The sequence below is a fragment of the Scyliorhinus torazame genome, chromosome 17 (genome assembly GCF_047496885.1).
Source record: "Scyliorhinus torazame isolate Kashiwa2021f chromosome 17, sScyTor2.1, whole genome shotgun sequence".
NCBI lineage: Eukaryota > Metazoa > Chordata > Chondrichthyes > Carcharhiniformes > Scyliorhinidae > Scyliorhinus > Scyliorhinus torazame.
Window position 1 is genome coordinate 104,099,366 of NC_092723.1, and position 72,089 is coordinate 104,171,454.

Here is a 72,089-nt window from a genome sequence, read left to right on the forward strand (position 1 = left end):
GTCTTCACCCAAAGAGTGGTGAGCCTGTGGAATTCATTACCACAGGAAGTAGTTGAGTCCAAAACATTGTGGGCGGGATTCTCCATCCAGCGATGCTGGAATCGCGAATCGGAAAATCGGGCTTCAGTCGAAAATCGAGGTCGGCGCCGGGTGTTCAATGGAGCCCCATGCTCTGGTCCTCGATGATGGCATTAATGGGTTCCACGGCCCGCACTGGCATGGCCTTACAAAACGTACAGTATCATTAACGGGCTTGACCCAGCAATATCTGGCCTCCCGCGATGCTCCGCCAGGCGGAAGTGATGCCAGCACGGTTCACTTCTGGTATTTAAAAGCAGCGACCAGGGGGGGGGGGGACACACTGCTGAGGGAGAGAGAGGAGGTAAGAAAAGTTTCCAAAATCACAACAGTGCACTGACAGTTGTGACGCTGGCTGATGGGGGCATCTGCCAAGGCTGGAGGGAATAGTGGGGGGTGGACAGGAGATGCACCATGGGGTCAGGGTGTCCAGGCACGGACCGCCACTGCAGCAGCCTGCAAAGCAGCCATCCTCCTACACACTCCGTTGACTGCCCACTGTGTTCAGTAAACGTGCAGAGTGTCACCGGCCGTATGGGTGCGTCACCTCCCCTCGCCTAGGCCACCCCCCTAGAAACCCTCAGACCCCAGCCGACCCATCAACAGGATGGTAGGCCCAACCTGTGCATCACACACAGGACCTACAACAGCGGAAGGCAAATTGTCGGGGGGAACGGCCGAGATTGGGAGGGCGGAGGGGACATGTGGGGGCAGGATCTCCAGTGCAAGCCAGGGCCACCATGTAGCCTGTTGTACCTGGATGGGCTCGGGAGCACTCACCATGCTAACATGTCTGCCCTTTAATCCCTGCAGACAATGGCGGCCCTTGCGGACACACTGAAGCTGCACGAACAGGAGCTGCTCTGGGAGGACCCTCAGAGCAGGAGCCCACTCCAGAGGAGCAGGGGCCAGTCGTTGAGGGGCCGGCTATCCAACAGGCTGAGGCGGAGGTGGGAAGAGGGCACTGCCTAGGCCTGATGTATATCGGTAGCGTCTGTCATTTGAGGACCTGCCGGACCAAGTGTGTCACCAAAGACTGCGGCTGAGCAGGGGGACCGTGCGACATCTCTGCCGGAATATCGCGCCGCTGGAACCATGGGGGTATGGGGGACGACACCCAGTCCCGGTACCACCAAGGTGATGGTCACTCTGAACCTCTACGCCATGGGATGAATGTGGCCCTGTGGGGATCTCCCAGGTCTCTGTACCCAGGTGCATCCGCACCTTGACGGATGCCTTATGTGCACGGGCAGTGGGCTATATAAACTTCCATGTGGACAGGTTGCCTGGGCAGCAGGATTCGCCACCATCTCAGGCATGCCCCATGTCCAGGGGGTGATCGATAGGGCACATGTCCCCTATGGGTAACTGGCTCATAGGGAGTGCCCTTCATCAATAGGAAGGGCTTTTACTCCATGAACGTGCAGTTGGTGTGCATGTCTGCGCACAATACCTGGGCAGCATGCATGGCACATTCGTCCTGGCGCACTCGTCAGTGGACAGTGTTTATACCCGTTTGAACCCAGTGTTTATACCCGTTTGAACCCAGTGTTCTATACCCGTTTGAACCCAGTGTTCATACCCGTTTGAACCCAGTGTTTATACCTGTTTAAACCCAGTGTTCTATACCCGTTTGAACCCAGTGTTTATACCCGTTTGAACCCAGTGTTTATACCCGTTTGAACCCAGTGTTTATACCTGTTTAAACCCAGTGTTCTATACCCGTTTGAACCCAGTGTTTATACCCGTTTGAACCCAGTGTTTATACCCGTTTGAACCCAGTGTTTATACCCGTTTGAACCCAGTGTTCATACCCGTTTGAACCTAGTGTTTATACCCGTTTGAACCCAGTGTTTATACCCGTTTGAACCCAGTGTTTATACCCGTTTGAACCCAGTGTTTATACCTGTTTAAACCCAGTGTTCTATACCCGTTTGAACCCAGTGTTTATCCGTTTGAACCCTGTGTTTATCCGTTTGAACCCATTTTTCTATACTCGCTTGAACTCATTGTGGGCCATCTTCCCTTGGGGGGACAGAGTGAGACACCCGGACGCGGCAGCACAAGGGGTCTGTGGATAGACTGTGTATGCAGGGCACCCGGCCACCCTGGCTGGCCTGGGGGTTTGCCCATCCTCAGACAGCACTGCCTACTCATCTGCCTGGTGGGTGCTGCATGGGGATGGGGGTGTGAGGTTGGGGTCTGTGGGATGGGGGTCGTGCCAGGGTCATGGAGGTGGTGACTCACCCTGGCTGGCTTGGGGGGATCCCATCCGTATGCAGAACTGTCCACTTGTCCACTTGATAGGAGCCACATAGGGGTGAGGGAGTGAGGGGGGGGGGGGGGGGTGCAGCAGTGAGGGGTGTGCAGTTGGAGTGTGTGAGACGGTGTTGGTGCCATGGGGAACAGAGGTGGTGACTGACCCAGGCCACCCGGAGGAGGTCATGCAGCTTTCTCCGGCACTGCTGGCTGATGCTTGCGGTGGGGTCAATGGTGCTCACCGCCTTTCCCACCTCCGCCCAGGCCCGGTTGACCTCAGCGGGTGGCAGCCTCCTTCACACGTCAGGGAAGAGGGTGCCCTGCCTCTCCTCTACATCCAGCTCTATCTTCAGCTCTGCGTCCGCGAACGTTGGGGCTGCTCTTCGGGTTGTCATCTTCTTGACTGGAATGAGTTTGTGTGGAGGGGGTGGAGCGCCTATATGTGGCTCCAGCTTGCCTGGCTTCCCAGTGTCAATCCCAACCCAGCGAATCACATGCTGGCGTCAGTTGGAATTGCACTAGCTCCACGTGACATGATCGCTGGATCATTAGCATATCCTGAATTGCTCGGGCAGTCGCCCCCAGCTTTCAAAACCGAGGTCAACACTCGTCTCTCAAATGGAGAATCCCATCTGTATGTTTTCAAGAAGCAGTTAAGTATAGAACTTGGGGCAAAGGGGATCAAAGGATATTGGGGGGGGAGTGGGGTCAGGTTTATAACCCAGTTATGTGCCCGTTTGAACCCAGTGTAAAATGCAAATTTGAACCCAATGTTAGATACAAGTTTGAACCCAGTGTTTATGCCCATTTGAATCCAGTGTTATGTGCTAATTTGAACCCAGCATGAGAGGCACGGTGGTGCAGTGGTTAGCACTGCTGCCTCACACTCTGAGGATCAAGGTTCGATTCCAGCCCTGGGTCACTGTCCGTGTGGAGTTTGCACATTGTCCCTGTGTCTGCATGGGTCTCACCCCCACAACCCAAAACGATGTGCAGGGTAGGAAGATAGGCCACGCTAAATTGTCCCATAATTGGAAAGCAAACGAATTGGTACCCTAAATGTATTGTATAAAAATAATAATTTGAACCCAGTGTTTTTTAAAATAAATTTAGAATACCCAATTTGTTTTTTCCAATTAAGGGGCAATTTAGCGTGGTCAATCCACCTACCCTGCACATCTTTGGGTTGTGGGGGTGAAACCCACGCAGACACTGGGAGAATGTGCAAACTCCACATGGACAGTGACCCAGAGCTGGGTTAAAACCTGGGACCTCGGCGCCGTGAGGCAGCAGGGCTAACCCACTGTGCCACCGTGCTGCCCTGTGTAGCCATCTGGGATGGCCACGTCCCGATTACAAAATGGACACTTGCAAAGACTGCAGGGAAAATTGGACATTGCTAAGAAACAAGCAGGTGCAAGCTCTGTCTGTTGATTAGAACCTTAAACTCTCAGACAGGACAGAAACTACCAGACGATTTACATACTAATGAGCCATCTCCGGGGACAAAAGGGAAACATTTAGATACACAATGTCAGGACAGACTCCCCGGTGCCAGAAGAAGCTAAGACAAAGCTGACTGACAGTCACCAGGACACGCCCAGCGATCAGGGAACCACCCCTCTATTCGAGGAAAATCGATATTGATGATTGGGAAAGACCCAATTAGTTGAGGCCAAGTTCAAGGCCCGCCCAAAAGAGCGCGAAGCCCTTTGCAGTATAAGAGGTATCACCCAAGGGAGAATCTTTCTCCTTTGGCTTTGGCTCTCAGTGAAGAGAGAGACCAGCCTAGCAGCTACAGCAGACCAAGTAAGTTCCAAGTCAACGCACGCTACGAGATAGACGCTCCTAGTTGCTACCCTGTAAACAACTCAACCCAGTAGCCTCAGAACCGAGCAACGGCCATTGTTCCTCTGACTGAGTGGGCGCCCGAAGCTAAGTATAGGCCTTCGTAAATGTGGTAGTTTAGTTTGTAGAGTTTATGCATGAGTAGATTTGACTGTGTGTAAATAAATGAGCATTGCTTTTGAACTTACTAACTGGTGTATCGAGTCATTGATCAGTATTCGGTTCTGGGCCTTGTGGCGGTGTCGAAAGATACCTGGCGACTCTTGAGCAAACAAGATTAAATTGAGCCAAATTAAGAGCCAACCAAAAGTTAGTAACATTTACTGGCGACATCTTACGGGACTCGATTTAGAAGTGGCCTAACCACTCCGAGAGAACCCAAAATTTGAATTGAGAATCCAATTGGGAACAGAAAGAAAAACCACAAGTGTCAAAACAGTACTGATCAAGCCTCTGAGATTCGGAAATGTGTTAATGCATGCATACTAACAGGGATATAAGGTAAACCTGAGAGATTTTGTTGCGATAAACTGTCGGGAGTTTTGTAGGCCGGAAATTAGCATAAGCCGTACCCGTGTTTACATCACCGCTTTATCACCCCCTGTTCCAAATTCGTTAGAGATCCTAGTAGAGAGAATGGCAATGAAGGCAGTAGAATGCCTTATGAACCCCCAGGAATTCGAGGTTGCAGCGACCAGCAGTAGAGTAGGACAGAGTCCGGTTTGGGAAGAAGAGATCAGGAAATATCTCAAAGGGAAAGGATGACCCCTTTGGAGTGAATTCTGTGATAATGAGGAAACAGGTCCCGGAGTATAGGACATACTTGGTGGGAGAACCTGTCAGAGATACACAGGAAGAGCTTGGGAATGCTCCCAAGTCGATGGCAATCGTGTCCTGTTTGGCACAATTGCGAGGCACAGAGGAGGCCATTAGGACGCTCCGTAGAGAGATAGAGGAGAGAGACAGAACCAGTGAGGTAGACGTGAGTGAGGTAGAGAAAGAGAATCGAGATCTGAAAGAGCAGTTAGCAGTAAGGGACAGAGAGGTGGATGATGCCAAGAGGGCATATCAGTCTTGTCTCGCGTATTTGAACAGCCTTCAGACACAATACGATAAGGCCTACCAGGACACACAAGACAAGAAACAGAACAGCAAGTTGAGAAATTGCAGAAGCAGTGCAATGATTTAAAAGCAGCCCTACAAACGGAACAAAGGCAGAGCTCCGTAGACCATGCAAAGTGCCGGAAGCAAATTGCAGAATTGCAATCTCTGCTGTCCGTGCAAAATGGCTTTCAGAGTACATTCGGACCCCAATTAGATCAAGAAAACGGCCCCGATTGGCAGGAATTGAACGAGACTGCCCATAGATACATACATGGGACATGTACGCAGGAAAACCCCCAGAAAAGGAAAGCGCCCCAACCCCCAACCGAACAGGCAGAACACACACCCATGAATCCTGTGACCACACACCGCAGGGCCGCAGGAGAAGGAGAAGCAGACTTCCTTTACACAACCCCGTTAACCGTGACCCAATTACGGGACAGGTGTGGAAAAATTACACCGTTCCTTCCCACTTCAGACCCCCACCAATTTTTCGCGAAAGTCAAACAGCAGGCAACCATGTACGGCCTGGACGAAAAGGAGCAAGTGAAGCTCACAGTTTTAAGCTTCAACCCTTCAGTCGTGGAAGCCCTTCCCGACCCACAGAATGTAGGAGGAGGCACACAGCGATCCTTGATGCGATCGGCTTTAACAGAGGAGACCCCGTAGAAGGCCAAAATAAGTGTAGGCAAAAGAAGACCGAGCACCCCACAGCGTTTGCTGGACGCTTGTGGATAAACTTCACAGCAGTTTTTGGAGAGTTAGCCCGCGCCCATTTGTCCCCAGATAATATGGCCAAATGGACCCGAATTCTAGTCTCCCATGCCACAGAACCAGGACGAAAAGCTTGCGCAAATAATGACCCATCAGATGAGGCCCACAATGAAAAATGGGTTTTGAAGAGATTGTCCCGCGCTTGGGAGCAATCAATTGCAGGCAAAACCGCATTTATAACACCCGATGAAGAGCAGGTAGAAATGAACCCAGTTAAGGCACACCAGAACCTCGCATGGGTAAATGAGAGCATAAACAGCCAACCCCAGGCCAAAGCTCAGGAATGTTATAATTGTGGACAGCTAGGACACTTTGCACGAGAGTGCAACGTGCCCCAGAAGCAGCAGAGAAACCAACAGACAGGCACCCTAAACAAGAATAGGGCAAAGCCGGTCCATAGCGTTAGCGCCCGTTCAGAGAGTACAGACATGAACGGCACCGACTGACGGCGTTCGGGCTCCCCAACTTGGGTCTGCGACACCCTTTGGGACAAGTCCGGTAGACCGGTAGTAGCAGGCAAAGTTCGGGGACAAGCCGTGGAATTTCTTTGGGACACAGGAGGGTCCTGCACCACACTCAATTCCTCCACGATGTTCCAGCGAGACACGTGGCCCACAACAGACACCATTACACTCAGCGGCTTTACAGGCCATTTACAACAGGGACACATCACAGCCCCTATAGCAATACAGATAGGGAACATTGCAACCAAGCACCCCGTAATTTTAGTTGATCTGCCCCAGACAGCAGAACATATCCTTGGGATCGATATCATGAGCTCCCATAAACCTTTCTTTCGACCCAGTGAACAAGTGTGTTTGGAAAATGGCAAAGTAGGAGAGTACGTAAATAGGATTAGCTCAGTAGGAGACTTCTAGTTCGACCCTCGAGCCATTAGTGCAGACAAATAGGTTAGGGCAGTCCTGCAGGAACACAAATCAGCATTTGCACAGCACAAGCATGACTGTGGCAGTTTGACTGGCTTTGTGAACATTACAAGTCCCGACCCTAAACCCCAGAAGCAGTCCGGATTTCCCCAGGAAGCAGAGGGAGAAATCTCCAAAGTAATAGAGAGTTTGTTGGATCAAGGCGTACTCAGATCAGTAGCCTCCACAAACAACGCACCGATTTGGCCCGTCAGGAAACCGGATGGATCATGGCGACTGACCATTGATTACCGGGAACTGAACAAAATAAACCCAGCAGCAGTCCCCACTGTAGCCACGAGTCCCGAGACCATGCTCAAACAGGGACTACAGTCAAATTTTTTTCAGTTTTGGACATTAGTAATGGCTTCTGGTCCATTCCATTGGCTAAAGCGTGCCAGTAAAAATTCGCCTTTACATTCCAAGGGCAACAATACACGTGGACGTGCCTTCCACAAGGCTTCCATAACTCCCCCTCCATTTTCCACCGACAGCTGCAAACTTTTCCCGCCCCGATTGTCTGGTCCAGTATGTAGATGACTTGTTACTACAGACAGACACAAAGGGAGAGCACATTTTGCTTCTCACTGAGCACCTAGCACTCCTAAAAGAAATTGGTTGTAAAGTCAACCCCAAGAAGGCCCAGATTCTGAAAGAAAAAGTGATTTACTTAGGAACAGTGATTGAGCACAAGAGAATTGACTTGATCATCAAATTGCCCCTTCCCCACAATGTCTCAGCCCTCCGGTCATTTTTAGGACTAGTTGGTTACTGCCGAAACCATATTGACTGTTTCGCCACTAAAGCAGCGCCCCTTTCCGAACTTCTCAAGAAGCAGGCACCTTGGGAATGGCTTCCACAGCATACAGATGCCGTGGACGCTTTAAAAAGAGCACTCAGCACAGCCCCCGCACTACAGGTCCCAGATCCATATTCCCCGTACGCTATAGAGGTAGCAAGCACCGACCAAACCCTTTCGGCCGTGCTCCTCCAGGAACACCATGACCAGTTACGTCCCGTAGAGTAAGGATTCTCTGCCTGTGAAAGGCACCTGCTCGCAGCTTTTTGGGTAGTGCAGTACTTCGCATACATTACAGGACTCAACCCCATCACCATCCTCACAGAACACACACTGACACAGCTATTGTTAGACGGCCGATTTAAAGATGGCACAGTCAACCAAATCCGTGCAGCCCGTTGGACCCTTCTTTTGCAAGAACAGGACATCACGGTAAAGAGAACCAAGACCCACACCTTCCTTGCCGATAATCTGCAGTATGCAGGCACCCCTCACGAATGTGAGATCATCACCACTAAACACAACACAGGCCCATTTATTCCCAAAACACCCCCCAGGAAAACAGGTAGTACACCCCAAAGACCCCAGCCCACAGACACGTGCTCACCCCTAAGGATTTATGTGGATGGCTCATCCACATTGTGAAACGGAAAGGGAATTATCGGTTGCGGTATATATGTGGAGGATGCACAGGGACGCGCCCAAGATGAAATTTCCTTGAAGTTGCCAGGACACTTAGGCTCGCAGGCAGCAGAGCTGGCAGCAAATGCATATATTGTAGACCGCCCCGACCCGTTCCCGACCCCAGCAGACATCTATTCAGACAGCTTGTATGTCTGCAATAGTTTGACAGAGTTCCTACCACTCTGGGAAACAAGAGGATTTGTTTCTGCGGACGGTAAACCCCTACCCTCAGCCCCATTACTCTGCCATATCTTAGAGACAACGAAAGATAGAAAATACGGCATAATTAAGGTTCGCAGGCATCACCGTTGTTCCCCTCCTGGTAACGTTAAAGCAGATGCCCTAGCGAAGGCAGGCTTCAGGCATGGTTATTTTTGGAACCCCCCCCGAAAACACCCCAGTACACGCAGTTCAGGTCTCACAGACCAACATTCAGGATTTAGCGAAGGCCCAGAAAGAGGACGAGAAACTCAGGGAAGTTTTAAAGGGAACATTCCCAGCCCCGTACGACAAGTTTAGAAACGCAATCACCACACACGACGGTGTGATTTTAAAGGATGGCATTTATATGAGTTCCCAGCCAGGACAGGAACCAGATCATTTGTCAGTTCCATGGCAATCATGGACACCAAGGAATTGAATCCACCCTAGCCCACCTCAGACCGCTTTGCTGGTGGCCTGATTTAGAAACCGATGTCACACACTACGTAGAGAATTGTTTAATCTGTACCCAGAAGAATCCGGACAGATATGCTAAAAATGCTCAACTTAGCCATACCCGCGCCGTTAATGGACCCTCGACAAATCTCCAGGTAGATTATATAGGACCCCTACCCCCGACTACACCCCTGCACCAGGCCCCACTCCCAGCGAAACTGAGCATGATTCTATCGACCCATTTGAGATCATTTATATCAAAGTTCCTGACCCAGACCCACCGCCCGACGATTACGGATTGTAGCATAGTAGCTCCAACCTCGACACACGATTCTGGCACCGAGACAATTTGTTCAGGCTCATCCGGAATGATGAGATGGACCCCAATTCGCCCCAAGCAGCTTTAGCACTGTTACTACAGACAAGAGTTTGGCAGCCGGGAGAAGATGATGACTTAGAGTCTGACTCCCACCAAACCAATCCCTTTGCGACCCTGTTCGCTATTGAGCAGTGAGGTGTCCAGGTGATGCAGAAAAAAGGAACTGATGGAGAGATATGGTGTCCTTTCTGATGGAACCTGCACCATGTTTGTTGAATGTTTGTTCGTTAGTGTTATCGTTCAATGTTGTGTGTAAACTCGGAAAGTTTTTTCACGGCCCCACGTCACCATCCCTTTGATGTCCAATGGCTGTTAGAGGATCTAGTTTGTCCCCAGAAACTTGTTAATGGAACAAGTTTGTCCCAGACAATAGTGCAGAGGAACTAGTTTGTCGACAGAACCTTGTTAAAGGTACAAGTTTGTCCCAGACAATAGTTCAGAGGAACTAGTCTGTCGACAGAACCCGACTCACATTTGCTCTCCTAATTCGAGAAGCAGCCCCCCACGACGACCACATTCTTACCCGTTCTTGCCGGTTTCTCAGGCAGTGGAGAAACGGCATTGGTCCCCGCCCTGCCTGAGGACCCCCCTCTAGTCAGCTACGCTCGGGTAGAGCACATACGGCATTGATCACCGTCCTACCCGGGGATTCCACCCATTTCTTAACCGCCGCGGCCCATACGCACCCCATTTTGGCTCGTTACATTCAAAATTCTTTTGTTTAGTTTTGGCAACCCTTAGGTTGCTTCCGTATGCTATTTACATCCTCAAACACTGGGATGGTAAATCACAGGCTGCGAGACAGCTCGCAGTATGGCAGTATTTTCTTAGATGTCTTGTCCAAATATTCGGTTATAAAAAAAAAATGAGGGAGTCACAGATGGTGACCAATTATAAAGGGAAACTGGCAGTAAAGGACAGACAGACAGATATACGAGATCTTAAGCAAGATAATAACAGAAATTATGCTTGTGTTCACAGAACTCCAGAAACCCAGGAACCACAGAGGAAGACAAAGAAGTCCGACAAAGGTGAAGACAGCCTTCGTGTTCACATGGATCTTAGCGGGATCCCTTCAGTTGCGCGCGGACGCTACCTCCCTGACCCCTACCACACAAACCGTAAATGACTCTCACCCCTGTAATACACGGAACCCTGAGATAACTAGCCCAGTGACAGCTGGCAATTCCCGACCTGGTGTGATAAGTTTATCACCTGGTACTCACTCTCAGATGTAGTCAAAGCACTCATAGCGCTGGCGATACTTTGCAGTGTCGTGCAAATGTTTAGAGTCAGGAAATGGCGAAACAGAGCATATCGCTCTCGCACCCCGGTATACAGATTTAGGTCCCCCATTTTCGGATTTCACCAGACCCCTGAACCAATTGGGACGGATTAAAGAGCATCCATTTTGTTTAATGTATTCTTTGGAATAAAGCGATGTAAACCTCTGTGTCTGACTTCCAGGCCAGAGAAATTTGTGCGTTGATTTTTGTACAGTTTACGATGTATAGATTATTTTTGGATTGTTTGTATTTGTGGATTGCTTAAATGAGGATAGTTTATTGAGAATAGTTAGAGGTTCCAGTTTTTTTATTTTTCTGTAATGCATGTATTAATGTCATAGCGGCCCGTAGAATTTTTTGATAATGAATGTATTTAAAATGGTTTAGGTAAAATTGCGTTGAATAGGATAGGACAGTGTAGAGCCTAAGCATGGGTGCCCCGGGGATCAGAGGATGAAGACGCCATGGTAATGTGATCCTTCACGCTGAGGATCACAAGGAGGGTGTGTAGCCATCCGGGATGGCCACGCCCCGATTACAAAATTGACGCTTGCAAAGACTGCAGGGAAAATTGGACAATGCTAAGAAACAAGCAGGTGCAAGCTCTGTCTGTTGATTAGAACCTTAAACTCTCAAACAGGACAGAAACTACCAGACGATTTACATACTAATGAGCCATCTCCAGGGGACAAAATGGAAACATTTAGATACACAATGTTAGGACAGACTCCCCGGCGCCACAAGAAGCTAAGACAAAGCAGACTGGCAGTCACCAGGACACGCCCAGCGATCAAGGAACCACCCCTCTATTGGAGGAAAATCGATATCGATGATTGGGAAAGACCCAATTAGTTGAGGCCAAGTTCAAGGCCCGCCCAAAAGAGCGCGAAGCCCTTTGCAGTCTAAGAGGTATCACGCAAGGGAGAATCTTTCTCCTTTGGCTTTGGTTCTCAGCAAAGAGAGAGACCAGCCTAGCAGCTACAGCAGACCAAGTAAGTTCCAAGTCAACGCACGCGACGAGATAGAAGCTCCCAGTTGCTACCCTGTAAACAGCTCAACCCAGCAGCCTCAGAACCGAGCAGCGGCCATTGTTCCTCTGACTGAGTGGGCGCCCGAAGCTAAGTATAGGCCTTCGTAATAGTTGTAGTTTAGTTTGTAGAGTTTATGCATGAGTAGATTTGACTGTGTGTAAATAAATGAGCATTGCTTTTGAACTTACTAACTGGTGTATCGAGTCATTGATCAGTATTCGGTTCTGAGCCTTGTGGTGGTGTCGAAAGATACCTGACGACTCTTGAGCAAACGTGATTAAATAGAGCCAAATTAAGAGCCAACCAAAAGTTAGCAACACCTGAACCCAGTGTTATATACCTGTTTGAACCAAGTGTTTATACCCGTTTGAACCCAGTGTTTATACCCGTTTGAACCTAGTGTTTATACCTGTTTGAAACCAGTGTTTATACCTGTTTGAACCCAGTGTTTATACCCGTTTGAACCCAGTGTTTATACCCGTTTGAACCCAGTGTTCATACCCGTTTGAACCCAGTGTTTATACCCGTTTGAACCCAGTGTTTATACCTGTTTGAACCCAGTGTTTATACCTGTTTGAACCCAGTGTTTATACCTGTTTGAACCCAGTGTCTATACCTGTTTGAACCCAGTATTTATACCTGTTTGAACCCAGTGTTTATACCCGTTTGAACCCAGTGTTTATACCCGTTTGAACCCAGTGTTTATACCCGTTTGAACCCAGTGTTTATACCCGTTTGAACCCAATGTTTATACCTGTTTGAACCCAGTGTTTATACCTGTTTGAACCCAGTGTTTATACCCGTTTGAACCCAGTGTTTATGCCCGTTTGAACCCAGTGTTTATGCCCGTTTGAACCCAGTGTTTATGCCCGTTTGAACCCAGTGTTTATGCCCGTTTGAACCCAGTGTTTATACCCGTTTGAACCCTGTTTTTATACCCGTTTGAACCCAGTGTTTATACCCGTTTGAACCCAGTGTTTATACCCGTTTGAACCCAGTGTTTATACCCGTTTGAACCCAGTGTTTTTACCCGTTTGAACCCAGTGTTTATACCCGTTTGAACCCAGTGTTTATACCCGTTTGAACCCAGTGTTTATACCCGTTTGAACGCAGTGTTTATACCCGTTTGAACCCAGTGTTTATACCCGTTTGAACCCAGTGTTTATACCCGTTTGAACCCAGTGTTTATACCCGTTTGAACCCAGTGTTTATGCCCGTTTGAACCCAGTGTTTATACCCATTTGAACCCAGTGTAATATGCCTGTTTCAACCCAGTGTTATAAACCCTTTTGAATCCAGTGTTATAAATCCATTTGAACCCAGTGTTTATAGCCATATAAAATAAGTGTTTGTACCCTTTGAACCCAGTGTTTATACCCGTTTGAACCCAGTGTTATCTACCTGTTTATACTCCATGTTATTTCCCGTTTGAACCCAGTGTTATACCCGGTGGTCTGTTTAGCTCAGTTGGCTGGACCGCTGGTTTGTGATACTGAGAGAGGCCAACAGTGTGGGTTAAGTTCCCAGTGTAAGTTATTCATAAAGGCCTCGCCTTCCAAATCTTGCTCCTTGCCTGAGGTGTGGTGATCCTCAGGCGAAATCACCACCAGTCAGTTTTCCCCTTCAAAGGTGAAAGCAGCCTAAGGACATCTGGGATGTTGACTTTACATTTTCTTTTCAATTAAGGGACAATTTAGTGTGGCTGCACATCTTTGGGTCGTGGGGGTGAGACCCATGCAGACACGGAGAGAATGTGCATACTCCATACGGACAGTGACCCAGGGCCGGGATCGAACCCAGGTCCCTGGTACCGTGAGGCAGCAGTTGTAACCACTGTGCAACCATGCCGCCCGGCTTTACACTTTCTCTACCAGTTTGAACCCTTTTTTTAATGCCTTTCTGAATCCAGAGTAGCGGTTAAACAGGCTGCTAGAAGCTGCACAGAAATGAGATGCAGAAATTGTTGCCTCTCCTCAGCTCACTGTTGCCTCAGTATTGGTATCAGGTGGTCGAGTTGCTACAATGCACATGCAGCATTCCTGTAGGCCAGGTAGGGTAGGAGGGAAAAGAAAATCAGCCATGGCTTCCACTCTTAATCACTATCAAGTGACAGTTACTGGAAGTGCATTTAAGTGGAAGTTAGACAAAGACGGGTTGAGCTTGCCTCGTTATGACAAATGAACAGCTCACCATCCAGGCAATCAAGGGCCATTGGCACAGTGCCATGATTAGAATTTAAGGTGACATGTGTCTACAAGTTGCCGAGTGGTTCATTCTCCGCACCCTACCAACAGATCACCACCACTGTAAAGACATTGCGCAGCACATTCTGTGTTAAGCTGGATTACAGTGTAAACTTCAAACATTCCACGTACTATCAATAAATATAACACATGTAGGAGCCGATTCTTTCCTCCAACAGCGGAAATTCCCCCTAAAACACACTAACATCAGCAACATGCACATTTGGCTCTAAGAATCCGAATATTTCTGGGATTGATTTAAGATCATTGTTGAAAGCCCAGAAGGGAGACTGTTTTATTGTTGTAGGTTGTCTCAGAAAGACGTCTAGAAGCTTGTGTGGTTGAACAATAACTGTTTATTAATAACATATGACTATATACATATATATAGGATAAGTCCTGACTAGGTGCTATCTTCATGCCAACTTCTGTCAGACTCACTCCTCCACTCCACTACCCCCATACGATACTCTCCATAATAATTCCCAGTTTCCTCAGGCCTTACAGTTCCAAACATCCTAATGCTACACCTCCCTCAAGTCTTTACCCAATAATAATTACACGTACCCCTTCTCCCCGCTAGTCTCTGCATTTACAGATTCAGACAGTCTGGAGGCTTTAACTCTTCCAAATCTCATTCATTTTAAATTTGGAGGAGTGGAAATCTTAACTGCTTTGTGCAGACTTTGTTGGTCTGGAGTTGAATTTGTCACATTTGGTGTTTTGCTTATTCAGGTGTCAACAACTGCTTTGTTTCTTGCGCTCTTTAATGCTGTACTTTTCTTTGCTGACAATCTGTCTTCCTTAGTTTGATGCCATGGGCATATCCCTTTCCTTCCAGAAGGAATGTCCACTCTGTTCATTCATGTGGTGGGACAGTGGTTTGCACTTCTGCCTCACAGCGCCAGGGTTCAATTCCGGCCTTGGGTGACAGTCTGTGTGGAGTTTGCATGTTCCTCCGGTGTCCTCTGGGTGCTTCGGTTTCCTCCCTCGGTCCAAAGATGTGCAACGAAGATAAAAGCAAATTGCTGCGGATGCTGGAATCTGAAACAAAAACAGAACATACCAGACAATCCCAGCAGGTCTGACAGCATCCGTGGAGAGAAAAGGGAGCTAATGTTTCGAGTCAGGGTGACTCTTGGTCAAAGCTCTAGCTAATACATCTGGCAGTGTTAATTTATCATCCATGGCAGTTTACTGTTGTAATAATATTTATTTTCCCTTCTCCCACTGGGGCTAGTTTAGCATAGAGGGCTAAACAGCTGGCTTGTAGTGCAGAACAATGCCAGCAGCGCAGGTTCAATTCCTGTACCGGCCTCCCCGAACAGGCGCCAGAATGTGGCTTTTCACAGTAACTTCATTGAAGCCTACTTGTGACAATAAGTTATTATTACTTAACAGGGTTTGGTGGTCTCCTGTCATAGTTAGGGAGACAATTTAAATTTCAGCAATACTGTAGAAAAGGTTTTGAATGAAATGTTTTGACCCGTTTGTTGCTTTCATAAGCTTGGAACATCAAATTGAAGCTGACATTTTGCTCTGACTTCTCTTGAAATCTCTTTTCCATGTGTGTACTGCCGCCACGTGTTATGGCACTGAATCTGGATCCAGGCTGCAGTGTTCTTTTAGCCATGTTCGTTAAAACTATCAGTCTGCCAGTGCTGGCTAATTATTATGCTTCCCCTTTTGCAATCTGGCTCGGTCCTTTGACTCCCCTTTTGATCAGGTCTCGCAACAGACCTCTATATGCTCTGGTGGAGTGATTTTACACTGCGCGGTGAATCTATCTTCTGCACCCCTGTAATGGAGATTCTTAGCTGATCTCCAGTTATGTATTCAAAGTCTTCAGGTTAAGCGCACTTCTCTTAGATCAGACTGCAGTTTCTTTACTTCTTCATTCTTCGGGACTCACCTGCTGCCTACATATTGTAAAGTTGTCTGTTGTCCCATGAATAGGTCTGGAGGCTTGTATTGGTTGAACAATAGCTGTTTATTAACAACACATAACGATGTACATATATACAGGATACGTCCTGATTTGGTAATATCTTCTACCAGACTCAATTGTACACTCTACTACTCCCGTGTGACTCTCCACATTATAATGTGGGTGTTACTGTTTCCTCAGTCTCACATTAACCAGTACAGTTCCGAACACCCAAATATGACAGAGACAGGAATTTGGTTTTACTGCGGAAAATTGTTATTATCAGGAATGCGCTGGCTGAGGCGGCAATGGAAGCTGGTTCAATAACAACTTTCAAAAGGGAATTGGATAAATACTTAGAAAGGAGACTTCCATAGGGCTTTGAGGAAAAAAATAGACGAGTGGAGCAACCAGTAACCGAGCAGTTCTTTCAATGAACCAGCACAGGTAAAAAATGATAGAATGGAATCTGAGAAAGGCTGAATGCCCCCCACATGGAATGCATGATATTATGCTGCCATCTGAGATTCTTGAAAAGACAAAATGTATTTTCAAATTGGCTGTATCAAATCGAATTGTTTGTACACCAGTTTAAATGTTATAAAATGAAAGAGAGAAGAAAAATGGCTGGAATTCTCCAGCCATTGGGATTCTCTTTCCCCCACCCCGGCATTGCACTCCGACTGCAGGTTTCCCGGCAGCGTGGAGTGGCTTCAATGGGAAATCCCACAGACAAGTGGCGGTAGAGAGAATCCTCCGCAAGCGAGCAGCGCGCCGCCAAGAAACACTCGGCTGGGGGAATGGGAGAATCTAGCCCAATTACTATCGAAACCAGGAGCAGGGGGCAGGATTCTGTGATCCTGAGGCTAAGTGTTGACGCCGTCGCGACCCACGCAGCTCCAGCTGCCGATCCCCAGCGTCAGATGGGCGCCTCGGGTCTGCGCATGCGCAGTGGGACCAGGGCCAATGCGCGCATGCGCAGTGGCTCCTTTTTCCGCGACGGCCCCGACGCAACATGTCGTGGCTACAGGGGCTGGCGCGGAACAAAAGAGGCCCCCAGCCCGAGAGGCCGGTCCGCTGATTGGTAGGCCCCGATCGCTGGCCAGGCCACAGAGGAGGTCCCCCCCCCCCCCCCCCCCCCCCCGGAGTCGGACTCCCTCCCTCTCTCCCCACCCCCCCAAGCTTCCCCCGATGCATCCATGCCGAGGTCCCGCCGGGTAAGAGCAGGTGTGAACGGCACTGGCGGGACTTGGCTTTTTTGCGTGGCCTCTCGGCGCATCCCGGGCCGAGAATCGCTGGGGGTCCCCTTGGAGCGGCCCCCGACCGGCGCTGCGCCAAACACACCGGCGCCAATGGCGCCGATTCTCTGCTCTCTGGAAAATCATCGGATCCCACCCAGGATTCTCAGCCGGCGGGATCCTCTGATCCACCAGCAGCGCACAATGCCCACAAATTTCCCGGCAGCGTGGGGTGACCACAATGGGAAATCCCATTGGTAGGTGACAGAAACTGAGAATCCTTCTGCCAGCGAGGGTGAGGAGCAGCCGGCTGGAGGACTGGAAAATCACGCCCCAGCTTTTATACAGTTCCCTTAACAACAGACGGCACATTATCGAGAAAAGCTTTAACTACTTGACATTTAGGATACAGTACAGATTTAAGCACTGTTCGAGTAAGAGCAGATTTAAGCACTGTTCGAGTAAGAGCAGATTTAAGCACTGTTCGAGTAAGAGCAGTTGTGTATATTCTACAGTGCTTGTCTGCTTACAATTTTAAACCCCTGTCAGTACTTGGCTGGTCCCATACCATGCATTACAGGGTACTTGTGAAGAATACCTCCTGGTTAGTATCAGTTCGAGTGCTTTCTGTTAATCATGCAGACAAAACATTTCGTTTCCATCCAGTGATCAGCTGAAGGTTAAACATTCTCACCAATCATATAATCTTAAAACAGATGTAAAAGCTATGTTATAGATTTTCGTAACAGCATCTTTTTTGTAATAGAGTCTGAATATGTAACATTACTTTGGATAAGAGAAAATATGCAAAGAATTGCTTTTAACTGAGTTGTTTAATGAGTAACAGCATTCCAGTGCGAACTTTAACAATGTTCAGTTTTCTAAATCCAAGTGAGTTTGCTTCGAACTTCTGGAAACCATCTGTATCAATCCTGCTTCGACTGCCATCAGTTAGCAGACCCTTCCTCAGGCCCCTCATTACCATATTCAAAGGCCAAAAGCCTTTTGTTTGTCATCTGTCCAGGGAGGCCTAAATACTGGGCCGCATGGATTTAGCAGTGAGACCAAGGCCCATGTGGATTGGGCAGAGGCCATCCCACCGCTGAATTGGAATGTTCTGCACCGGTTTTTCACCTGAGAAGGGTGGCATGGTGGCACTGTGGTCAGTACTGCTGCCTCAAAGCGCCAGGGACCCAGGTTCGATTCTGACCTTGGGTGACTGTGTAGAGTTTGCATATTCTCCCAGTGTCTGCATAGGTTTCTTCTGGATGCTCCGGTTTCCTCCCACAGTCCAAACCTGTGCAGGTTAGGTGGCTTGGCCATGCTAAATTGCCCCCTAGTGACCAAAGATGTGCAGGTTAGTCAGGGTTGAGGGGATAGGACGAGGGAGTGTGCCTAGGTAGGTGCTCTTTTGGAAGGCCGATGCACAAACGTGTTGGGTGTTCCGATACACAAACAAACCAACACGGCTGGGATGGTACAACTCTGTTTTATTATTCTGTACAATAATAACTATTAACTTCTGGCTGTGGTTCGTACTTCACCAGCTAACCTGTGGACCCAGCCCTAGCACTATCTTAGTGAGGCACTCAGCACATGGTCTCTGTCTGAGTGGTACACTGTGAGCTCTGTGCTCTGAGCTATCTCCTGGTAGAATGAGCGGGAACTGTGGTTTTCCCTGTTTTATAGTGCGTGTGCTCTCACTGGTGATTGGCTGCGATGTTGTGTGTGTGTTGATTGGTCCAATTACCTGTCCTTCAGTGTGTATGTGTGATTGCACCATGATATGTTAATGTGGATATCATGACATCCCCCCTTTTCACAAGAATATGTGCCTAAATGTTAATAAATATTGGTGTGTACTGAGTGCATCTGAGTATGTGTGTGCAATATTTACAACATGTACATGAGGCTAAACTATATACATAGGAAGGTGTCAGGTGCAACAGAGCAACGAGGTTGTATCACGAACAAAACAAGTGCAAACAGCAAAAATCGAAAGAGAACTTCTGGAATGACAAGAAAGAAACACGTTAATAGTATTGCAAAACAATTCAGTGAGTCCAATGTGCAAACAGGCTCATAGGTCCAGTCTATTAGGTGGGCGACGAATTCGGGTTGACCGTTAGGGTGGCACATCATTCATCGCCCGGATTAATGCTGTGCACTGGCATCGGCTGGTGGGTCCTACTTGGGGACATCCGGTTCTTGTTTATTACCGCAATGCGGAAGGATTCCCGGTCGTCGGTATCACCGGTCAGCATGTCGTCAGGGTATGACTCGGTGTATGGGGGCTGAATGGCCCGCACGTCCCTGCGAGGCTCGCGGAATTGCGGAGAGTTGGCAGGTTGAGCTGCTCGACAGCAGGCGGCGTAGTGGCCCATCCTGCCACAGCGGAGGCATTTTCGCGCTTTGGCCGGAAATTGCCAATGTGCGGATCCACAGTTGCCGCACGTCGTGACATCATGGCGTTCGCTGCGCCACCGCGCATGCGCGGTGCGGTCTTGAGTAGAGCGCGCCTGCATGTCCCGTCCTTCTGCGTCGACGTCCCCTCTTTTGGCACATACAAGCGCGGGAGGCCTCGGAAAGCACGCAAAATGGTCGCCCTTGTCCGGGCCGCGGGCCAGGAGGAACTCGATCGACTGGACCCGCTCGGGCTCGTAGGACCCCTGACCGGCTGATCGCATTTTCGTGGAGGACGCAGGTCTCGATGACGGTGGCTAGGGTGAGGCGCTTTATTTTGAGGAGTTGCTGGCGTAGGGTGTCCGAGGTGACCCCAAAAACTATCTGATCCCGAATCATGGAGTCGGAGGTGGCCTCATAGCTGCAGGACTGCGCGAGGATACGGAGGTGTGTCAAATAAAATTGAAAAGGCTCATCCTTACCCTGCAGGCGCTGCTGGAAGAGGTACCTCTCAAAGCTCTCATTAACTTCCACATTGAAGTGTTCCTCAAATTTTAGCAGGACCGTTTTGTACTTCGTCTTGTCCTCGCCTTCCGCGAATGCCAGGGAGTTGTAGATGTGGATGGCCTGTTGCCCCGCCGTGGAGCAGAGGAGGGCGATCTTCATGGTGTCCGATGCATTCTCCCTGTCTGTGGTTTCTAGGAAGAGTTGGAAGCGCTGATTAAACAGCTTCCAGTTGACGCCAAGATTTCCAGCGATCCGGAGTGGCTGCGGCGGGCTGATGGTTTCCATGGCGCAGGATGGTGGGTTTCTGAAGAGGTGCAGGTAGGTTTCACAGTCGCTGGCGAGTTTCCAGACCTGGTATCATGTCGTGTTGGGTGTTCCGATACACAAACGAACCAACACGGTTGTAGATGGTACAACTCTGCTTTATTATTCTGTACAATGATAACTATTAACTTCTGGCTGTGGTTTGTACTTCACCAGCTAACCTGTGGGCCCAGCCCTAGCACTATCTTAGTGAGGCACTCAGCACATGGTCTATGTCTGAGTGGCGCGCTGTGAGCTCTGTGCTCTGAGCTATCTCCTGGTAGAATGAGCAGGAACTGTGGTGTTTCCTGTTTTATAGTGCGTGTGCTCTCACTGGTGATTGGCTGTGATGTTGTGTGTGTGTTGGTTGGTCCAACTACCTGTCCATCAGTGTGTGTGCGTGATTGCACCATGATATGTTAATGTGGATATCATGACACAGTGCAGACTTGATAGGCCAAATGGCCTCCTTCTTCACTGTAGGGATTCTATGTTGTACATACCAATTTCTTCCTCCTCCAGCCTGATTTCAGGCTCTTGTGTGCTATAACGCCATTCTGATTGGCTGGCACCGTCACATAGCAACCTTAGACAAATTCAGCTAATCCAGAATTACCAGTGCAGAATTTTGACCTATCAGGCGCAGTTCATAGAATTTCATAGAATCTTACAGTGCAGAAGGAGGCCATTCGACCAATCAGGTCTGCACCAACCCTCTGAAAGAGAACCCCACCCAGGCCCACTTCCCCCTCCCTATCTCCACAACCCCACCCAACCTACATATTTGTAGATACTAAAGGGCAATTTAGCATGGCCAATCTACCTAACAGGCACAACTTTAGACACTAAGGGACAATGTAGCACAGCCAATCCACCTAACCTGCACATCTTTGAACTGTGGGAGGAAACCGGAGCCCCCGTAGGAAACCCACGCAGACACGGGGAGAAAGCGCAGACTCCACACAAACAGTGACCCAAGCCAGGAATCGAACCCGGGTCCCTGGCACTGTTCTATGAGATTTGCTATTCTGATGGTGAGAATGCTTGAAGGTTTCGACATAACTGGAATTTTGTGTCATCCGAGTTCGACTCAACGCAGTATCACTGTTTTGAAGTAAAACCAACAGCAACCTGTTTGTGCGGACAGCACAATGATGAGGGTTCTCACTTCAGGAGGGAATGACAGACATTCCTGGGGGAAAAGTGCAAATCAAGATTTGGACTTGCATTGAAATTTAGGAATAGAGTCAAGAACTGTCACATGTCCGTCCTCAAAGCCCGATATGTAACTACATAGTTTGACGACCAGAGAAACATCAGGAAATTCAAAGAAAAGCCATTTAAAATGGAGGTCAGGTCAAAATGGCTTTTACCCAAATATGTTTGAGTATTAGGTGCACTGACCTCAGACCAAATGCTGAAATAATCCAATTTCCTTGGTGCCTAGCTGTGGCTGAATGACAATAGCATTACTTAGATAGTGTAATAATTCCAGGAGACGCAGAGTGAAAGGTCAAATTGGTTTATTTTGAACTGAAAGTAAAGCCGCTACCATGGCTCATAAAACAAATGTCCCAGCCCAGGAATACCGGGAACTGCCGGTCCGGGACTGGGAGCTACAGTTAAAGGGCTCACTAACCCTCAGAAGGGCCGGCCTCCACCCGCTTACCTCAGGAACGCGTACTCTACAAAACCCACGGGGAGATCAATCAATGCCCCATACCCACCCGCGTCGTTCTCACGGCACAGTAGCATAGTGGTTAGCACAGTTTCTTCACCGCTCCAGGGTCCCAGGTCCGATTCCCGCTTGGGTCACTGTCTGTGCGGAGTCTGCATGTTCTCCCCGTGTCTGCGTGGGTTTCCTCCGGCTGCTCCGCTTTCCTCCACGGTCCAAAGATGTGCAGGTTAGATGGGTTGGCCATGCTCAATTGCCCTTGGTGTCCAAAAAGGTTAGGTGGGTTTACTGGGCTACGGGGAAAGGGTGGAGGTGTGGGCTTGGGAAGGGTGCTCTTTCCAAAGGCCGGTGCTGACTCGATGGACCAAATGGCCTCCTTCTGCACTGTACATTCTATGACCACAGTTAGAAAAATGTAGGCATGATTTCAGGTGCTGTTCACAACGACCAACCCTAATACAAAACTATTCACAGGAAAATGAACCGGAAAAAACCCTCTGTTTTCAGAGTGAGTGAAAGATGTTTTTCTATCTGGTCATAACAAAATATTATGGTTTGGCAAGCTGTGTCCTGTTTACAGTACTTCACGCATTTGTTAAGAAGTATTTGGGAATGTGTTCAAACTGTAAAAGAGAGGTGTCAGTGTGTCTCTTCCATGCGTGTGTGAAACCAAAACCAAGAAAGGCTTCAGAATTCAGCAAATGTTCTTAATTCACTGGAATATTTTTTTTCTGGTTTCTTTGCAAGCTCATCAGACTTTTGTTTCTAAGCCAGAAGATGAATGCTCCCACCTCAGTAGGGAATGATTGGCATTCCTGGGAGAAATCTAGATTTGGGCTTGCATGGCAATTTAGGGCTGGATCCAAGATATGTTACATCCCCAAATCCGGATATTGTAAATACAAAGGATTGAGGGTGGGCTGAAGAAACACAGCTCCTCCAAATGTCTGAGAGGTGTAGCTGTTGGAATTAGAATATGTGACATTAAACATCTGTCATTTCCGCCTTTAGTGCATCTTCTAATTGTAGGCTACTATGTAACTGGCACAGTCACTTATTAAAGTGAATGTACTTGTCTCACGAGAAGCTGTTAAAGGAAAGGCCGTTTTATAGAAGAGAATAAGATCACAGGATGGTTACAGCACCTAAAGAGACCATTCAGTCCATCATGGTCTGCTGGCTCTCTCGAAAAAGGCTACGCAGCCTTTCCCCCGTGGCCCTACAATTTTTTATTAATCTTCAGGTAATTATCCAGTTCCCATAAAGCCATAAGACACCGGAGCAGAATTAGGCCATTCTGCCCATCGTGTCTGCTCCGCCATTCAATCATGGCTGATATTTTTCTCATCCCCATTCTCCTGCCTTCTCCCCTGATCCCTGATCCCCTTATTAATCAAGAACCTATCCATGTCTATCTTAAAGAAACTCAGTAATTTGGCCTCCACAGACTTCTGTGGCAATGAGCTCCACAGATTCACCACCCTCTGGCTGAAGAAATTCCTCCTCATCTCAGTTTTAAAGGATCATCCCTTCAGTCTGAGGCTGTGTCCTCAGGTTCTAGTTTTTCCTACTGGTGGAAACGTCCTCTCCACGTCCACTCTATCTAGGCCTCGCAATATCCTGTAAGTTTCAATCAGATCCCCCTCATCCTTCTAAACTCCATCGAGTACAGACACAGAGTCCTCAACCGTTCCTCATACGACAAGCTCTTCATTCCAGGGATCATTCTTGTGAACCTCCTCCAAACCCTTTCCAAGGCCAGCACATCCTTCCTTAGATACACAGTACTCCAAATGGGGTCTAACCAGAGCCTTCAGCTTCAAAAGTAGAGTTCTTTTGAATGCTTCGATTGAATCCGCCTTCACCATACGTGCAAAGCAGGGCATTCCAGATCCCAAATGCTCACTAAGTAAAAAAACTTTTCCTCACATCTGATTTTTGTTTGATGATTTTTTTTACCCTTTCCTGGAGTTAATTAGAGGTACCAGAAAGTTCAGAGTATTTAGAGGCGTCCACTCACAGTCACATTCTTCCACATGCCCCATGCTGCTACATTGGCAGCAGAGTGGCACAGAGGTAAGCACTGTTGCTTCATAGTGCCCGGGTCCTAGATTTGATTCTCGGCTTGGGTCACTGTCTGTGCGGTGTTTGCACGTTCTCCCCGTTTCTGCGTGGGTTTCCTCCGGGTGCTCCGGTTTCCTCCCACAAGTCCCGAAAGATGTGCAGTTAGGTAATTTGGACATTCTGAATTCTCCCTCCGTGTACCCGAACAGGCGTGGAATGTGACGACTAGGGGATTTTCACGGGGAGAATGTGCAAACTCCACACGGACAGTGACCTGGAGCCGGGATCGAACCTGGGACCTCGGTGCCGTGAGACAGCAGTGCTAACCACTGTGCCATTGTGCTGCCCTAACTTCATTGCAATGTTAATGTAAGCCTACTTGTGACAATAAAGATTATTATTTTTATTATTATTATTTGAGGGCCTTTGGATGTACCAGCTGTGACTCGCTCAGTTGCTAACACAAAGTTCAGGGTTCAAGCCCCGTTCTATGGCTTAAATGCAAAAATCTAATCCTCTAGTGCTGCACCGTTGAAGGTTCTGATTCTCAGAGGAGACACCAAACTGTCGGCCGCTCTGCTTGCTGGGGTGAGTGTAATTCATCCCAAAGGACTCTTTCGAAGAAGGCCAGGGAAGTTATCACTGGTAAATGAAATGAGAGGAGATCTAATTGAGGTACATAAAATAATAAAAGGTATTGACAAATAAGATGTAGAGTGAATGCTTCCACTTGTGAGGCAATCAAGAACGAGAGCTCATCATTTTAGGATAAGGGGTAGCAGATTTAAAACAGAGATGAGGCAAAATTACTTCTCTCAAAGAGTCGTGAACCTGTGGAATTCACAACCCCAAAATGCGGTGGATGCCGGGACATGGAGTAATTTCAAGGAGGAGACAGATAGATTTTTAATTATTCATGGGTTGAAGGGTTTTGGAGAATGGGCAGGAAGGTGGAGTTGAGGCCGAGTGGAGATCAGCTGGGTTTGATTGCAGCCTTGTGTGACTGTGTGGAGTTTGCACGTTCTCCCCTTGTCTGCAAGGGTTCCCTCCGGGTGCTCTTGTTTCCTCCCACAGTCCAAAAATGTGCAGATTAGGTGGATTGGCCATGATCAGTTGCCCCTCAATGTCCAAAGATGTGCAGGTTAGGTGGGGCTATGGGGTCATGGGGATAGGGCGGGGGAGTGGGCCTAGGTAGGATGCTCTTGGTAAGGCCGGTGGAGACTGGAAGGACTGAATGGCCTCTTTCTGCACTGTTGTGATTCTATGAATTGTGTACTCCTTTTCCTCGTTTTTATGTTCTTATGTTCGTATCCCTGATTCCTTGATCCGTGTTTGCCCCTCAATTAGCATCAAAAAAGCAGTGTAGCTGGTCATTACAACATTCTAGTTTGTGGGATTTTGCTCTGCGTATGTTGTCTGCTGCTTTCACAACATTACAACAGTGACTACGGGTGGGATTCTCCAAACCCACGGCGGGTCGGAGAATCGCCGGGGACGCGGGAAATTCCCACCACGCCACTCTGACGCTGGGCCATGATTCTCTGGCGACCGGAGAATCGGCGGCAATCGCGCCCACGCAGTCGCCGCGGCGCCAGTCGGGGCCTGCTATTAGGTCTCCGAAATGTTGCTCCGCACCGGCGCGGAGACGGCAACCACACGCATGCGCCGGCAACCACGTGCATGCGCTGGTGCGGAGACGGCCGTCGCACGCATGCGCGGACCTGCACCGGCCGTGCAGGGCCGCCTTTCGGCGCCGGAGCAGCGCGCAGCACTCCGGCGCTGTGCTAGCACCCTGAAGACTGCTGAATCGCTGGGCCAGGAGGCCCGTTCACGCCGGCGTACACCACTCTGGTGTTTGCGCTGGCGTCAACACTAAAATCCCGGCCAGTATTTCCTGACTGGAAAACATCTGTTAGCAATCCCAGAAAAAAAAAATCAATGTTATTTTATTTCCTCTCCCAGAGCTGTCACTGCAGTGTCAAACTCCTTCTCACCTCCACCCCTACCGGACGCAGCTCACCATTTAAAATGATTCTGACCTTCAAATGAGAAGATTGTGATTGCACTCTGCTTTGTCCTGATATTCAGTCCCCAAAATATCTAAGCTACTGTTGTCAGGACTCACTCTATACAGCGTTAGGGGCCTTAGCTCACCCTCAGATTTCTCACAGTCAAAATCCTCCTATTTTTACAAGTGTGGCCAGATTTTCATCTTGGGAGTGGGATATCCAAACAGCACAATTCCACTTCCTGACCGGTAGTAGCTGCATATTATTGGGAGTCAGGACTGGTTGGAGTCAGGCTGCCACCTTGTGCAGCAGTCCCAATACGGACACAGAGACAGGCAGATGCCAAGGCAGCCAGGTTAACAGGTCCACCTCTGTGTCCAGAAGCATAAGCTCAGTTCTGGAGATGGGTGTGAGACCTTCTAACCATCAGCCCCTCACTTCCCAAAGCTTCCCTCATCACGAGGATGTGCAATTTAAGTGGATTGGCCATGATCAATGAGTGGGTTTACAAGTAAGGGCGGTGGGGTAGTGGGCCTAGGTAGAGTGCTCTTTCGGAGGGTGGGGCAGATTCAACGGGCTGACTAGCTTCCTTCTGCACTGTAGGGTTTCTATGGATTAATCTAATATACCCCTCACTCCCTCACCCAGTAACCATTATAAAAATAATTCTCAAACCTTATAAATAACACCTTAGAAAAGCTCATAACTCTGTCACAATAAAGAGGCATCACGTGAAGATCAATTTAGAAAAACCATAATCTCAGCAAAATTTGGCCCTAAACCTTTTAAACCTGCCTGTCATACCATTTCCGGCTCCAAATAATGGTTCCCCTATGCTCTCAACGCACATGTCTGCGACTGCTTCACCACTTCAACTGAGCACCCGCTCCCTCTCCGTCACATACAAACATGCAAATGATGGCTGAGGAGGGCCAAGGATCATGGAGCTTTTCCTTCTCTCTGTCCTTGTTGCAGCTGCTTTCTGGCACTGCATTGTGTAAAGTGGCAAGTGGCAAGGGAATCTTGTTGTGGTTTACTGTCCCTCCAGTTTAGCCTCATTTGGCTTGCTTTGATGAGTCTAAATGCTTATAAATTCCTGTGACACAATCCACTTTTTATGTTGCTGCCAGAATGTGCATATTGCCTCCCTCCCCCTCCCCCCACCGCCATCTCCCCTAGCAGCGACGAGCAGAATGATCATGACTTCTCAACAATTCCCAAGGAGGCAGCAAATCTTCAGTCTAAACACACCAGGGCTTTGGTAGAGATTTTGTCAAGTTATCCAGCTTCCCAGTTGTGTGCCTAAGGAGAGAGGTGAGGAATTTACGAACTTGCAGAAACAAATTAAGTTACAATTGTACTCTTAGTATTTCATGAGCGTGATTGTTTTATCATCAGTGGGCACGAATCAGCAAACGCGTTGCACCCAGCACAGCCCAGTCCAACTGGGCTTTTCCCAGGATTCACCCGTTGCACCTGGAGCCGGGCACAATGGTTGAATCCCAGGAGAAGCCCAACTCGGTCTTCGCACCAGGTGCTGTGCTGATTGTGAGTCACCCAGCGAGAGCCTAATACAAATAATGATATTTAAATAAGCCATTCGGTCCACACGCCTTCTGAGGAAAGGGGCATGAGGACAGCAGTATGAGCCCACCTAGTATGTCAGCATCCCCAGTGACTGAGCCCTCATTCACCTTCTCCTGCAACCACAGCTCTCCCCACCCATTGGATCGAGGGAAGCCGAGGATTTCGATTTCGATGTCGATCTTGGATTGGAGAACTCGGAGGGATTGAAGTCGTCAAAGAGGAAACGTTTGGAGCCCGGCTGGTATTGGTGGATCTACATGCTGGCCTAAACCTCTGGTTTAGGCCTAACGCCGATACAGTTCAGACCCAACGTACGAGCTATGGATGCAGCTGCATCCTGACCACCAGGCTGGGGAGTGCGAAACACTGTCCGAGTCACAGTGAAGAAAGCGGAAGGGGAGTCACCTGTGGACCGGAAATTCTTCGTGAAGCGGGTGCTGCTCGAGTGTTGTGGGTTTAAGGCAACAGATATCTTCTGCTTGCAAAAATTCCCCAACAATGGGTATTTTGATGTCACCTTCAAGAGCGTCGCAGCGTGCATCAAATTCTTGAACGTCTTCAAGGAAAAAGGTAACCAGAGTCCCCTGTCGATCCTGACTGCGCAGCCTCTGTTTACGCTACCGTCGCAGCAAAACCGGGTTGTATCACTGCACACGTACAACCCCCACGTCCCCGTGTCTGATGTGCTCACGTTCCTCGCCAGGTACGCTGAGCTGAAAAGTGACAGCGTGCAAGTGAAAGACACCTTCGGCATCTGGACAAGTGAGCACCAGATCAAGGTGACTCTGAAAACAAACAGCAAAGGAACCATCCTGCATCCCCCTTCCAGTTTCGCCATTGGAGGAAATCGTGGCTACCTCTACTACGTGGGACAGCCACGAGTATGCCACACCTGTGGCCAGGATGTATGCGTCGTGGGCGCAGCTTGGGTATCGGGCACAGATGTGCATGATGTCCTGCTGGTGGTCACACACCAACTGCACATTCATGGAGTGGAACTAAAGTATCTGACTTTAAAGAGAAATGCCGAGGCATAGAGAAATGAACAAAAGAAAAATGGACAATATTATTATACCTGTTTGCGGGTGTAGGTTTTTTTAAAACTAAAAGTATACTTACTGTGTGCATTTCTTAAAAGATAGTGAAAAGGTGAAAAATGAAACCATCTTGAAGTTGATGGTTTTTTTTTCTTGGGGGGAGGTGTCATGTGAGAGTACCTTTAAGAAATGGGTGTTTATAAATGGGTGTGTATATAAATATCTGTAGTGAGAGTACCTTTAAGAAATGGGTGTTTACTCCTGCAGTGATGTCAGAGAGTGGGTGGAGCTGGGCTGGCTGTCAGCTTTTTACTTTCATTTTAGGCTGTTTGCTGCACGGTGTGTTTTAGTTTTGTTTTCAGAGCTAGATAGCTGCAGTCACAGCCAGAAGGTGTATGAGTCTCCCTCTCTGTAATCTAAAAACTGTAAATCGATCCTTTGGTGATTTAAAACTAATAACTGCTCTCAGTAGTGACTTTAACCTGATGTACTTCTGTTAAAAGTTATTTTTTAAGTCGTATGGATGTTAAAAGGACAGCTTAAGGATTACTTAGTGTTATATTCTTTGGGGGTTGTATTTGCATTATTGGTTGCTAAGATGTTCACTGTATGTTTTTAAAAGGTTAACTTGAGTTCATAGAATAAACATTGTTTTGCTTTAAAAAAAACGTTGTCTTGTTCTACTGTATCACACCTGTAGAGTGGGCCGTGTGCTCCCCTTACCACAATCTATTAAAAGTTGTGGGTCAGGTGAACTCCATAACACACTTTGGGGTTCTCTAAACACTGGCTCATAACACCAGGTGGATAGCTAGCATTGCTGGCTGTAGTCCATGTACGTGTGGGTGGAGAGGGGATAGACAAAAAGCCAGCATGATAAAGATTCCCTTGACCATCCAACGCCACCAGGTTACATGGTCACCCTGAGTAGTACTGCTGCCCCACCCTCAACAGCACACCCCACCTCCCCCGGCCCCTTTGAGATGATATTGTCCGCACTGCAGTCTGTCCCCACCAATGACTGGCACCCGGCCTGTGATGTGGGGAGCCTCCCTCTCACCACCCGTCCCTGTCAATTGGAGTACCAGTGGCTGCCACAACCGGTGTTAGCAATAGGCTCTGTGGTTCCTGACCAGTTTCTCCCAGTGGGGTCTACTGTTGGTCTCCTCACTAGGTGAGCCTTGTGCTCTCTGTCAGAAAGATTTGAGTGGTGGATACAGTCATATTGTGCATCCATTCATCTCCATGCTAACAGGCTGGAGTGTGGGCAGGCCCCACAGATAAGGGTGAGAGAGGATATGTGCATTTGCTGGGACCTTAGTGCAGTGTATGGGGAGCCCGGGTTTACACACAGGTTGTGACAGGAAGCTGGACGGGGGGGGGGGGGGATGGATGGATGGGATCAGGGACCCGGTCATCAGGCAGGGCTTGGAGACAGCTCGGGATACTCGGGGTGGGCTAGCTGATAGTGTCACAGGCGATGCTTTACTCTGAGAGGGGCTATGTGCCAGGGACGGTTTGTTTGGGGTGAGCTCGCTAATCCCGTGCTTCCTCTGCAGTCGGGCTATGCTTCTAAGGGGTGTGCTGAGGGGTGCAAACACTTGGTGGGCCGGTCATTGAGCATGGCCACGCCCATCCCCTTGGTGACACTGCTGGAATATGAAGGTGTCCAGATGGGCAGACTGGCTGGGTATCCATATGACCAGAATCTCTCAGAGCAGATACAGGATACTGTGAGCAGTCAGCAGTGTGAACAGCCAGGAGCCTGTAAGTTGTAGCTAGGGATTGGGTTTAACTGAATTCATGCAGCAATTTTGAGCCAGGTCACTTGATCCCGAGAGGGACACGCCAAATCCACGCACTTGCCACCAAGTCGTCCCCTGTTGCTCCCTCAGATCCAGGCGTACACCTCACCCCCCAGCAAGCCTAAAAAGTTTCAATGGTTTGCTTATCTCCTTGCTTCCCCTCAACGGCCATGGCGCTTGGGCCCCGCTTGTAAATGCTTACACCAAACCACGCCCGCGTGATTCCCGGCTGTGAGGGGTGGAGCATAATAGGGGGTGGAGAATCGGGCTTCCAGCCCGTTAATCAGATTTAAATATATGCCAATCGCTGTTTTGCAAGGTGCCGCCGATGCGGGGCGGGTAGCTCCCTGCCACCACCAGCAGGGGATCAGAGCATCCCAGTGGGTTTAGCCCGGTTTTCAGGGGGCACGGCATTCTCTGCCTGATCAGGTAATGGAGAATCCACCCCCCGTTCTTTTCTGAAGCACATGAAGAGTGTTACGAGAATCTATGTTGCTATGCTGCAAGTTCTCAGTGTGTTCACAATGTTACCAGGACTTTGAATCAACACAGAGGTTTGACAGAAAACAATGCTGACCATTAAATGTCTGCTTGCGATATATTTTGCTGTTTAATTGGTGCCTGGGTAAACAAAATCTCTAACTGCTTTGAATTTAAATGGGGGAATTATCTGTCAGGTTCCTATTGCTCACTCACATCTCTCTCTTCTTCCCAGGACCAGTCACAAATTACTCTTTTTTATGGCTCAAGAACAAAAGTTCAGTTTCTATTTTATTTCATGACATGCCGTAGAAATGTGAAATCTCCAGTTTGGAATGTGCAATTCTGAAACATGGTGATTCCCTGAATGAGTGTCAGCAAATAAAAGCATCTTTGTCATTTTGTACCGACAATAATAATCATGTTAACCAACAAACCTATTGACTGGTCTAAATGGTTAAAAAAATGTTAATTGTTCATGTCGTGGACGCTCTGTTAGTTGTGGTTTGATGGCATTTGGGAAAGGCTGATTTTTCTGACGACGTGCTGGTAACCCTGTAAACTGAGGGTTTTAAAATTTGGGGGGCGAGTCTCCAAAATGGAGACCAAGTGTTCGCGCCGTCATGAACGCCGTCACGTTTCACGACGGCACGAAATGGGCCCAGGTACGACTGATTCTGTCCCCCACAGGGGGCCAGCACGGCGCTGGAGCGATTCACGCTGCTCCAGCCTCCCTTCCCGGAGCCAAATGGGCGCCGCGCCAACCCGCACATGCGCGGGGGACTTCTTCAGCGCGGCGGCCCCAATTCAACATGGCGTCGGTGTTCAGGGGCCGGCCGCGCAACAAAGTAGGCCCGGGGGCGGAGAGAGGCCGGCCTGCCAATCGCGGGCCCTGATCACGGGCCAGACCCCATCGGAGGCGCCCCCCCGCCCCGGTGAAGGATCGCTTTTCCCCGCCCCACAGGCTGCCCCCCCCGACCCTTCGCACAGAGTTCCCGCCGGCAGTGACTAGGTGTCAACGGCGCCAGCGGGACTCTGTCGTAACCGCGCGGCCGCTCGGCCCATCCGGGCGGAGAATCGGCGGCCCCGCCGATTCCATCAGCCCGCGCCACGTCAAACGCGCCGGCGCAAATGGCGCCGATTCTCCGCATCTCAGAGAATCACGCGCCGGCGTCGGGGTGTCGTGGCATCGTGGCGTGGTTGCGCCGATTCTCCGGCCCGGCGCGGGGCTCGGAGAATCGTCCCCTTTATCTTACTCCTTTCTAGGAGTTACAAAGCCAACGCGCAGAATGGACAGGGCAAGTCCTTAATCAATCTCATTGCTTGCTCCAAAAAACAATTCAAATTAAAATTGAATCAAATTTACAGTCTTCACAAGACAGGCATACAATTCAATCAAAAATTGATTGCCATTTTGGGCGGGTTTGGCAGGTTATTTTCTGCTGGCTTTTTGGGTGAGATCTAGATCTATATTCACTCCACACTTAGGAGTGTCTTATGGTCATCCCACACTTTGAATTTAGTTCTGCAGTGGCTGTTTAGCACAGGGCTAAATTGCTGGCTTTGAAAGCAGACCGAGGCAGGCCAACAGCACGGTTTGATTCCTGTACCAGCCTCCCCGAACAGGCGCTGGAATGTGGCGACTAGGGGCTTTTCACAGTAACTTCATTTGAAGCCTACTTGTGACAATAAGAGATTTTCATTTCAATTTCATTTCAACTGAACTCGGAGACCAGACCGGCTCCACAGAGATTGGGCGTCATCTTGAAAGATGGGAATTTTAAGGTTGCAGGGGTGCCACCCTAACCACCTGGGGAGCTCCAATAACCTCGGAGACCCCCGGAGTGATGGCCATCACACCTGCTCTCTGCTTGTGGAGACCAGCACGAATCGACACCCGGGTGAGGCCGGAGGCTGTCGGGAGCAAGGGAGAACCCGGCCTCGAACTGGCCGCGCATATTTAGATGAGCCTAATGGCTCATTTAAATATGATTATCTGGATCATGGCCAGCGAGGCGTGATCCAGATCGCGGCGAGCGTCATGAGTCGGGTAATTCCCGCACGGTTCAGCTCCTGATGCAAAGCCCGTTTTGGGCCACGCCCGCCATGCTCCCGGCGCAACGGGATCAGCACCAGGCGCAATGGGGTGGGAAAATTGCATCCACCAGATTCATCCAGACAAGGCAGCATTACACCTGATATTGGGCTTGATCCACTGCTGGATCTGAGCCAAAAGGCCGAGAAGTGATTGCTGACAGACCTTTGACAGGAGTGGGAAAAAGTAGATATTGGTTTCCAAATGCACTCGGGAAGCAAAAATGTAACAATCGCTTGGAAGAGCTGACAGGAAGTCCAGCACAACTGCAAAGCCAGTCTGAATGGCAAGCTCTTTAGCAGATTTGAGAATCTGCCTGCTTAAATCCAATAGGACTTGTCATGATACTCAGGGAAACATCATGGTACAAACATACATACACACTGATGGACAGATCAACGGACCAATCAACACACACAACACCACAGCCAATCACAGGCAAGAGCATACACACTACAAAACAGGGGACACGACACTTCCTGAGCATTCCAGCAGGAGACAGCTCAGGGCACAGAGCTCACAGCAAGCCACTCAGACATCCACCATGTGCTGAGTGCCACTCCAAGATAGTATTAGGAATAGGTCCACAGATTCTAGGGTTATGATCGAACCTCAGTAACCAGTTTACCACTGTAAATATATGTTAGTAATAAAACTGAGTTGTACCATTCGCAACCGTGTTGGTCCGTCTGTGTAGCAAAGTACCCAACACATCATAGTACCAGCATTGGAACCCGGTAACTGTGGGACCTACCTACGAATCCTCAGGAATCTGCCATCCTGCGCCATGGACACCGTCAGCACACCGCAGCCGCTACAAGTCGCTGGAAACCTCGGCGTCAATTGGAAACTGTTCAAACAGCGCTTCCAGCTCTTTCTGCAAGCCAACGAAAAGGAGAGCGCTTCGGACACCAGAAAGATCGCCATCCTCCTCTCCACGGCAGGTCAACACGCCATCCATGTCTACAACTCCTTGGTGTTCACGGAAGGTGAGGACAAGACCAAGTACAAGACGGTCCTTGTCAAGCTCGACCAACACTTCAACGTCGAGGTCAACGGGAGTTTCGAGAGGTATCTCTTCCAGCAGCGCCTGCAGGGTAAGGATGAGCCCTTTCAATCCTTCCTTACACATTTCCGTATCCTCGCGCAGTCCTGCGGTTACGACACCACCTCCGATTCAATGATTCGGGACCAGATTGTTTTTGGGGTCACCTCTGGCACCCTACGCCAGCAGCTCCTGAAAATTAAAGGCCTCGCCCTAGCCTCCGCAATCGAAGCCTGTGTCCTGCATGAAAACGCGACCAGCCGCTACTCCCAATTTCAAGCGGCTGAATCTGCGCGGCAGGGGTCCTACGCGGCTGGATTGGCGAGGCAGGCGTCCTACGAGGCCGAACGGGTCCAGGCGATCGAGTTCCTCCCGGCCCGCGGCCATTTTGCGCGCTTTCCGAGGCCTCCCGCGTTTGTACGTGCCAAAAAAGACGTTGACACGGAGGGACATGATGCGCAGGCGCTCTCGACGCAAGACCGAACTGCACATGCGCGGTGGCGCAACGAAAGTCATGACGTCACGACATGCGGCAACTGCGGAGCCGCACATTTAAAGCGGCAATGTCCGGCAAGGTACCGACAATGCCTCCGCTGTGGCAAGATGGGCCACTACGCTGCCTGCTGTCGAGCAGCTCAACCTGCCAATGTTCCCCAATTCCGACAACGTCGCAGGGACGTGCGGACTATTCAGCCTCCTTACTATGAGTCTTGCCCAGACGATATCCAGACCAGTGACACAGACGACCGGGATGCCTTCCGTGTTGCGGTCATTGATGGGAACCGGATGTCTCCAGCCAGGACCCACCAGTCGTTGCAAGTGAACACTGTCAACCCGGGTGATGAATGGTGTGCCACCCTAACGGTCAACCGATCACCGATAACATTCCGTCTGGACACTGGCGCCTCCGCCAACCTCATAGCATGGTCAGCCTTCTACGTCATGAAGTTCTGACCACCAATTCAGCCATCCCGTTGCAAGATGGTCGACTACAATGGAAACGTTATCCCGGCTATGGGATTCTGCCAGCTCCAGGTGACACACAACACACACACGGCCACACTCTCATTCGAAATAGTCGGATCATCAAAGGACTCCCTGCTAGGCGCACAGACATGCAAGGTTCTCCACCTCATGCAACTGGTCCACACTCTGTCTCCAGAAGGCACATCTGACTTCCCGGATGCAGAATTCAGGGCACAGCTTCAATCGCTCCTCGCCCACAACCAGGAGGCATTCGAGGGCATGGGAACACTGCCCTACACCTACAGAATACGGCTCAAACCGGACGTCACCCCGGTCATTCACGCACCTCGCATGGTCCCAGCGCTACTCAAAGACTGCCTCGAGCAACAGCTGCAGGATCTCCAGGACCAAGGGGTACTATCCCAGGTCACAGAGCCCACGCCATGGGTCAGCTCCATGGTGTGTGTTAAGAAGCCCTCCGGCGAGCTCCGGATCTGCATTGATCCAAAAGACCTCAACAACAACATAATGAGGGATCACTACCCCATACCCAAACGGGAAGAGATCACGAGCGAAATGGTGCGGGCTAAAATCTTCACAAAACTGGATGCCTCGAAGGGTTTTTGGCAGATCCAACTGGATCAGTCCAGCCGAAAGCTGTGCACCTTCAACACCCCTTTCAGCAGGTTCTGCTATAACAGAATGCCATTTGGCATCATCTCGGCATCCAAGGTCCTTCACAGGATCATGGAGCAGATGATGGAGGGCATCGAAGGGGTGCGCGTCTACGTGGACGATGTCATCATCTGGTCCACCACACCACAGGAGCACATCAATCGTCTCCAGCGCATCTTTGTGCGCATACGGGAAAACGGCCTGTGCCTCAACCGAGCCAAGTGTTCTTTCGGCCAAACCGAGCTGAAGTTTCTGGGGGACCACATATCCCGGTCAGGGGTCCGTCCGGATGCAGACAAGGTGAGCACCATTACAGCCATGCCGCAGCCGGCAGACAAGAAAGCAGTGCTACGCTTCCTAGGCATGGTCAACTTCCTGGGGAAGTTCATTCCCAACCTTGCCACCCACACGACGGCTCTGCGCCACCTCGTCAAGAAGTCCACGGAGTTCCAATGGCTGCCCACACACCAGAAGGAATGGGAGGAGCTCGAAATTAAGCTCACCACAGCCCCGGTATTGGCGTTTTTCGACACATCTCGTGACACTAAAATTTCAACTGATGCCAGCCAGTCTGGCATTGGGGCTTTACTCCTACAGCGCGATGACACTGCGTCATGGGCCCTGGTCGCCTATGCCTCGCGGGCCATGACCCCCACAGAACAGCGCTACGCGCAGATCGAAAAGGAGTGCCTGGGTTTGCTAACCGGAATAGACAAGTTCCATGACTACGTGTATAGTCTCCCCCAGTTTACCGTTGAGACTGACCATCGCCCCCTGGTCAGCATCACACATAAGGACCTGAACGAGATGACCCCTCGCTTCCAGCGCATCCTACTTAAACTCAGGAGGTATGACTTCCATTTGGTCTACACCCCGGGAAAGGACTTTATCATTGCGGATGCCCTATCTAGAGCAGTGAGCACACCGCCCGACTGGGAGGGGTTCGTCTGTCAGGTCGAAGCGCAGGTGGCCTTCACATCGGCAAATCTGCCAGCGGACGACTCCAGTCTAGCCCGTATTCGCCGGGAGACTGCGGCTGACCCCCTCCTACAACGGGTGATGCGCCACATGACGGGAGGGTGGCTCAAAGGACAATGCACGCAGTTCTACAATGTCCGAGACGACTTGGCCGTCATTGATGGTGTCCTCCTAAAGCTGGACCAGATTGTGATTCCGCACAGCATGCACAAGCTGGTCCTCGACCAACTACACAAAGGCCATCTGGGGGTCGAGAAGTGCAGACGGAGGGCCCGAGAGGCGGTATACTGGCCGGGCATCAGTGATGACATTGCCAATATGGTGCTCAACTGCCCCTCCTGCCAAAGGTTTCAGCCGGCGCAACCTCCTGAGACGCTTCAGCCCCATAAGCTGGTGACGTCCCCCTGGGCGAAGGTGGGTGTGGACCTTTTTCACGTGCTCGGCAGGGACTATGTAATCGTCATTGATTACTTTTCAAACTATCCAGAGGTCATACGCCTGCACGATTTGACATCGTCCGCTGTCATAAGGGCCTGCAAAGCCACCTTCGCTCGCCACGGCATTCCGATTACTGTCATGTCGGACAATGGGCCCTGTTTTGCCAGCCAGGAATGGTCATCCTTTGCTGCTTCGTATGGCTTTACACACGTGACGTCCAGCCCTCTGCATCCCCAGTCCAATGGAAAGGCGGAGAAGGGCGTTCACATCGTCAAGCGGCTCTCCTGCAAGGCCGCTGCTGCCGGATCGGATTTCTGCCTAGCCCTGCTAACCTATCGCTCGGCCCCACTAGCCACTGGCCTCTCACCAGCCCAGCTGTTGATGGGTTGCGCCCTCAGGACCACTGTGCCATCCATTCTGGTACACACAACCAACCATGCTCCGGTACTACACAGAATGCAACAACAGCGCGTTGCCAGAAGATGGCATATGACACCCGGGCAACTGATCTTCCCGCCCTGGCGCCTGGAGACGACGTCTGCATCCACCTACACGAAGGTGGCTGGTCAGCACCTGCCGACGTTCTCCGACGCGTGGCTCCCCGCTCGTTCCTGGTTCACATGCCTGATGGCTCCATTCGCAGGTGCAATCGTCGGGCTCTTCGCCTACTTCCATGCTCGCCACGGGAACTTACACTGGTACCACGCCCTCCTGTTGTTCCTGATGTCGACTTCGTGGAGCTTCCTGCCACCATGCCCCTTCCGTCGTCGCCCGTGGCCAGGCCCATTCCTCAGCCGGTGGATCCTGACCCACCCTTGAGGCGGTCAACCCAAATTCGTCGCCCACCTACTAGACTGGACTTATGAGCCTGTTTGTACATTGAACTCATGATACCACTGTGTTAATATGTTTCTGTTCTTCCTTGTCGTTACAGGAGTTTGTTTTGTCGTTCAATATTTCCCAGTTCTTTGTTTATGGTACAACCTCGTTGCTACGTCGCACCCAACATCGCCCCTTGTATATAGTTTAGCCCCATGTACATGTTGTAGATATTGCACACACACATTCAGCTGCACTCAGTACACTTCTCTATTTATAACCACATAGACACATGTTCTTGTGAAAAAGGAGGGATGTCATGATATTCAGGTAAACATCATGGTACAAACATACATACACACTGATGGACAGATCAACGGACCAATCAACACACACAACACCACAGCCAATCACAGGCAAGAGCATACACACTACAAAACAGGGAACACGACACTTCCGGCGGATTCCAGCAGGAGACAGCTCAGGGCACAGAGCTCACAGCAAGCCACTCAGACATCCACCATGTGCTGAGTGCCACTCCAAGATTAGTGTTAGGAATAGGTCCACAGATTCAAGGGTAATGAACAAACCACAGTAACCAGTTTACCACTGTAAATATATGTTAGTAATAAAACTGAGTTGTACCATTCGCAACCGTGTTGGGTAGCAGAGCACCCAACACATCAGGACTCATTTCCGCCGTGACAGCAATTCAACTCATGGCATTGTGCAAGAGAATTTCTTGCTTAGCAGCACTACTACAGACTGCATCTCTGAGGAGCAGTTGCTTACCTGCGAGCGCGAGTGAAGAGACTGCATTCCTGAAGAATCTTCAAAGTTTCCTGAATTCGAACTTCACAAAGATCTTCTTTTGTTCCCCAGTTTTTTTTACCCACTGCAACATGGATCTCAGCGCCACTCAGTCTTACCGCCACATCACCATTCCTGCATGTTAATACTCTTCCCCATCCCATTTCCCACCCATCACTCTGCATAGTCAGACAGCCTTTAGCATATAGGTATAAGATTGCCATTGGGAATATACCAACAGGAGAATAAGTTGAACAGAATGAAACAACAATGCAGAAGACACCAGGAAGCCAGGTACCACCCTTGACTGCGTGCCTAGAGGCAGCACAAACACATTTCGGGGAAGTTCTGTGTAATAACCCCCATGAAACCCAAAGGGGCATTCCCAAATGCTTTTGAAGACTTGAACAATCTACAAGCTACTGGAGAAGGATCATTAGTGATGCCTTTGCAAGATCCTCAAAATCTCATGGCAAGAAAGGTGGTTCAACCACAGCAAACTCTGCCAAGTCAACATGCCCAACACTGAGCTCCACTGAATGGAACATATCGTTCGTATCGTGAACACCAGATTCCTGAAGCAATTGCTCTACTTGCAACTCGGTCGCGACAAGAGACTCCCGGGAGGACACCGGAGACACTTTAGGGATGTTCTTAAGGCATCCCTGGAAAGGTCAGACATATCTATCAACCCAAGGGAGCCCCTGGCTTGTGACCAACCAGTTTGGAGAAGGTTCATTCTGGAAGGCACCGAGTACATTGATCGATTTCGACAGGAGAGTTTGAGGCATTGAAGAGAGCATAAAACCCTCTAAACACCCTCATTTGCCCAACTCTGCAAGCAGCACTTGCCCCTCATGCGTAGAATCTACAAATCGTTCATTGGACTTATCGGCAGTCTCTGAACCCATTCAACTGGAGTGGAAGCAAGTCACCCTCAATCCTGAGGAACTGTCTAAGGAGAAGGATTGTTGAATATACTTGTGGATACTGTGTGGCAAAGTAGATTATCAGAGGGAAAGACAGTGTGCAAAAGGATTTGTGTGTCAATGACCAATGGCGGGATTGTGGCGTAGATTTTTTTTCTTTTATAAATTTAGAGTACCCAATTCATTTTTTCCAATTAAGAGGCAATTTAGCATGGCCAATCCACCTACCCTGCATATCTTTGGGTTGTGGGGGCGAAACCCATGTAAACACGGGGAGAATGTACAAACTCCACACAGACAGTGACCCAGAGCCGGGATCGAACCTGGGTGAGATGTCATTGGACGGAACTTTCTGAAATGTGTCTAACCAGGGCAGATTCTGATTTGTAATAATCTACTGGACAGCTTGGTAGAGGCCAGATCATTGAAATGCTGGCATGATCCTGGTTAATGTGGGCCATTTTCAGATTTTGACAGCCTCTTCTCGATGAAGGTAGACATAGTCCAATAGCCGTTTCTCATGCCAAACTTTTCTTGTTGAATCATAGAATCCCTACAGTGCAGAAGGAGGCCATTCAGCCCATCAAGTCTGCACCGACCCTTCGAAAGAGAACTCTTTGCATGTCCACTCACCCATCCATCGTGCCCTATCCCTATGACCCCATATCTAACTCTCACACCAAGGGGCAATTGATCATGGCTAATCCACCTAACCTGTTCATCTTTGGACTGTGGGAGGAAACCCACGCAGACACGGGGAGAATGCGCAAATTCCACACAGTGACCCAAGGCCGAAATTAAACCTGGGTCCCTGCCGCTGTGAGGTAGCAGTGCTAATCACTATACCACCATGCTGCCCAGAACAGCGCCCAACGAGTTCCATTTTTCTTTCTTAAATCAAGAGACATGGGTAAAAATAATAAATGGCCTTTGTTGTCAGCTATTATTTATTTTGGGGTCATGGATTTCTGAAATAAAATGGAATTAACTTCTGAAAAGAAATCAAGGGTGGGTTTCTCCGTCAACCGATGGCAGAATCGGAGAAGGCGATTAGGCAGAGATTGGTTTTGACGCCGAAATCATGGCGGGCGCCAGGTTCGCACCAAATCTTAATTCTCCGGTGCTTTGACAGTGGCATCAATGCATTCTACCCCGCAGGTACAGGAAACGCCGTTTGCATATCATTAGCGGGCCTGACCCGGCATTCTCCAGGGCCTCCATGGTGCTCTGTCTCGACCGGGGCAAATACCTGATGGCGAGGTTCACTGGTGCTTTTAAAAATCGGGAACAGGCACCGTAGCTGATGAGGGAGAGAGAAGAGTTAGGACATGCAGAGGCGCAACTGTGGGCTGGCTGGGGGGGTTCTGCAGAGTGACACTGGCCGTATGGGTGCCCCACCCCACCACCTCCACACCCCAGCCCCCACTCTCAACCCCACCACTCCCGCACCCCAGGTCCCCACTCTCCACCCCACCACCACTGCATTCCACCCCATACCCCAGCCGCACCCCTGTACGCCACCCGCCACTATACCACTCCCCAGCCGTCTGCCACCTGCCAGTGGGGCAGCACGCAGCCCACCCAAGGGCAAAGCGCACAGTAGCCCCTGTGGTGAATGTATTACGGCAACTATTCACCACTGTATTACATTACATTGTACTATGCTGATGCCCTTGTGGGCTCCACCTATGAACCATTATATTACATTACATTACATTGTATCATGTTGGTGCCCCTGTGGGCTCTGCCCCTGTCTCCGCCCCCTCAGTGGAGGTATATAGATCAGCTGCCTGCAGGCGGCTCTCAGTGCAAAGCAGTTGCAGGCAGGCACAGTTCTAGCTGATTAAAACCACTGTTCACTTCAACTCTCCGTCTCATGTGAATCAATGGTTGCATCAATTTAATCAGCTACAACATCGCGATGGAAGCAGCCCTCAAACCTGATCGACTAGAACTCGACCCACTGGCCACTGAAGCCAAAGAGATTTTGTCGCACTGGCTCCGCTGTTTTGAGGCCTACTACACCACCTCCTCCTCACCCTCCGTCACCGAGGAACAGAAACTGAGCCTCCTCCACGCCCAGGTGAGCCATAGAATCTCCGTGCAGATCGAGGAAGCGACCACTACGCAGACGCGGTCGCGATCCTGAAAAGGCAATACGTGAGGCCGGTGAACGAAGTGTTCGCGTGGCACCTCCTCACCACTCGCCGCCAACGCCCCGGGGAATCGCTGGCGGAGTACCTACGCGACCTGAAAGTACTCACGCGAAACTGCAACTACCAGGACGTCACGGCCTCACAGCACATGGAACTCGTCATCCGGGATGCCTATGTGGCTGGAGTCCGGTCCAACTATGTCAGACAGCGCCTGCTCGAAAAGGCGCCCTCGACTTAGAAGAGACAGTAAAACTATCCACCTCCTTAGAAGTAGCTTTTCAGAGCCTCAACGCTTTCCCCTCCAACCACGCAATCCCCTCGTGGACACCCAACCAGAGGGTGCCCCAGGCCTGTGCCGCGTGGCTGTCTGCCCAACCCGGGGGCTGCCCTGCCATTTCTGCGGCCAGCACCCCAGGCAGCATTGTCCGGCTCGCAACGTGACCTGTAGCGACTGCGGCAAGAAAGGACACTTTTCCAAAGTATGTCTGGCCAGGTCCAGAATCTCTAAATCACAGGCCCGAGTTTCAGACTCACAGGCCCGCAGACCCCGCAGCATGGCAGCGTGCCTGCCGGGTGCCGGCCCCTCCGGACGAGTCATCTGCCTCGTGCTGTCCATGGGGGCAGCCATCTTTGCCTCTACCCAACACGGCGACTCACGGGGACCGCCATCTTGGCCGCCATCTCCCACACAGCCCGCCATGTGCGACTCATGGGGGCCGCCAACTTGGCCGCCATCTTCATCGCCGCCCGACATGTGCGACCTACGGGGGCAGCCATCTTAGGACTACCCCACCACCTCCGACCACGCCGGCTATCCGCAACTCGGCGCGGTCACCCTTGACCAGTCGCGCTCCAAGCACCTCAGGGACTCGACGATGACCGTCCGGGTCAATGGGCACAAAACGCCCTGCTTGTTTGTCACCGGGAGCATGGAGCGCTTCGTACATCCAGACACAGTAAGGCGCTTTTCTCTCCAAATTTCTCCCGCATCCCAAACAATCTCCCTCACTTCCGGATCGCATTCAGTGCAGATCCGGGGGTACTGTGTCGTGAACCTCGCAATACAGGGCGCCGAGTACGCCAATTTTAAACTATATGTCCTCCCCGATCTCTGCGCTCCTCTCCTGTTGGGACTGGACTTCCAGTGCAACCTCAGGAGCCTGACCCTGAAGTTCGGCGGACCCCTACCCCCTCTCACCGTATATAACCTCGTGACCCTAAAGGTTGACCCTCCCCCGCTCTTCGCGAACCTCACCGCCGACTGTAGACACGTCGCCACCAGGAGCAGGTGGTACAGTATCCAAGACAGGACTTTTATCAAGTCCGAGGTCCAGCGGCTCTTGAAGGAGGGATCATTGAGGCCAGTAATAGCCCCTGGAGAGCCCAGGTGGTGGTTGTCAGGACTGGGGAGAAGAACTGGATGGTTGTAGACTACAACCAAACCATAAACCGGTACACGCATCTCGATGCGTACCCCCTTCCCCGGATAGCGGACATGGTTAATCATATCGCACACTGCCGGGTGTTCTCCACGGTAGATCTGAAGTCTGCATACCACCAGCTCCCAATCCGCCCAGAAGATCGCCACTACACAGCCTTTGAGGCAGACTGCCGCCTCTTCCACTTCCTCCGGGTCTCCTTCGGCGCCACCAACGGGGTCTCGGTCTTCCAAAGAACGATGGACCAAATGGTGGACCAGTACGGGCTGCGGGCCACATTGCCGTACTTGGACACCGTCACCATCTGCGGCCACGATCAGCAGGACCATGACGCCAACCTTCAGAAGTTTCTCCAAACTGCCCAAGCCCTCAACCTCACTTCTAACAAGGAGAAATGCATTTTCCGCACAACCCGACTGGCCATCCTCGGCTATGTCGTGGAAAGCGGAGTCCTAGGGCCCGACCCCGACCATATGCGCCCCCTCCTGCAACTCCACCTCCCCCACTGCCCCAAGGCCCTGAAAAGATGCCTCGGGTTTGTGGTGATGTGCATCAATGTAAATGCATGTAGGCTAGCTAGACACTGGAGGGAGCACCAGAAACATCACACATACACACTTAGCCAATAGATCAGTCAGATAGGAGACGACCAATGGACATTCACGATACACACGGAGGTGACACGACAACAGGGGGGCATTACACCAACCCACATATAAAGGACACCACACACATGATCTGCCTCTTTCCAGTGGAGACAGTCAGTGAGTAGAGACACAGGGTTGATTCAATATCACTCCCACCACGTGGATTGCAGCAACTGGTTAGTCAGACTAGGTAGCTATAGTAGGATTAGCAGTAGTGTTGAACCTGAGTAATAGAAGTGGAAATAGTTTAATAAACGTGTTAAAGTTATCTCCACGTCTGAACCTTCCTTTGTCAAGTGCACCACAAGGAAGCCGCTTATGTTACACCTACAACATAACAAATCATGATACCAGGAGTGAACTGTTTCAATCCATATAGCCATACCTCAGCGTACAGTGACAACCAGCAATGATACCCAGGCAAGATGTTCGCGATCCGGGTTCCGCAGCAGCTCCAGTTGCCACGGCGATCTCCGTGAAAACTGCGGGCATTCCAGCAAAAGTTTGAAATCTTCCTGGTGGCAGCCAAACTAGAAGAAGTGGCCTATCCAGAAAAAACAGAGCTTCTCCTCACCATCCCCGGTGCCAGAGCAGAAGAAATCTTTTAAAAATTCAAGTTCTCCAAGGGGCAAAACAGGAGCGACTTTCAGGCAGTCCTGGACAAATTTGGCAAATACTGTGAGGAAAACACGCTCCAACCAGCAAGAAAAGGTAAGACAAGCGCCAGTACTCACCTCGAAGCTGAAATCCCGGAGCAGAGAACAGTTTTGATCAGCGGCCATCTTTCTAAAGGGACTGCACTTGCGCAGTTGCGCAAGAAGCGCGCAGAACGGGAAGCTCCATGTGCGCATGCGCGAGAAGCCGCGAATGCGCAATCTCGAAAAAGGCCCAATGTACAGGGACAGCGATCTGCACATGCGCAATCACTTCCTATGTGCTACGTCACATGCGTTATGTTGTCAGAGGCTCTGGACCACGCCCATTTAAAGGGGAAACGTCCCAAATCAAAGAAAAAAATCTTTTAAAGTTGTAAAACAACCTTCCTTCACCTGGAATGACAGCACAATGCCTCAAATTGAACCAGGAAATAAAATAAACCTCCGAAGAACCCTGCAACAAGCAGTTACCTACGCCCAAACCGATGATTCTGACCTTGAATACTTCGATACCGACCTTTACATTTTCTCTGGACTTCACGAGCCCAATGCCAGCTCCGATGCCAAGAGTGATGATATGGTCCTAGGAGTCTACGACTCGGACGAACCTTTCACCTTGGGAGGCTACCAAATCCGAACAGCAACTAGACGTGTTGCACATTGGCGAACCCGTATCGAATCCGACGCAGACGCGGATTCGTTCTTCGGATTTGAGGATCTTCAGCCCAGCAGATATGACATCTCAACTCGTGAGTGCCGGATGATGCTGCAGCCTGAAATTAAGAGACAGAGAGCGGTACAAGCCCACAGAGAGCTGCCTGCTGTCACACAGAGCGTGGGCCACGCACCGCTCAGGGTTCCCGACTCTACGAAAGAAGACACGCAAGACTCCACACCCCAGTCCTTGCATGAACAAGAAGTGACTCAGGTGTCACAAGTCTCCACAGCGAGCTTGTGGACAGCCTCCATGATAGAAGCAACGCAGGACTCCGACACGCAGCCCTTGCAGGAACAAGACCATGAGGGTCTAGCAACCTCCCCTGACCAACTAGCGGCAGATGCAAGTCTGCCATGCTCAAGTAAACAGCAAGAAGGCTATGACAGTCTACCATATTCCAGTGCACAGCAGGACGACCATGACGGTCTATCATGCTACAGTGAAGAACAAAGTGACGATGACAGTCAAAGCCCAAATGAAGGACAACAGCAAGACAATGACAGTCCACCCACATTGTTTGCAACACCGGATGAAGACTCTGCCAATTTACCCAACCCAAGTGAACAACAAGCAGCTACTGAGGATCTACCCACGGTATGTGAGACGAGTGACGACAGCATCCAACTTCCCATGCAAGATGTGCAAAGTGACAGACCTCAGCTAGTGTGTACAGAAAGAAGTCTTACAACACCCGGTTAAAGTCCAACAGGTTTGTTTCAAACACTAGCTTTCGGAGCACTGCTCCTTCCTCAGGTGAATGAAGAGGTAGGTTCCAGAAACATATATATAGACAAATTCAAAGATGCAAGACAATGCTTAGAATGCGAGCATTTAAAGTTAATTAAGTGTTTACAGATCCAGAGATGGGGTAACCCCAGGTTAAAGAGGTATGAATTGTGTCAAGCCAGGACAGTTGGTAGGATTTCGCAGGCCAGATGGTGGGTGATGAATGTAATGCGACATGAATCCCAGGTCCCGGTTAAGGCCGCACTCATGTGTGCGGAACTGGGCTATAAGTTTCTGCTCGGCGATTCTGCGTTGTCTCGCGTCCTGAATGCCGCCTTGGAGAACGCTTACCCGGAGAACCCGTAAAAATGAATTTAAAAACAATTCAGGTGGGGAAATAAATGCACAATGTGCCCACTAGGCAACAGGATGGTTGGTTTCCTGTTTTTCAGGCAAGAAGCAGGCAACAGGCCATGGAACGGCTACCCATTTGAAAGCAGTTGAGCTATGAGGTGGTGGAGGGGGGTGGGTAGGGGTCTGATGGGGGGGGGGGGGGGGCGGGGACAGAGGTCAGGATGTGACTGTGGTCAAGGAGGGGAGGAGGGAAGCTCTGGCTTCTACAGGCTTAGAAATAGGAGTCCCAGTAATGGTGTGATTCATTGCTGCAAGATCAAGTTTACATCCCAGTTGTTAAAAACGTATTATTGTTACAAAGATTAAATGACTAAGATCTGTCGACTATTCACTTCCTACACCTGGGATTCCAATTTTAATATTGCCCTGCCATATATCTGGGGAAAGTCAATTTGAGAGGTCAATTTCAAAGTTTAATTAACCCTTTCCCTTTGTTCGCACAATATTTAAGCTAACATAACTGTAGAATCCAAGAAAGAGACGCAGGAACGCACGATAGGATAAAATTAACTCAGGTTTATTTGGATCTACACAACGAACACAACTAACAACTCCTCACCCCGAAGGGCTCACCCTTGGTCGGGGCTTTTAAACAGTGAGGTTCCCCCTTGTTAAGTGGAAACTCCGTCCCTTTACCGGGGAAATTCATACTCAGTGGTAATCACTGGAAACCGGCTGGTGCAGTCAGTGGCCTCCGAGGGGGTTGTAACACCCCTTCCCCCTCAAGTCCGGAGAGACGCCATGTTCATCGGCCGAGGCCCCCTCGTTCGATTGGGGAATGGACGTCGCTCGGGCATTGACGGAGGAGGCCTGGGAGGGGTGTATGTCGCACCGAGTGGAGCGGCATGGCCTGCCTGGGTGCCGGCGCAAGCAGTGGATGCATGATGGTGTTGGGCAGGCAAACGTCCTTGTGGGAGTCCGTGTCCAATTCCCCGGGTCAGCGTCCGGCATTACAACCTCCTGGACCTCGACGGGCAGAGGTAGTGATGATATAGCCGACGATGGAGATCCTGGGAGATCCGGGACCGGCGCTTCCCGAGAAGGCTCCGATGGATCCTGACAGTGGCTGTGGTCCAAGTGGCAACTGGCTTCCTTCCCTTGCACCCGGACTGAATAAGAGACCAGACAAGTCGGACTTAGCACCACGCGCAGAGGTGGCACCAGTGGAAATTCCGGACGTTGACAGAGTCCCCAGGTTTGCACATGCGCCGTCCAGTATCCGCCTCTGAGCGGTCCTGCTTGCGGCGGACCTGCGCACTGATGTCCGTGATGACCAGGCTGAGGCGTGTTCTGAGGTGACGCCCCATTAGTCACATGACTCTCCTCATGACTCCCATGGTGGCATGAGGAGTCGTCCAGTAACTGAACAGGAACCAGGCCAAACGGCTCTCCCAGGATCAGGCAGTCAGCTTCTTCATGCCGCTTTTGAATGCCTGGGCAAACCTTTCGAGGCCAGGTGATATGGAATGGTCCACACATGGCGGACATCTTGAATTCCCAATCCTGATAGACATGGCTCTGGGAGGCACCAAGCAATGAAGCTGCTGGTAGGCATCTTCTTGATCTTCAACGCAGTATGCCTAGCCTCTTGGGGGACCGGGCTTACCTGGGGAACCGGTCCCGATGCCCGGTCTGCTATCTGCGACCGCCAACTTGGTATTCCGGCTCGGGGTAGATGTCCCGGTCGATCCTGGGTGCGCCATGGTGATGGCCTCTGTTCATGCGGTGGACCCTACCCTGGGGGGTCGTACCCTTTGGTCCGGTCCCGGCCGGCGGTCGCTCTGACAACCAAAGTTCAGGACTGACGTGCCCTGTACTTCTTGCACCCCGTTCTCTGCACTCTCCCAAGAGACGGTGATGTCTATCGCCCCCTGAATGGTCAAGTGAGTTTCCATCAGTAACTTCTATTAGGTGTTGTGCGTCACGGAGCCCACAATCAAAACTGTCCCACAGGGATTTCATCAGTGCGGGCTCAAACTCGCAAGTGGCGGCGAGCATCCTCAAGGGTGTCAAGAATTCACCATTAAACTCTTCCTGGGCCTGTGAGACCGTGTGGAAACAAATCCTGCGGACCATAATCAGTGGTTTTGGTTTTAAGTGTGCGTCATGAGAATGTCGCTTGAAGAAATGGTTAGCTGCTCATGTTACTGCAGTGATGTCAAAGTGTGGGTGGAGCTGAGCTCTGGTTCTGCTTTTTAGTTTCACTTTGAGAAAAGCTTGGGTGTGTCTGTCTTTTTGGTTTCGTTTTTCAGTGTGTTGCTGAAGTCAGCCAAAGCAGCTGTACTGCTGAGCTCTCTGCCACGAAGGACTATCTCTTGATCATTTGGTGAATTCAGAAGAATTATAAATGTTTTCAGTAGTGACTGTAAACTCTGATGTGCTTATGTTTAAAGGTTTGTTAAGTCTTTTGGGTGTAAAAAGACAGCATACAGGTTACTTAGTGTTGTATTCTTTGGAGGTTATCTTTGAATTAATGGTTGCTAAGATATTCACTGTTTGTTTCAAAAAGGTTAACTTGAGTTCATGGAATAAACATTGTTTTGCTTTAAAAAAGACCTTTTCCATTTCTGAAGTATCACAGTTGTAGAGAGGGCCGTGTGCTCCCCATACCATAATCTATTAAAATTTGTGGGTCAGGTGAACTCCATGATACACTTTGGGGTTCTCTAAACCCTGACCCACAACATGTGCCTCGAGTAAAGCCTCCAATGCAGCAAAAGACTTGGAGTCTAGCCTGTATGGGTGGATGAGGCTCTTTATCAATGCGTAGGTCAGCCCACCAACTGTGGTCAGTAATGTCATGGTTTGTCGCTCATCCACAACGATGGCATTTGAGCGAAAAAAATATTGTACCCTCTCAACATACTGGGTCCAGTCATCACTACTCACGTTGAATTGTTCAAGTTTCCTGATGTACAGCATCTCTATGGCTGGAGTAGAGGCCTCCCTAGGCCTAGACGAAGTGGTTCGACGGTATAGTATGTGATGCCTGCGGCAGCTCTACTTCAGCCTTGACGCCAAAGAAGAGACACAGGAACGCACGGAAGGATAAAATGAACTCAGGTTATTTGGGGAGACACAACTAACACAACTAAAAACTCCTCACCCCGAAGGGTTCACCCGCCCCAACCTGAGTACAGGTTTTATACAGTGAGGTTTCCCCTTGTTAAGGGGAACTCTGCCCCTTTACGGGGGCAGTTCATACTCAGTGGTAATCACTGGAAACCGGATGGTCCATAGTCTGTCGCCTCCGAGGGGGTTTTAACAATAACAATGACCTTGATTTGCTTACCTGTTTCAATCGATTAAGGGTGGACTAGGTGGCAGCATGGTGGCGCAGTGAGTAGCACTGCTGCCTCACGGCGCTGAGGTTCCAGGTTCAATTCCGTCTCTGGGTCACTGTCCGTGTGGAGATTGTACATTCTCCCCGTGTTTGCGTGGGTTTCGTCCCCACAACCCAAAGATGTGCGGCTAGGTGGATTGGCCACGCTAAATTGCTCCTTAATTGGAAAAAATGAATTGGATAATCTAAATTTAAGGGTGGACTAGGTGTACATGTAACTCACAAACATTTCAAGCCCATCTCCCTCGGAGAGAAACAACATATCATTGTGCTTCCACAAAGATTTGTGATCTTCAGCCCCATTCAGAGACACAACTTTGCTATATGTTAAATATTCACATGTTAACTTGCCCGTATGCATAGAAACATGGGGCAGGATCCTCCATCCCGGCAGCCGGCCAATGATGTATCCCATTGTGACGACCCTCATGCTGTTGGGAAATCCACGGGCGTCAGTGTGTTGTAATAGGGGGATATTTGGTGATTCTTGAATTGGGTCACTTAGCCACTCGAGCCTGTTCACTGAGATCGTGATTAATTTGTGATCTATTCACTTGTCTTTGCCCCACAATAACTTTGGTAAACAAAAAGGCATCAATCTCAGTAATGGCATGATCAATTGCTCTTGCATCAATTGCTATTTACAGAAAGAGCCCAAAACTTCCACTACCATGAGATGCATGTAGGAATTTCAGATATATTGTATTGTATGCATTTGGTGCAGTAAGGGTTAAAAGTCTGTGTTCGTGTGTGCATGAATGCTGCGGTCATGTTTTTTAAAATCCTGGTTTGAACACAAATGCACATGGGATACAGGGTAACCTGATAAGGTTGATTCAAAATTGGATTAGCTGTAGGAGACAGAGGGTGATGACAGACAGCTGATAGTTTGCAGAAGCTGTCAATCAGTGATCACTACTCGAAAGCTATGAATGACTTGCCGCTAATGAATTTGTGGGAACCAGACGCAAGCACAGTTCTCTCCTTCCAGGAATGGAAACGTGGAGTTGAAAGGGAAGTATTACAGCTATAATGCTTCCCACAGCCCCTGTCTGGACTGCTCTCTCTCTCTCTCTCCCTTCCAGACAGGAGCCCCTTTTCTGGGGGTGGGGGAGAGGGGGGTCTGTGTGTGTGGGGGGATCTGTATGTGGAATGTCTGTGGAGGGTGTCCCTTTTGCAGGGGTCCCTGTGTGGGACCCTTTATTAAGGGGTCCCTGTGGGGGTTCTCCCAATTACAGGGGGCCCTAGGGAGGTCTCCCTATTACAGGACCCCTGTGGGGGGCCTCCCTGTTACAAGGGTCACTGGGGGTGGGGGCTCCCCCTATTACAGGGGCCCCTGGGGGGGCTCTCCTTACATTTGTCCCTGTGGTGGTGGGAGGGGGGTTCGTAGTGGGGGTCTGATAGAGCAGTCATGGGTAGGCAGTGCATTGTAAGGGCAGGGGGTGACCCTCAGATGGGGTTGAATGGTCTCTACCAGCATGGCCCTCACATAGTGGACCTCGCGATGGGCCAAGGTGTTGGGAGGTCCACCACGACAGGGTCATGCTGGGAGAGACCACAAGTGATCCGCGCCCACGTGATTTCCAACCGTGGGGTCCGAAGAATCAGAGGAGGCAGGAGCACAGGGCACCGGGCCCGCTAAATAAATGCAAATGTGTCATTAAGACCCATCTGCATTTACTTACATCCCCCGCCGATGCTCATCGTGGACCTCGTTTACGCCATCAGCAGGGGACTGGAATATGCTTTCGGATTGGTGCCTGACGCCAATCCCGATCCTGTTTCCCCCGATGCCCGACTCTCTGTCCCATCTGGGAATGCATTCCGGGCATCCGGGATGGAGAGTCCCGGGCATTATGTTTAGATTTAGTCAGATTATTTAATTAATGGGAGGAGCCAGGGACTGTAGCAGTTTGTTCAGTTTAACAAGTTTTGTTTTAAATTGGGATGGGTCCAGACAAGCCCGTGGTCTCAATACAGTTAGGTTAGATCTGTCTGTGAACAGAACAGCAGTCCCTTTTAAAACAGTTCAGCTAAAGGTTTGACTGGGGACAGATCAGAAGCAGCTGATCTCAAGACAGTGAGTTAAAGATTTGCCTGTGAACAGAATAGGAGCAATTTCGAACACTGACAGTTTAAACAGTAAGCTGAGACAGGCAAGAATCGGCAGCTGGTTCCTGAAGCATCTCTCTCTCTCTCTCAAAGTGATTTATTCAAGACATTTGTTTACAGCAAGTATTCCTGAGTCCTGTTAACTATATTGAAAATGGATTTTGACCTGAGATGTGTTTGTTTGAGAGGAGATAAAGATAGCAGTTGGGATTGTTTCATTATATTGTTAAGCATTGTTTAACTGTTAAGCTATTTGTATTTATGTTAAAGTAATTAATACTGTGTTAATAATAAAGTTTGTTTTAATATACCATAGCCCTGTTTGTGCATGGAATCACTCATGAGTGAAGCATCTTTTCCTCACAGTCTTACAAAATTAAAATAAAATATTGAGGTTTCTGTCCAGTATCCTAACAACCTTTGGGACCTGGTCTGGGGTTGTAATAATCTATTGTGCATGGAGGTGTTTCCTAATTACGCTCTTCATAGGTCTGACTCTATCTTTTAGATTATGCTCCTTGTTCCTTGATTCCCCAAGCAATAGAAATATATGACAAATAACCCATCATCTATGCATTTTAGGGTTGCTAACTGAGAGCCTGTAAATGTTTCTTTGTTATGCAATTGTTCTGCATTTGATTGTGAATTTGTTTACTGTTGACGCTCACTGTGCTTGATTGATTAAGCCTGGGTGTGGATTCAGAGAATTATAAACAAAGCTGTGGAAAGAGCTGAGGGCTAGAGCTGAAGCATGGAGTAGACTTTTTAAAGCATTGTGAATAAAACACGTTACACATATGAGCCGGGATTTTCCGACCCCGAAGCAGCGGGACCCACTGCGGCGCATGCAGCAAGCTAGCAAACGTCCATTGACTTCGGTGGGATCAGAGGATCCCGTGGATGGGAAGAACTGGAGGAACCCGGTTTGTGTCAACTCTACAGAGCTCTGAGATATAACATTTCCAGAACACTCAGTAACCCATTGCCACAGGAGGCTAGGCCGGGTGTTGGACATAGCAGCTGTGGTAATATGAGGTATTGCAGTACCTGAGAGGTGAATGGCCATTGGCTAGACCGCAGGGTCTACCATTGGGTAATGTACATAGCCCCGCCCTAAGAGGCGGGGTATAAGAACCGGTGCCGTCCCAGCAGCCTTCACTTCTGTAACATCGCTGCTGGGTACAGTTCTATCTGATTAAAGCTGAATCGATATGACTCCACGTGGACTCAAGCGTATTGATTGTGCATCAATTTAATCAGATAAGTACTTTTGAAGGATGGATATCCGCGTCAAGCCGACGTGCCTTCAGCTCAGCCCGCACGCAGAAAACTCTGCCGCGAATTTTAAGCATTGGCTGGCGTGCTTCCAGAGCTACCTCGATACGGCTGCCGACACCCCCACGGAAAGGCAGAAGATACACCTCCTACGCTCGCGGGTCAGCCCGGTGATCTACCCCCTGATCGAAGGGGCGGCGAATTATGATAAAGCCATGGAGCTGCTGGAAGAACATTACATTCGTCCGCTGAAACAGGTCTACGCCCGTCACCTGCTGTCAACGAGATGGCAGTGCCCAGATGAGACACTCAAAGTCTTCTGCCGGGCACTGATTGTGCTGGGCCAAAACTGCGGCTGCCTAGCGGTGACGGGGAATGAGCACACTGAACTTTTAATCCGAGACGTTTTCGTGGCAGGTATGGTTTCCCCCGACATCCGCCGAAGGCTCCTCGAAATGGACACACTGGGCCTCACCGAGGCCCGGGCCCTGGCAGGGTCCATGGATGTGGTGTACAAAAACGCCCTTGTGTACGCCTCCGTGCGCACCACGCCCCCCTGGGCTGCGTGGCACTCCGCCACAGCAGACCCCCAGACTTACCCGCTTACCCCGCAGACTTACCCGCTAACTCCGCAGGCCTGCGCGGCAAGGCGCCCCGCTACTGCCACCGGCCAACGCTGCTTCTTCTGCGGCTAGGCGAATCACCCGCGCGCGCGCTGCCCGGCCCGCACCGTCACCTGCAAAGGGTGCGGCAAGAAAGGCCACTATGCTGCGGTCTGCCTAGCCTGCGCGGTGGCTGCGGTATCCAGCGAGTACCCACAGCCGTTTTTCCAGCCCCCTGCTGTTCAATCACAGCCGTTTTTTCAAGTCCCGACTGTCCAAGGCCCACCGCACTCCTTTTTCCCAGCCCCGCCGGCCCAACGCGCACCGCAGCCTTTGTCCCTCCAGGCAGCGTCACAGCCGCAGCCATTTGGCCCCCCGGCAACCACGCTGGAGGAGTGCGTGCCGCCATTTTGTCCCTCGCCGGTCCAATCTTCGGAGTCCCCATCCCCGGACTCCGTATGCGATCCATGGCCGGCGGCATCTTGGATGGGGCCTCAGGCCCCCAGCACGGCTGACTACGCGCTGCCCGACCTAAACTCCTTGCTGCAGCTGGCCTCCGTTACCCTGGACCAGAGTCGGCCCCGAACGCTAGCGAAGGCCACCACTACAATCGCCATCAACGGCCACATGACGTCGTGCCTCATCGACTCCGGGAGCACGGAGAGCTTTGTCCACCCCGACACGGTAAGGCGCTGTTGTCTGGTCACCTATCCCATCCAACCAAGGATCTCCCTGGCCTCCGGGTCACACGCGGTGCAGATAAAAGGGTTCTGCCTCGCGAACCTCACCGTCCAAGGAAGGGAATTCCGCAATTTCCGCCTATACGTGCTGCCGCATCTCTGCGCAGCCACCCTTCTGGGACTGGATTTCCAGTGCCACCTACAAAGCCTGACCTTTAAATTTGGCGGCCCTATACCCCCCTTACCGTTTGCGGCCTCGCGACCCTTAAGGTCGACCCGCCTTCCCTATTTGCAAACCTCACCCCGGATTGCAAACCCGTCGCCACCAGGAGCAGACGGTATAGCGCCCAGGACCGGATCTTCATCAAGTCCGAGGTCCAAAGGCTGCTGAAGGAAGGGGTCATCAAAGTAAGCAACAGCCCCTGGAGGGCTCAAGTCGTGGTGGTAAAGACCGGGGAGAAACATAGGATGGTCATCGATTATAGCCAGACCATCAACCGGTTTACGCAACTGGATGTGTACCCTCCCCCCCCCCGTATTGCCGACCTGGTAAACAGGATTGCGCAATACAAGGTCTTCTCCACGGTGGATCTCAAGTCTGCCTACCACCAGCTACCCCTCCGTAATAGTGACCGCCAGTACACAGCCTTCGAAGCAGATGGGCGGCTCTACCACTTTTTAAGTGTTCCCTTCAGTGTCACAAACGGGGTCTCGGTCTTCCAGCGTGAGATGGACCGAATGGTTGACCGGTACGGCTTACACGCAATGTTCCCGTATCTTGACAACGTCATCATCTGCGGCCATGACCAGCAGGACCACGACACCAACCTCCGTAAATTTCTCTAGACCGCGAATCTGACCTCCAATAAAGAGAAGTGCATGTTTAGCACCGACCGTCTAGCCATCCTAGGCTACGTAGTGCGAAATGGAGTCATAGGTCCCGACCCTGAATGCATGCGCCCCCTTATGGAGTTCCCCCTCCCTCACTGCCCCAAGGCCCTAAAGCGCTGCCTAGGCTTCTTTAGCTACTATGCACAATGGGTCCCTAATTACGCCGACAAGGCTCGACCCCTGATCCAATCCACAACCTTCCCCCTGTCGACTGAGGCCCGCCAGGCATTGTGCCGCATCAAAGCAGACATCGCAAAAGCCATGATGCGCGCCATCGACAAGTTCCTCCCCTTCCAGGTCAAGAGCGACGCGTCCGACGTAGCTCTGGCCGCCACCCTCAACCAAATGGGCAGGCCCGTGGCTTTCTTCTCCCGCACTCTCCATGCCTCCGAAATTCGCCACTCCTCGGTTGAAAAGGAGGCCCAGGCCATAGTAGAAGCTGTGCGGCACTGGAGGCATTACCTGGCCGGCAGGAGATTCACTCTCCTCACGGACCAACGGTCGGTTGCCCTCATGTTCGATAATGCGCAGCGGGGCAAGATAAAAAACGACAAGATCTTGCGGTGGAGGATCGAACTCTCCACCTACAATTACGAGATCTTGTACCATCCCGGGAAGCTGAACGAGCCTCCTGATGCCCTATCCCGCGGCACTTGTGCCACCGCACAAGTAGAACACCTCCGAGCCCTCCACGAGGACCTCTGCCACCCGGGAGTCACCCGGTTCTTCCATTTCGTTAAGTCCCGAAACCTGCCTTACTCCATCGAGGAGGTCAGGACAGTCGCCATGGACTGCCGAATCTGCGCGGATTGCAAACCGCACTTCTACCGACCAGAGAGGGCGCATCTGATAAAGGCTTCCCATCCCTTTGAACGCCTCATCATGGACTTCAAAGACCCCCTCCCCTCCACCGGCTGCAACACGTACTTCCTTAACGTGATTGACGAGTAATCCCGGTTCCCATTCGCCATCCCCTGCCCAGACATGACCGCAACCACCGTCATCAAGGCCCTCCAAAGTATTTTTACACTGTTCGGTTTCCCCGCATACATCCACAGTGTTAGGGGGTCCTCCTTTATGAGCGACGAGCTGCGCCAGTTCCTGCTTAGCAAAGGCATCGCCTCGAGCAGGACGACCAGCTACAACCCCCGGGGTAACGGGCAGGTAGAAAGGGAGAATGGTGGCCCTTCGGTCCAGGAATCTCGCCAGTCTCCCGCTGGCAAGAAGTCCTCCCAGTAGCCCTTCACTCCATTCGGTCCCTGCTATGTACTACCACAAACCAGACACTTCACGAACGTCTCCTTGCTTTCCCCAGGAAGTCCTCCTCTGGGACCTCGCCCCCAACCTGACTAGCGACACCCGGACCCATCCTGCTGCGGAAACATGCGAGGGCGCACAAGTCGGACCCGTTGGTCGGGAGGGTCCACCTGCTGCATGCCAACCCCCAGTATGCCTACGTAGCATTCCCCGACGGACGCCAAGATACGGTCTCCCTTCGGGACCTGGCGCCCGCCGGAGCCCCACGTGCGCCCGCGCCACTGCCCCCCCCCCCCCCGTACCTGACCGGAGGGTTAGTACTGCCGCCGGAACCCCGACCCAGCGCCGAACAGGCACCGACGCCCCCTACAGGCGCCCCCCCACTGCCCATTTTTCGCCCCTACAGCGCCGCCTAGGAGTGACGAAACTGCCTGGGAGGAAGACAGCACGTTCCCAGAGTCACAACCGCCGGGGCCCTCACCAGGATCGCCGCCGAAACCTAGATGCTCCAGTAGGACGACCAGGTCACCCGATCGTCTGAACATAGAACATAGAACATAGAACAATACAGCGCAGTACAGGCCCTTCGGCCCACGATGTTGCACCGAAACAAAAGCCATCTAACCTACACTATACCATTATCATCCATATGTTTATCCAATAAACTTTTAAATGCCCTTAATGTTGGCGAGTTCACTACTGTAGCAGGTAGGGCATTCCACGGCCTCACTACTCTTTGCGTAAAGAACCTACCCCTGACCTCTGTCCTATATCTATTACCCCTCAGTTTAAGGCTATGTCCCCTCGTGCTAGCCATTTCCATCCGCGGGAGAAGGCTCTCACTGTCCACCCTATCTAACCCTCTGATTGCAGCACCATGAAAAAAGTAAACAACACAAGAACTTTCTCCGTTACCCTCGACAGCATGGTACCTGCAATACCTGGTCCTACCATGCAAAGGCAACAGTGACACTGGCCATCACCCCGCTGGCTCCTTTTTTAACAGGGGGTGAATGTGGTAATACCAGGTATTGCAGTACCTGAAAGGTGAATGACCATTGGCTAGACCGCGAGGTCTACCATTGGGTAATGTACATAGCCCCGCCCTGAGAGGCGGGGTATAAGAACCGGTGCCGTCCCAGAAGCCTTCACTTCTGTAACATCGCTGCTGGGTACAGTTCTATCTGATTAAATTGAATCGATATGACTCCTCGTGGTCTCAAGAGTATTGATTGTGCATCAGCAGCACAGATATATGTGCAGTGGCCCAGCCAAATGTTCATTGACTTTCGTTGGGTCTGAACAATTGCAGTGGGTGAGCTGGGCCCGAAGATCCAGCCCCTCATCTGAGATCTAACCTAATCTATGGCAGTTTTAGCGCGCCCACCTTAATATCCATTGAATCCCAACAGTGCAGAAGGAGGCCATTTGGTCCATCAGGTCTGTGCAAACCTTTCAAAAGAACACCCACACTTAGGCCCACTCCTCCGCCCCAACCCCACAATTCCCCCTAACCTGCACATTTTCCTTCACTAAGGGGCAATTTAGCATGGCCAATCCACCTCACCTGCACATCTTTGGACTGTGGGAGGAAACAGGAGCACCTGGAGGAAACCCACGCAGTTATGGGGAGAAAGGCCAAACTCCACGCAGTCACCCAAGGTCAGAATCGAACCTGGGTCCCTGTCGCTCTGAGGCAGCAGTGTTAACCACTGTGCCACCGTGCCGCCCATAATATGATTCGGGAAAAATTCCAGTATGTTGAGAGCAAGCAGCCGCTAAACAAAAGCATCGCAAACAAACCTTTTCCAGCTGTCAAGATAAAAACAATTGTAAATCCTGCTCTGAATATTTATTCAGTCCTTCAGTCACCATTATATTCTCACCTTGCCTTCACTGCCAAGTTTCAGGAAACAGCACAGACCTGCGGATGCATCAATAAGCTTCCAAATAGCTGCAATATTGTTCTAACGAAGCAACGAAGCAACTAACATGATAATTGACAACCTTCTTCTCCCGAGGGGTTTGCATGCACACAATCTTGTGCAGTCCAGTTAAATACTGAAGTCAGAAGGTTAGAACTGACTTGCTGACACACTGACATTTGGCAGTTTTTAATCCCCCCACTACCCAAACACACATGCTCTCCCAGGTTAATAATTCCCTCATTATTTCCATGAACAGAAATGTGCAAGAGGTCCCACCCATCCTGATGCCAACTGCACCCCATTGTTAAAACTCCAAAATATCCATGCCCCCCAATTAACATCAATCACTCTTCGGTTAGCTGTAACACAGACCCAACCCAGCAATAGAATGTGCAAATTTGTTACTAAATTTAGGGCAATTTTGTTTTATGAAGCCACACTGCTTTTTTAAAAAAAAATAAATAGGCGAGTCAGGGGCAGCAAAAAGTGTAAAGGTATAAAGAGTGATTCCAAGATGCTCAGCTTCCAAAAAGGACCCAAGCTCATTGGGAGCGCCGGTCAGAGTCCTGGGGCTACAGTGTTGTAAACCTGTCCCAAACCTACAATCTCTGTGGTCTCATCTCCCTGCTGGGAACAGGGGCTTGGAGAACCACCTTCCCCTGCCTAGGTACACATTTATTTGAGACAACCCACAGTGTGCACTATCCCACTGACATACACACACGCATACAGGCATACATATAGACACACATATGGACACACATTTGACACACACATATATAGACACACATATAGATACACACACACATACAGATACACATATAGACACACATATAGATACACATACAGACAGTTACACACACATACAGACACACACATGTACAGACACAGATAAAGACACCATGCAGACATACATATTGACACACACACACACATACAGACACACATAAACACATGTGGACATATACAGACACATGCTCACACATATAGACACACACACATACAGGCACACACACTCATAGACACACATACAGACATACACACATACAGATACACGTATACACATACAGATACACGCACACACTTACAGATATACATACACACTCACACATACAGACACACCATATGGAAGAGGGTAAGAGTGTAGCTCATTCCAAACATTTAGTGCTGACAAAAGGTTACCTTACCCAAATTTGTTCCCATTACTGCCTATTTTATATCATTATTTGGGGGATTATAGAATCAGACCCTTTTAAGAATACAGGATAAGAAATAGGAGCAGGAATAGACCATTTGGCCCATTGAGTCAGCTCCACCATTCAATACGATCATGGCTAATCTTGAATTTCAACTCCAGTTTCCCGCTCCCTCCCCATACCCCTTAATTCTCTGAGATACCAAAAATCCATCTATCCCAGCCTTAAATATATTCAACGATGGAACATTCTCACCCTCTGGGGTAGAGAATTCCAATGATTCACAATCCTTTGAGTGAAGAAATTTTTCCTCATCTCAGTCCTAATTAATCGGCTCCGATTCCCGAGACTGTGTCCACCCCTATTTTAGATGTCCCGCCCAATAGAAACAATCTCTCAGTATCCACCCTGTCAAACTTCTCCAGAATATTATGGGGGTGATTCTCCGAGCCCCGCGCCGGGCCGGAGAATCGCTGCAACCGCGCCACGCCGCCCCGACGCCCGCGCGCGATTCTCCGAGGTGCGGAGAATCGGCGCCATTTGCGCCGGCGCGTTTGGCGCGCGCCAGCCACAGGCTGCTGGAATCGGATTCTCCGGCCCGGATGGGCCGAGCGGCCATGCCGATATCAACATGGCATCGGTGTTCAGGGGCCGGCCGCGCAACAAAGTAGGCCCGGAGGGGGAGAGGCCGGCCCACCAATCGGTGGGCCCCGATCGTGGGCCTGACTCCATCGGAGACCCATCCCGGTGAAGGATCACCTTTCCCCGCCCCACAGGCCACCGCCCAATCCTTCGCGCAGAGTTCCCGTCGGCAGAGACCAGGTGTGAACGGCGCCAGCGGGAACTCTGCGGGAATGGTCGGGGGGCGGCCGGTGGGGAGGGGGAGGGGGGCTCCTTCACGGGGGGGGGGGGGGCTCCGATGGTGTCTGGCCCGTGATCGTGACCCACCAATTGGCGGTCCGGCCTCTCACCCCCTCCGGGCCTACTTTCTGGTGCGCCGGCCCCTGAACACCGACTCCATGTTGAGTCGGGGCCGGCGCGCTAAAGAAGTCCCCCGCGCATGCGCAGGTTGGCGCGGCCCAACTGTGTAGGTGCGGGTTGGCGTGGCGCCCATTTGACGCTGCGAAAGGAGGCTGGAGCGGCATGAACCGCTCCAGCACCGTGCTGGCCCCCTGTGGAGGCCAGAATCAGTCGTACCAGGGCCCGGTTCGCGCCATTGTGAAACGCGACGGCGCAAACACTTGGGCTCAATATCGGAGAATCGCCCCCTATAGGTTTCAATGAGATCGCCTCTCATTCTTCTAAACTACAGAGAATAGAGACCGAATGTATTCAGCAAGAAGAAGCAGAACATCTGAGGCGTGATTTTAAGCGAATCCAACTGTGGTTATTTATGTATGTTTGAATGTAAATCCAGTGAAATACAACATTCAACTTGACAATCATCTTGCAGCAGTATATTTAGATTCTGTGGAGGCACCATGTGTGACTTTTCAACGATAATAAGGTTTGTTAAGATACAACTTGACTATATTTACTTTATACAGGAAACAGTGAAGATTTAAAATAACCAGAGATACATTTTTGCCAAAACAGCTCTACAATCAGGGCAGCACGGTGCTGCAGTGCTTAGCAATGCTGCCTATGGCGCTGAGGACCCGGGTTTGAATCCCGGCCCTCGGTCACTGTCCATGTGGAGTTTTCACATTCTCCCCCTTGTCTGCTTGGGTTGCACCCCCACAACCCAAAGATGTGCAGTTTAGATGGATTGGCCACGCTAAATTGCCTCTTAATTGGGAAAAAAATAATTGGGTACTCTAAATTTTTTTTTTTTAAAACAGCTCTACAATCAAAATTGCCTTGGGCGGCATGGTAGCGCAGGGATTAGCAATGCTGCTTCACGGTGCCGAGGATCGGGTTCGATCCCGGCTCCGGGTCACTGTCCATGTGGAGTTTGCACATTCTCCCCGTGTCTGCGTGGGTCACACCCCCACAACCCAAAAAGATATGCAGGGTAGGTGCTTTGGCCACACTAAATTGCCCCTAATTGGGAAAAAAGAATTGGGTGCTATAAATTAAAAAAAAACAAAAAACAGTCCTGTCAGGATAACTGTGTGACTTGATGGGTCTTTGAATAATTTACATATTATTAGGAAGGTGAACATGAACATGGGAGGTGGTGGCGTTGTGGTATGGTCACTGGCCTAGTCATCCAGAGATGCAGCATAATGCTCTGGGAGCTCGGGTTCAAACCCCACCATGTGGTGAAATCTTTTTCTTTTTTTTTAAATTTAGCGTACCCAATTCATTTCTTTTTCCAATTAAGGGGCAATTGAGCGTGGCCAATCCACCTAACCTGCACATTTTTTGGGTTGTGGGGGCGAAACCCACGCAAACACAGGGAGAATGTACAAACTCCACACGGACAGTGACCCAGAGCCGGGATCGAACCTGGGACCTCGGCGCCATGAGGCAGAAGGGCTAACCCACTGCGCCACCGTGCTGCCCCCATGTGGTGAAATTTGAATTCAATTTTAAAAATCTGGAATTAAAAGTCTAACGATGTTAATTGTTGTAAAAACGCATCTGGTTCAGGAATGTCCCTTTGGGAAGGAAATCTGCCACCCTCACCCGATCTGTCCTACATGTGACTCCAGAACCACAGCAATGTGATTGACCCTGAAATGGCAATTAGGGATGGGTAATAAATGCTGATCCAGCCAGTAACACCACATCCCAGGTCAAAACATTTGACAAAAAGCATATGTAATGGTGATTCTGAAAGGGGTTGAATGGATATTGGAAGGTGATGGGTAAAAGTGATTGGAACCATCTGCTTGCCAAGAGGGTATAATCCAACAGGGATCAATTGGGCTGAATGCTCTGCACCTATTGGTGTAAATTCCTATGCATGTAACACTGTACCACATGAGTTGCCAGCATGTCAGGTTTATATCTCTACACCAGCTCCATAAGATCAGCAATAGCAGCTCAACAATGGGAAAAGGAACTCAACAAAAACTCCAGTATCAAATAACAAAGAACAAAGAAAGGTACAGTACAGGAACAGGCCCTTCGTCCCTCCAAGCCTGCGCCGACCATGCTGCCCGTCTAAACTAAAATCTTCCACACTTCCGGGATCTGTATCCCTCTATTCCCATCCTATTCATGTATTTGTCAAGGTGTCCCTTAAACGTCACTTTTGTCCCTGCTTCCACCACCTCCTCCGGCAGCGAGTTCCAGGCACCCACTACCCTCTGTGTAAAAAATTTGCCTCGTACATCTCCTCTCAACCTCGCCCCTCGCACCTTAAACCTATGCCCCCTAGTAATTGACCCCTCTACCCTGGGAAAAAGTCTCTGACTATCCACTCTGTCTATGCCCCTCATAATTTTGTAGGCCTCTATCAGGTCGCCCCTCAACCTCCTTCGTTCCAGTGAGAACAAACCGAGTTTATTCAACCTCTCTTCATAGCTAATACCCTCCATACCAGGCAACATCCTGGGAAATCTCTTCTGCACCCTCTCTAAAGCCTCCACATCCTTCTGGTAGTGTGGCGACCAAAATTGAACACTATACTCCAAGTGTGGCCTAACTAAGGTTCTATACAGCTGCAACATGACCTGCCAATTTTTATACTCAATGCCCCGGCCAATGAAGACAAGCATGCCGTATGCCTTCTTGACTACCTTCTCCACCTGTGATGCCCCTTGCAGTGACCAGTGGACCTGTACACCTAGATCGATCTGACTGTCAATATTCTTGAGAGTTCTACCATTCACTGTATATTCCCTACCTGTATTAGACCTTCCAAAATGCATTACCTCACATTTGTCCGGATTAAACTCCATCTGCCATCTCTCCGCCCAAGTCTCCAAACGGTTTAAATCCCGCTGTATCCTCTGACAGTCCTCATTGCGAACCGCAATTCCACCAACCTTTGTGTCGTCCACAAACTTACTCATTAGACCAGTTACATTTTCCTCCAAATCATTTAGATATACTATGAACAGCAAAGGTCCCAGCACTGATCCCTACGGAACACTACTAGTCACAGCCCTCCAATCAGAAAAGCACCCTTCCATTGCTTCTCTCTGCCTTCTATGACCTATGATGTGCAGACTCGATGGGCCGAATGGCCTTCTTCTGCATTGTAAATTCTATGATTCTATGCCAGCGTTGGACTGGGGTGAGCACAGTAAGAAGTCTTACAACACCAGGTTCAAGTCCAACAGGTTTGTTTCAAATCACTAGCTTTCGGAGCACTGCTCCTTCCTCAGGTGAATGAAGAGGTATATTCCACAAACATATATTTAGACAAAGTCAAAGATGCAAAACAATGCTTTGAATACGAGCATTTGCAGGTAATTAAGTCTTTGCAGATCCAGAGATAGGGGTAACCCCAGGTTGAAGAAGTGTGAATTGTCTCAAGCCAAGATAGTTGGTAGGATTTCGCAAACCCAGGCCAGATGGTGGGGGGGGTGAATGTAATGCAACATGAATCCAAGCTCCCACTTGAGGCCGTACTCATGTGTGCGGAACTTGGCTACAGGGTTCTTCTCGGCGATTCTGCGTTGTCGTGCGTCTTGAAGGCCGCCTTGGAGAACGCTTACCCGGAGATTAGAGGAAATGCCTTTGACTGCTGAAGTGTTCCCCGACTGGAAGGGAACATTCCTGCCAGGCGATTGTCGTGCGATGTCCGTTCACCCGTTGTCGCAGGGTCTGCATGGTCTCGCCAATGTACCACGCTTCGGGACATCCTTTCCTGCAGCGTATGAGGTAGACAACATTGGCCAAGTCGCACGAGTATGTACCGCGTACCTAGTGGATGGTGTTCTCACGTATAATGGTGGTACCCATGTCGATGATCTGGCACGTCTTGCAGAGATTGCCATGGCAGGGTTGTCTGGTGTTGTGGTCGCTGTTCTGAAGGCTGGGTAGTTTGCTACAAACAATGGTTTGTTTGATGTTGCACAGTGGTTTGAAGTGGGGATGTGGGGATGACCTTGGCAAGATGTTCATTTTCATCGATGACGTGTTGAAGGCTGCAAAGAAGATGTCGTAGTTTCTCCGCTCCGGGGAAGTACTGGATGACGGAGGGTACTCCGTTAGCTGTGTCCCGTTTTGTCTTCGGAGGAGGTCGGTGCGGTTTTTTGCTGTGGCGCGTTGGAACTGTCGATCGATGAGTCGAGCGCCATATCCCATTTGTACGTGGGCATCTTTCAGCATCTGTAGATGTCTATTACGCTCCTCCTCATCTGAGCAGATCCTCTGTATATGGGGGGTTTGTCCAAAGGGGATGGCTTCTTTAATGTGTTTAGGGTGGAAGCTGGAGAAGTTGAGCATCGTGAGGTTATCCGTGAACTTGTGGTAAAGCGAAGTGCTGAGGCGACCGTCCTTGATGGAGATGAGTGTGTTCAAGAATGCAACCAATTTTGGAGTGTAGTCCATGGTGAGTCTGATGGTGGGATGGAACTTATTGATGTAATTGTGTAGTCGTTTCAGTGATTCTTCGCAATGGGTCCAAAGGAAAAAAATGTCATCGATGTATCTGGTGTATAACATCGGTTAAAGGTCCTGTGCGGTGAGGAGGTCTTGTTCAAACTTGTGCATGAAGATGTTGACATATTGAGATGTGAATTTGTTTCCCATGGCTGTTCCGTGCGTCTGGATGAAGAAGCTGGTGAAGACGTTGTGATCCAGAATGAAGCGGATGAGTTGCAGAATTGCGTCTGGAGATTGGCAGTTGTCGGTGTTGAGTACTGAGGCTGTTGCAGCAATGCCGTCGTCATGGGGGATGCTGGTGTAGAGTGCCGAGACGTCCATTGTGATGAGGAATGTTCCTGGCTCAACTGGTCCATGGGTGCTGAGTTTCTGTACACAGATGGTGCAGATGCGACCAAGACTACAGGCAGTTACCCGCAGATCCAACCAAGGAACACACCCGCCAACTCAACAGACTGATCAAGACCTTGGATCCTGACCTTCAGAGCACCCTACGTGCTCTCATGCCACGTACTCCCCGCGTTGGAGATCTCTACTGCCTCCCGAAAATACACAAGGCCACCACACCAGGCCGTCCTATCGCATCAGGCAATGGGACCCTGTGTGAGAACCTCTTGGCTACATCGAGGGCATCTTGAAACCCATCGTACAAGGTACGCCCAGCTTCTGTCGCGACACGACGGACTTCCTACAGAAACTCAGCACCCATGGACCAGTTGAACCAGGAACATTCCTTGTCACAATGGACGTCTCAGCACTCTGCACCAGCATCCCCCATGACGACGGCATTGCTGCAATAGCCTCAATACTCAACAACGACAACTGCCAATCTCCAGACGCAATTCTGCAACTCATCCGCTTAATTCTGGATCACAACATCTTCACCTTCGATGACAGGTTCTTCATCCAGAGGCACGGAACAGCCATGGCAACCAAATTCACACCTCGCTATGCCAACATCTTCATGCACAAATTTGAATAAGACCTCCTCACCGCACAAGACCTTCAACTGACGTTATACACCAGATACATCGCTGACTTTTTTTTCCTTTGGACCCACGGCGAAGAATCACTGAAATGAATAAACGATGACATCAATAAGTTCCATCCCACCATCAGTCTCACCATGGACAACACTCCAAAATCGGTTGCATTCTTGGACACACTCATCTCCATCAAGGACGGTCACCTCAGCACTTCACTTTATCGCAAGCCCACGGATAACCGCACGATGCTCCACTTCTCCAGCTTCCACCCTAAACACATTAAAGAAGCCACCCCTATGGACAAGCCCTCCGTATACACAGGATCTGCTCAGACGAGGAGGAGCGTAACAGATATCTACAGACGCTGAAAGATGCCCTCGTACGAACGGGATATGGCACTCGACTCGTCGATGACAGTTCCAACGTGCCACAGCAAAAAACCGCACCGACCACCTCAGAAGACAAAAACGGGACACAACCAACAGAGTACCCTTCGTCGTCCAGTACTTCCCTGGAGCGAAGAAACTACGACATTTTCTTTGCAGCCTTCACATCATCGATGAAGGTTAACATCTTGCCAAGGTCATCCCAACACCCCCACTACTTGCCTTCAAACAACCACGCAACCTCAAACAAACCATTGTTTGCAATAAACTACCCAGCCTTCAGAACAGCGACCACGACACCACACAACCCTGCCATGGCAATCTCTGCAAGACGTGCCAGATCATCGACATGGGTACCACCATTACACGTGAGCACCACCCACTAGGTACACGGTACATACTCGTGTGACTCGGCCAACGTTGTCTACCTCATACGCTGCAGGAAAGGGTGTCCCGAAGTGTGGTACATTGGCGAGACCATGCAGACGCTGCGACAACGGGTGAACGGACATTGCACGACACTCGCCAGGCAGGAATGTTCCCTTCCAGTTGGGGAACACTTCAGCAGTCAAGGGCATTTCCTCTAATCTCCGGGTATGCGTTCTCCAAGGCAGCCTTCAAGACGCGCGACAACGCAAAATCGTCGAGCAGAACCCTATAGCCAAGTTCCGCACACATGAGTACGGCCTCAAGTGGGAGCTTGGATTCATGTCGCATTACATTCATCCCCCACCATCTGGCCTGGGTTTGTGAAATCCTACCAACTTTCCTGGCTTGAGACAATTCACACCCCTTTAACCTAGGGTTACCCCTATCTCCGGATCTGTAAAGACTTAATTACCTGCAAATGCTCACATTCAAAGCATTGTCTGCATCTTTGACTTTGTCTAAGTATATGTTTGTGGAACATACCTCTTCATTCACCTGAGGAAGGAGCAGTGCTCCGAAAGCTAGTGATCTGAAGCAAACCTGTTGGACTTTAACCTGGTGTTGTAAGACTTCTATGACCTAGCCGGTTCTGTATCCATCTTGCCAGCTCACCTCTGATCCCGTGAGACAAGGGGAAGAATATATCTCCTGTTCTCACTGGGGTGGCAACGGAGACAGTCAGTGTACATAATTCTGCACTGCCATTCATGTGTCAGTTCACTGGCACCATTCCACCCACCCCCAAGATTTTCCTGGAGTCTGGATCAGGTTGGACCACAGCCACATTTTCTATTTGGTCTGTGGGCCTTCCCCTGGGGGGCCAGGAACATGGAAGTTGCCTGGAGGTGACCTCCCAGGGCAGACCAGAGGGCTCAGACTCTCGGATGACTTTGAGGCCCCCAGTCCAAACAACAGCTGAGTCTTCTACAGTTCCGGGGTCCAGGGCTTGCAGGACACTCTATAGAGGTGTTGCCCTCCATCTGGTGAGTCACAGGAGGTGGGGGGTGGGTATGTGCTGTAGCCATTTTTTCTGCATTACTGAATACCGGAGGCATCCCCTTTTTTCCTGAATATTTTATGAATCTTTTATGATTTTTCAATTGCTCTGCCTGAGTGGGTGGTGGAGGTAACATTTAAGAAGCATCTGGGCAAGTACTTAAATCGTCAAGACTAAGTAAGCTATGGACCAAGTGCTAGTAAATGGAATTAGTATAGATTGGTATTTGATGGTCAGCACAGGCATGGTGGGCCGGAGGGCCAGTTTCTGTGCTGTATGACTCTATGACTCTATGTGTCGAATGGTCTCATTTATTTAATCAGTTCACCAGTCCAACACCTTTCACATTCTTCAACCTTTCCGTCTTTGGGCTGCACAATTGTTTCCATCAATCTCTCGCAAACTTCGGGAGCAGGAGTTTTTCCTGGGACTTGGGGCCTTGCTGGAAGTGGGCACAGGCTGTAAAATCTGGGAGTCTAATTTTGCATGCCAAGTTTATCCAGGAAAAGCACATCATCAACCTTCTTGTTCCAATCTTTAAATAACGTGAAGTTTTGGTCTTTGGATGAAGCTCTGCCCCCAGCAAGGTTGTGACTCAAATAGTGGGCGCCCAAAAGCCTGACCTGATCAATTGGAGGAAAATAAAAAACTGCATTTTTATAGCAACTTTCACAACTTCAGGGCACCCACAAAGTGATTCCCAGTAATTGGAGTACTTTGAAAAAAAAGTAGATTCACCGTGGTAAGGTAGGGAACGCAGCAGTCAATTTGTGCACAGCAAGATCCCTGGAACATTAAATGGTTTCATGAGGGAGATAGATATATTTCTGATTTTTTAAAAACGGGTTAAAGGGTCATGGGGAATCGGTAGGGAAGTGGCTTTGAGACCAGGAAGAGATCAGTCATGATCTGATTGAATGGCGGAGCAGGCTCGAAGGGCTGAATTGCCTCCATCTACTGCTCCAAATTCCTACGTTCCTATGAATAGCAACGAGATAATGATAAAATAAGCAAAAATACTGCAAATGCTGGAATCCAAAACAAGAACAGAGGATGCTGGAAAAACTCAACAGGTCTTCCAGCATCTTTCAGGAGAAAAACACGTTTGCTTGAAGCATAATTATTGGCTATGACACTGTGGGAAAATTCCCTTCCTCTTCTGTGATGTAAAAAAACGATTTGACCTGACATTTCATCCCAAAGATAAGCATCAATGAGAGGCTGTCGCTCTTGCTCAGCACTGAGCTGGGAAATCAGCTGAGAATATTGCCTTCAGGTATCTGAAGTGGGCTTGAACCCATGACCTGCTGACACAGAGGTGAGGGCGCTACCAAGCACCTGAGCAGCAGCTGATGTCGGAGGCTTCAACAATGAAGGTGGTTTCTACTGCTGGTTAAAAAAACATATTTAATTTACCTGTTGGTCATTTTGCATGCTCTTCCTGTTTTTAAACTGGTTAAAATGTCCTTTTATTCTATTTGGCTGCTGCTGGCATTTTATTCACTCCAAAGAGGTGACGAATACCTTTCTCCCTTTGCGGTTACGAACAATTGAGGGGGCCAACAATTGCAGGTGCAATAACACCTGAGGCATTTTCTCTGTTGACCATGACCTTATGACGGGCATTAATCGACCCATCCATACAAGTCTGGACATGTTAGTACAACCTGCCTTCTCTAATTCTGTTTCACAGGGCTATAACCAGACATTAATGGACAAGTGCAAAAAAATAATTTATAAGGCTAATGGAATATTGGCCTTGATCTCAAGAGGGCTGGCATATAAAGGGCTGGGACAATTGTATAAAGCTCTAGTTGGACCCCCAACTCTGCTGTGCACCGTACCTCAAAGGATATATTCTTCTCAGAAGGAATTCAGTGCAGGTTCACCAGAAATATATTTATGCAAAAAATGTTAACTTATGAGGAAAGTTTACATATATGAGACTTGCTCTGATGACCAATTTTTTCACTTGGTTCATGGCATCACCTATGACCTGGAGCTCCTGTTTTTAGACCTGGGAGGTCTCCATGACCCCCAATTTACAGGGAACTGATCAAGCTCTGGGATATGGTTGCCACATGCTGGAATTCTCTCCCATCAGGAGTAGTGGCTACCAACAGTACTGCCCAGGATTCTGCACCTCCATCAATATGGAGCTGAATTCTACGGCCCACCCAGCCACGTGTTCCTTGGTGGCGCACAGTTCACTGGCAGTGGGATTCTCTGTTCCTACCACTTGCCAATGGTAATTCCATGCCACCCGGAAACATGTGAGTAGGGGTGCACTGCTGGCGAGAACGGAGAAACCCAACAGTGGAGAATTCAACCATGGATTCCGATACCTGGTGGCAGAGAGGTCTCAGGCCGTGGGGGGTGATCCAAATTGGGGACATGGTGGATGGCAGAGGAGAGGACTGGATGATGCCACACGAACATGCCATGTGTATACATTAGTAAATGTCCAGCTCATCATTAAAGCCATTCACAGCCTGAAAACACTGGTGCTCGCACCCAATGACACTCGTTGAGTTGAGGTGGATAATGCACACGGTTGACCTCTTTGCAAATTGACCCCCGTTTGGACGGAATTCCATATTGTTGTATCCCAACACCTCCCCCAGGAACTGCAACCCCACAAATTGAACCACTTTGCAGAAGTTCCCTTTGGACCTTTCCATTCGGTACGGAGCATCTTCCTGTATAGCCTGCTTCTGCAAACCCTTCATCTTCCTACATTCCTCCACTGTCAGGACAAGGAGGTCCCAGTGCAGGGCTGTCTATGTGGGAGTCCTCCCTTTTTCCAATGGAGGCTGTTGCATGCAATGGTTCATGGACTCCCAGGCAGCATTGTTTTCCTATGGCCGAGGGGAGTCCGTGTTCCACCTTTATATAGATTTTCCAAGGTTGCAGCCCCTTCTCAGTTCTTTGAAAGGACAACTCCACAATTTTTGGTTTAACTTAGTCCCAGACTCCTAATCTTTGGACAGCAGATGTGGAGGGGGTTGCGGGGAGGGAGGTAGACCTTCTCATAAGCCTGTTCCTGGGCCTGGCCAAGGTTGCCTTCAGTAGGTCCAGGTAGGAGGTGGTCAAGGGGGTTATCCGACCCGACCATCTTCTGTGGCTATGTTCTGATCCAGGTGTCCCTGGAGAAGGAGCATGTGGTGTCCATCATTGCGCTTCTGGTCTTCTAAAACCGGTGGGCTCCGCCAGCGGGGCTGAGCCACATCACCCCTGGCAACACTATTTTAATTTGATTTTGTAAGTTTTGTTTGAAGTTTTCAATTTTTTTGTTACAGTGCTCTCACCCCCCTCCCATTTATTGATTTTTTTTGTTCAATTTATTTCTTTTGGTTAACTAAAAGAGTAGACTAGACTTGCCTTCTCTGTGAATAGAAGATGAATGTTCCATGATCCTGCTCGGCCCAGGACCGCAAGAAACTTCAGAGAGTGGTGAACACCGTCCAGTCCATCACACAAACCTGCCTCCCACCCATTGACTCCATCTACACCTCCAGCTGCCTGGGGAAAGCGGGCAGTATAATCAAAGATCCCTCCCACCCGGCTTACTCACTCTTCCAACTTCTTCCATCGGGCAGGAGATACAGAAGTCTGAGAACACGCACGAACAGACTCAAAAACAGTTTCTTCCCCACTGTCACCAGACTCCTAAATGACCCTCTTATGGACTGATTTCATTAACACTACACCCTGTATGCTTCATCCAATGCCAGTGCTTATGTAGTTACATTGTATATGTTGTGTTGCCCTATTATGTATTGTCTTTTATTCCCTTTTCTTCTCATGTACTTAATGATCTGTTGAGCTGCTCGCAGAAAAATACTTTTCACTGTACCTCGGTACACGTGACAATAAACAAATCCAATC